The following is a 72,089-nucleotide window of genomic DNA, read 5'->3' on the forward strand; positions in this document are numbered from 1 at the left end:
TAATAAAACTTATAAATAATAACTATCATTTTATAAAGTCGGTTTTTGAGAAAACTCCAGGGAGTTCTACAGAGATCATAAACACCTCAAAAATGTGAGTACAAATTTTTAAAAAAAACTACGTACTCATAACTTCTAAATATCTACAACATATTTACAACTTTAATTCTGCGTATACATTTGCGAATTGAACGCAAACCGAGCCACGAATTACGGGAAAGGAACGTAGCAGCAGCAAGCGGCGTTTTTTCTTTCCCATAAGTTGAGGTTCAGTTCGGCAGTTCGGCTCGCGTATGAATAAGTAGCATAAGGCATTCGATAACCATGCAGAGAGTGGTAGGTAAGAATCTAGATTCGGATCGAGTCAGATCGTCAGTCGGAATAGCCAAGTAGGTACACTCAAAGCGGGTAGATACTTTTAACCTTTTTTTTATCATAAGTTATGCCTCCTGAAAAGATATTAATATTTTCTACATATTTTAGAGCGTCTCTTAAAAACAAACTTAAAATAAAATAATTGACTGAGCGTTGTAGTCCTATTCTAACTCGACCGTTTGGTATTTAATCTGTTTATAAATTTGTTTATACATTCCGGTTCTGGTTCAAGATGGTGGATGTATTGGATACTGTCTTTCAATAAATCAGATTAATCAATATAACGGTACCTACCTGTCTGAAGAATGTTTGAAAAAATAATTATCGTCATTGAGATAGTGGCGTTTCTTTGGACGAATTGAATATTTTATATTAAGTTTGGGGGTTGTAAGGTGAGGCCTTTTTAAGGAATACAATTCCGTAGTACATTATTTTGATGTATCTCATAAGGCTTAGCCAGCGTTAGCTATGAAAGCGCCTTAAAATATAATTTTTACGACTTGATTACAAAACATGGACTTTTCTCTACTTTCTATAAATATAATATGCATGTAATATACGTATAAACCCACAAACAGACAGACGCAGATAGCGACTTTATTTTTAACTATTTAGAGAAGAGAAATTTAGAATCATATATTTTGGACGTGAGGTCTTCTGTTCACTCGTAGCTGCAATAATTTTGAGAATTCGTCTTTCACAGTCTCAACTGCTCCCAAGTCTGGTGCAAGTGAGACTATGGCATCCCCTATCGGGGTATGATGTGAGGCTGAAGGTAGTGGAGAGGGGAATGAGACGGAAAAAGGAAGGTTAGGGAGTACTTGGCTATTCAGATCTGGTCACAAAACACGGCTAAAGCCATTTCAAGCAACGTTTCAATTCTGAATGATGGTTTTACACCAGGGCGATACTAAGACTACCACTCTTCTTATATCTGGCAAATATTTAACCTGTAGTTGGAAGCGGGAACAACTGTGTATACGGAAGTGCATTTATGCATTTGTAGTTTCCTTCTTGCGTTTCGAGAGCGAGAAGGGAATTGAGAATACGATTGCTCATTGAATTACTTGCATTACTTGCATAAATTTGATTTAGGTAATTGAATTACTTGCATAATATGACACTTCATTATTTTATAAGCGTATAGAGAGATTATCTATGAAGGTACCTACTAATAACATACAATCAGGTAATTTATGTGAGTAAGTAAGTACCGTATTCGTATCAATTCTGACTGCGATACCTGGAACACCTCAACCCACGATATTATTGTCTCCAAGTGTCTACCTGCTTCCGAGCAGAAAGGGTCAAGTTCTAATACATTATTGCATCATATCAAATGACGTAACAGAATTCGATCCGACAAAGGGACTTTCTCGAACAGACCAGTTTCCGTATAGAGTCGTTAAGTTACCGTTGCAGATATCTGACTCGTAAGTCACCGTTGTATTATTGTATGATAAAATCTAGTAGTCAATTGGAAACGAGACTAGCACTCCATTATGGAGTTCTGTTACCAGCACTTAACCTAAGCCAAATAGCACTTAAAACGTGGTGAAATTTGGCGTTTATGAAATAAACCATACCTATTAATAATAATAATAATTTGTTTATATATTCCGTTTAAGAAATGTTTCATATTTCTGAAAAAAAAAATTCACAGATTTAGGACATGAGAAAAGAATTTGACATTCTCAGACTGTAAAAATATTAACATTTGTTATTTCGGCTACTGGCATTATACTCTCTCATTCAAGATTTAGGCGTATTAGATCTGTCAAAGAATTTATATGTAAAAATGCAAAAATCAGTCATTTTAAATAGATGTAGGATTACGAAAGATTTTTTAAATATTTAAATTGAGGGATCATTAGGATTTATAGGCCCTGTTAGGAGTTCTACCGAGCCGAACCCTTGATATGAAAATATCTGGAGTCGGTGAATTATTTTCCCATTTGATCTCTAGTGAGTTCGATGAACTAAAAAGAGAAAAAACCAAGCTTTATATTGAAATACAGAAGTTAACCATGGAATAATTAAAATGTACACCTTTATCAAGCCAAAGGTTTCAACCGCAAGAAGGGTAAAATTTATGAAATCATGTGAATTTTTTCTTAATTATTTTTGCACGAAACGATAAAAAATCGAGGCGTCTGCAATGCTTTAAATACATTTGTGTATTATAAGCGGTGACCGGATAAATCATCACAGTGATAATTCATCACATCTTTAAAAAGTTATATAAAGTCATGGAAAGTGATGAAACAAAAACATATTAACTGTAAAGGTTAGGTTAGGGTGGGTTAAAATTTTTTTTTTTCATCGTTTCTAATGACTTTATATCACTTTTTATAAGTGTGTTGAATTGTCACTGTGTTGAGTTATCATGGAACCATTATAAGCTGTTTTTTGTTATTAGTAATTTTAGTTCTATGTTTAAACGAAAATACGTATGGCGAGCCATTTTTTAAACTTTTTTTTTATGTTTGCATTCAAAATTTTAATATTTAAAAACTTATAGGTATGTTTATTCCTAATAATAAAATTTGAAAGTGTATTTCATCACATTTCAAAAACAGTTTTTAGCTTGTAAAATACGAAATTCGAGATAAAGTCGTAATTATAATTCACAATGCAATAACGCTTTGATCATAAATCAGAATTGAAGGTTTATTTAAACGAGGCATAGGGAACAAAGCAGAAACAGAAGATTGTCATCCTTTAGTCAGTATTCCTACAAGAAAAAAAACACTTCACATTAATTCAGATATATTTCAATTTTTTTCACGAAGAAAACCCCGGGAGCTACTTTATCAAGAAACTGAAAGCAATAAGATATTTTTTGCAATGATTTAGTCCAACAAATTGTAGACGAAACCAATAAATTCTAAAGATAAAAAAATAAGAAAGAACGATTTATCAAATCAATCACTTTGGGAAAAGTTGGCAAGATTCTCTAAGAGCCGTACATAATACCAATACGAACCCTACGCCAAGTTTGGAAATGGAAATCATAAAATTCATCAAGTTAGGCCGCTCGCACACGGGAGACAGTTGAAAACTATTCCAAAATTCATATAAATTTAAAAAAAAACTCGCACCTAAAAACTCTATTTTATGCGCAAATTGCGCAACTCCAAATGGATATTTATGTCCGTAACTGTCTCCGCAACTGAAGTCCCTCGTCTGCGGGCTGCCTTAGTTAAGTATTTTTTTTAAATATTCTACATAATTTAATTTCCTATTTATTGTTACTAGCGCAAACATTTGTAAAAAATCACCGGTTATTAAAAATTTAAAATAACGACAAAAATATTATATTATAGGAAGGTACCTACTTTATCGTTTGCCTGAATACTTCACACGATCAGTTCCAATTTTGAAATATGAGACTTAAATTCAAATCAATTTTGAGTGACTAACGCACATCAAAGACAACCGAAATTAATAAGTTTGATAGTAAACTACTTATTTATTTTATACTAATTAGTTGTTTACGTTTACTAATTTAATATAGTTTTTATAATCCTTTTTGAATTTATTAATTGGTGTAGATTTTACGCTTTCTGGCAGCGCATTATAATATTTAATCCCTTTTGTAGAATAAACTGTTTTGCTTTTAACATACTTAAGCGCCCACACAAAATAAAACGTTTCATAAGAAAATATGTTTACAAAAAAAATTGTTAGAAAATATAAAAGAAAACACGAAAAAATGGGAATTTCAGATTCTTAGAATACGTTCATTCACAAATCTGCCTACTTAAATTCTTTCGCCTTAAGTAATGTAATTTATTTTTTTTTCCATACAAACGTACTTAATCGCATTTATTAATTTCATGACATTTTTCCCACAAATTATTTTCACAATCCGCGACATCTGTAAATAAATACATTATTTTTGAATCTCTCATTTCTTATAATTGATATGATTACTTACAAAAAGCTTTACGCAAATACAATCGTAGTAACGCGTTATTTTAAAAGCGCCATCAAAGTGATATTGTACATAATCCCTCGAACGATTTTTGGCATATTTTGTCAAGTTTGCAAAAACGTTTGAGCCATCGCTTGACATAATGTGCATAATTTATAGCACCTGGGAGGATGGATAACCTATAATATTTTTAATAATGGTATTAATTAAATCTTGTGGTTAATTCAATATATACAGCTCTATCAAACCAAACGAATTGAGATTTGAAAAAAAATTACGAAACTTTGTGAACTTTTTATTAATTATTGTTTATTTATATAAACGACTAAAATATTAGGCGACAGTAATATTTGTAATACACTTGTCTAAAGAAATTTGTGTTTTTTTTCAATTTAGTTTAGTGTGTATACGAAAAAACTTATACCTTATATTGTAGGCAATAGGCATTAAAATCGCTTGACAAACGGAGTCTAGAAACGTTAAATTTCAAGCACAAAACTTGTTTTTATTTATTTTGTAAATAATTTTATAAGAAAGCAAAAAAATTTAATCAAGTGAAACTGTCACAGATAATCTTAGCTATAATACTGTATTTTTAAAAGTTGTTTCCTTGACGCGTTCATACATTTCTATTGAAAAATATTTTTTTTTTAGTTTACATTCATATATTTTTTATTGAGCAATTTATATTTTTATTTGTATTGTACTCAAGCGAAACGTTAGGAAAACTTTCAATTTATCTAACGCATATTTTTTGGTATTCATAATGTACACCAATTCCTTCTAAAGATTAATCAAAATAGTGGTTTAGCATTAAGCTTCGCCTTAAGGCGAGTAATTTTTAAAACTTGTTATGTTTGATTTCAAAAATTTATATTTAAAAAATTATATTTATTTATAATAATAAAATGTAAAGGCCTTATTCATCACCTCTCAAAAACAGTTATTAGTTTTCGGATATAATCATAAATATATAATGCATTTGGATTTTATTGAGAAGCGGAAATACACATAAATTCTACGACTTTTTGACAGCATCTTTAAGAAACGTAAATATCAATATACCACAGGCCTGAAGGGTTAATGAACTTCACTATCAACAAAACGGAAATAAGTTAAAATTCTAATAACCGCCAAAATTTTGTCATATTTGGAAAACGAATTCTCACGAAATGGTGATTCAATCAAATGTTTGAATAATGTCAGTACAATCGTTCTTCTAAAACGCTACACTTCCAAGAAAATCTTATTTACAAACATCCAAACAAATAAAAACTGATAAAATGTCTCGTTGTGTTATGTTTCGTTTAGTTTACCAAAGATATCCGCATTCGTTTCGTATCAATTTCAATACATACATCAATCAATCTGTACAAAAAGTTGTCAGACTATTTTATTCCCGACTTCTGAGGAAATAATTCCACTGTAATATTTCGTATTGTTAAATTTCCAAGACAAAACAGATGGAAACAATACATAGGCACTTAGGTATGTATGTGATTTTACATCCATTGTGATCACTTTTAAGCTTTCGGATTCCACTACGCAATACTAGAAGTCGGAATTTATTTGAGTGCAGAAATTCTGTGACTAACTACCATGTGTGTTCCTCATTGCCCACAATACTTATGGAGGGAAATAATTATACCGAGTGCAAAAGATTTTTTTTTCTGAGTAACTGCCCAAATTTATAAGTGGAATCATGTCAATAATATTAAAAACTGTTCAATACGCATACATATAAACAAACACTCAAAAGTAGTCACACACACTTACACACTACACAAGTCACACAGTAATAATTGAATATACATACCACACGGAGATATTACAAGGAAACATATCATACCTTGAAATATTTAATATCTCTAATTTTTTTCATTACTGTAACCAATGTACTGTTTGTTTCCAAAACATAAAATAAATAAATAAAATATGAATAAAATTTATTATTGTATCATACTCAATATTTTACTTCTTGTATTTTTACATTTTTTGGGTCATTTGATTCTCTGTAAAGCGGTTCTTGAGGCGATTTTGCACTAAAATATCTATGTAAATGATTTAATAAACTATTAACTAAGTATTCTTATCTAATATTGACCATCCCATGTGTGTGAAGATTACAATGAAGGTAATTATTTCTCTAACCCACTACACTTACATGCACAGATGATGGAATTACATTTTGTTTTGACAATTACTACAAGAAACAAATAGTTACATGGACAAAATAGGTTATTTATCTTACAAATTAAGTATGATCGAAGCGTAATTTCCATAATATGGGACGGTTAGTGAAATATTTACCATAATTAAAAATAAAAACGTCTTTGACTTTGACGTGTTTTACAAAGTTTAAATGAAAAAATCAACAAATGAACTTTAATAAGAAGCCAATAATATTGATAAAGGTTGCATTGTAATATTACAATGGTTTAGAAGCGTCGACTTAAATCTTATTTCAATGCAATTTTAATCTACTCTATACAGCCTCCATAATGGCAGTAGCCCGCAGCGATCTCTGAACAATCCCCATCCGAGCTACAAGCCGCATCCAGCCCAGGTAAAGGTAAAAATAACAAAAACAAGAACGAAACCGGTTCTTACCTTGTACGGGCAGAGGTGACGTCACGATCGCAGATCCCTTCGGCCAATCGAACAACGACCAGCCACGAACAACGAATCGCAACAAAAACGTCCAAAACGAGCAAATTAATTTGCAAAAACTGACTTCACTCACTTTACCACTGTGACGAAAAACTTTTAAAACATTCGAATTTTCAAATCAAATACGACTGTCAAATTGACAGATGTCAGATTAAAAATAACAATAATTTTTAACACTTCAAGACGTTCGTGTGTGTATTCAATATTTTTAAGTACGCAAAGAATTCAATAGGTTCTTCTAAGTGTTTTAAAAAATGTATTGATAATTATAAAGGTATGTTTAAACGTATATAATGCAGTGTTTTATTTACTAATCGAAAATTAACGAACTCTTAAACGTAGTTTAAAACTATTTGTTTTTTCAGTTTACGGTTTGTTTGAAAGCATAAAACACTTTTTAAATCACTCGCACACACGTACAGTAAGTAATGTAAGGTATCCTTGAGATTAACTGACTTACAGTTAATACACCACGGTCCAGGTGTAGAAGTTAAATCTATTTATAACAACTTATACAGTTCGATGCATTGATGATCTGTACAACGTTTATTATAGTTAGCACGGTCTTTTGACAGTTGTGCAGCGATATTAAGATCACATTCCTCAACAGCTCAAACAAAACAAGAGACGAAAACAAAAAGATGAAACTCAGAAAAAAAAGCAACACTCGAGTAAAGCCGGTAAACACCGGTGTAAATTGCACCACAGAACACAGAAATCCGACAGATTTTCACTTCAAACTTCACTCGATCTCGTTTATTTCCATTGAAATAACGTTATACGCACTATTTAGGTTTATTTAAATAATCCAATACGTTTGCACAAACAAACTATTTAAGTTTTCGTAAGACGAATCGTAAAAATTTCGTGGTATTTCGACCGGCGGCGTTAACACAACCAACAACGGAGAACGGCTTAGCCAGACTGACGCGAAGTTGGCGCCACTTCGGAAACGTTCGGAACGAACGAAGATGCCCGAACAAAACAAGTTCAAACGGAACGATTCGACGATACTTCTACTTTCATAATAATGTTGTTTGTTTGTTCAATGCTTTGATTTTTTGATAGATTTACAATTCTTAAAACTGCATACAGGTAGGTACAGAAAATATTATATTTTTATAGTATTTTTTTATTTAAGTAAATTAACATTAATAAACCTCACAATTATAATACCTCCAAATTCTGACATTTCCTATACATTCTGATGGCAGTATTCTACACTAGCGCTTCCCAGCGGCACAAGTTGTTAGGCTTAGGGGGTATTTCACTATCTCTGATTATGTTCTGACTAAGCACCAATCCGCGGATTAGACATTTTTTCGTTTTCACTATATCTTAATAACGCTAACGCTCGGGTTAAAGTTCGATTTGACTAATCAGTGCTCGAACCTCGCGTTAGGCGCTATTCCTCGAATCAAAGATGGCGTCAAAACATTCCGAGTTTGACAGCGGAGAAGTGAGTCGAATTTCGTTGCGAATTATTATGGATACCGAGGTTTTTGATTTACAGAAGCAGGTGAAAGGGCGACGATGCGAAGGCCGCGAGTTTTAAGAGCTTAAATGAATTTGAATGCTTGTATGATCCATCCTGAATTATTTGATTGTGTTCAAAATAAGAAACAATGTATTAATTCGACACGAATCTATCTAAAATGACCTGATAATCAACATAACATAACCAAAAAAATGCACACTTTGCGGTGTGCGGACTATGGCGGGAAACTGGATGACGGCGTTGACCACAGATCAATTGTCGTTGACGCTAGCATTCCATAGACATCGCGGCAAAACATGACAGGCGTTGCAGTAGATGGGGTAACTGCAAACATTTTGCGATGTTGCCAAACTATTTCGAGTGTTATCTATCCGGAAGCTCGGCAACAATGGTGAAACGGTCGCCGTTGAATAACGAAGTTATTCTGATCTTTAAAGCCAGCCAACGGCTAGCTAGTCAGATATTTAGCCCGACATAGTGAAATACCCCCTTAGTTGTTTTTCATACATTTGGGTAAACAACTTAAAATTGTACGCAAAGCGTTTTTTCACAAATGTCGCTAATTTAAGTATTTTTAGATAAACTGAAAATCTTTGAACAATTTTTAATTTATATAATTCTAAAACATTTCATTTCAAAATGGTCAGAACATATAACATTTCTGAGGTTATAAAGATAATCGACACCTTTCACATTTCCTAGATCGACCAAATGATTTATTTTGCTTGCTATAAAACCGAACGATTTAACGAACTCTTATTATACTTCATGAACTCTTTTTGGCATCCTGAAAAACGTCTTGGGGTGTTTTTGTTGTCCTATAATCTTTGGTCATATTCAACTGTATCATAGGAACTTTTTACTACTAACATAATCTCCTTTTTTACCGCACATTTTTATTGGCTGCTATCTTATAGAGCAGCGCCCCGGCAAGGCGAAGGTCCTGGGTGCAAGTTCCAGATGCGGCCGTATCCTATTCTGATTTTTTTGTTTCATATATTCGTTTGAAAATTGCTAATATTGTCTTCAATAATTGAATATTACAATTTGGGGTTTTATTCAAAGTTATTCCAAAAAACAAAATAAATTCTATTTGCCCCGATTGAAAGGAATGTCAACGTCCATATGCTATACTAGCGCCTCGAGCGGCCAGCGTTGATGAGCCTACCAGTATTTTACAGGAGTTGGAAGTATTATAAAGTATTATTCCTGCCATCCTTGCCACTATTAAACTCCATGTGTCGACTAGGAATACAAGACAAAATATAACATTCTTCTGCAATACATACACCACCAACTATCAGACACACTCACTGACCAATAAGATGCATGATCTGGGCAATAAGTATGGGGGTGCTATTGATTTATTTATTGACTCCATTTATAGAATCAAGCATAATCTATACCAACACTTTGTCGAATCCTACAAATTAGAGCAGCGTTGGTAAATTAGTTTTAATGATTTGTCTTATATGTAGTGTTGTTGTAATTTCTTTTTTACTTTATGTCACTGTTACGTTTTACTAATATTGCTTCATATTTAGTTTTTTTCTTGTTTATTTAGTTTTACTTTTACTTATTTCTTAATATTTTCTCATTATACTTGTAATCACAATTTTACAACTGTGTATTTTGTACCTTCTTTACAATGGATTACATCTATTTTCTGTCAGTATCTCCTGTATAATACAGATATTCTCCTATGTACACTGAATCATGTATCACTTCTATGTAAAGGCCTTTTTAGGCGTATATATAAATAAATAAATAAATAAATTATTAAGGTTATAGTGTGCTCAAGTAACCTACCAGGTATAGGTACTGTGTATTTATTTTGAAAATATTCTTGTATATTACATTATATGGAAGGAAGCTTTTGACTGTCCAACTAGGATGTTTCCAGTTTTAGGACAGTCAAATTAACAGGTTTCAAATTATCATACATGTACACAATTACATAACAGTAACATTACACAATACACAATAGTAATACAATTACATAATAGTAACACTATCTTGTTGAATAATGTGACAATCAAATTGAGTAGGTATAATAATGGCGAATATAAGAAAAATAAAAAAAATGAGTAAAATTTAAAATTTGAGAGAAAATAAGAATGTAAAAGCGAAGATACAACTAGGCGTTCGTGATGAATAATAATAATATTATCTCCAAGTATTGCTAGTAATAACATAGATCATTGTAGAAATGTATGATTTATTTGTACAGCGCCCAACGGCGCTTTAAAAATCATTCAAATTTTATTATTATTTTTATTACTGTTGCTGATGGTATTTTCTATAACCTGTATTACGTTTTTACTCACTTATGTAGTGTTCTTGTTGTGAATTTACAACAAGGCGTTTTGTAACACTGTATTCGAATGAGCGTTGTTGCTGTCCTACATAAACTATGATCCTTTGAAGTTTCCACAGAAAGTGATTGCTAGAAATTAGAGGATAAATGTAACCGAGAAGTTATCCCACAAATATAATCTGACTACTACAACTGTGAATAATATTCTATTAAACAGGTAGGTGCGTACTTATAAGCATAAGGATAGTGTCTAATATGATTGTCCGCAGATTTTGCAAATGAATTAATACTGTTAAAAAAAATACTGTTCAACGCATTCTGTATACGTGTGAGACATGGTGTCACTACCGAACTAATGACGCCTGTAGAATCATATTTGGATACCGAAGATACAGCAGCGCATCGACAATGTTCACGGAATTAAGACTAAATGGATTTGCCGGCCTGATGAGACACCGGGTCACTGGAGCCAGGATGCGGCTAATGGCCTCGGCCAACACGTTGGTGACCGCAGCCTACCAGCACCAAGCGCCACTCCTGTGTGAGCGCTGGGCCCAAGCGCACTCAAGACCACGCCCTGCATAGTTGTCCACTGTTGTTAATTTATTCTTCTTCATATATTTTTGCATTTTTCACATATCTATTGTACTAAAATATGTATATCTATATGGGACATGTGGGATTGCAATAACTACACCACATCCTGGAATAAAAAATATTATTATTATGCATTATTTTAGTTTAATTTTTCAATTCTATTGACAATTCTCTATGTAGGAAAATAAACAAAGGCATTTTAAAATATTTATAACGAAAAATGAATTATCTTAGTATGTACCTACTATTTAATTGCTTTTTCATATCAAGACCACACCTTTTAATAGAATTGATAATCTCAAGCAATTAGCAATACAAAAAAATACAAAATAGAAGGTGTTACTATGATTTTAATGATTCATGATTGCACCTGATGACTTTGAAACTAACACGACTGTTACGAGTGCAGTTCCGGACTGCGCTCTGCAGGGTTAAAATTGGAAGAAGGAATTTCTTAAAACAGTTTTTATTTTTAGTCACTTTTCATTATTTAAACAAAATATTTGTAACTGCACAAATGTCCCATCAGCCCGAAACCATTGGAATTATGGCATCCACAATGTGAGGCATTTTGGGAGGCTGACAGAGTGTGGAAGGGACTGAGATGGAAGAGGAAGTTTGGGAAGTAAAGTAAAAGCGAGTCGGAGAAACGACCCGTTCTACATCAACTCTGAACGGATATTCCGCTCGTTTCCGTCAGTAAGTACACCGGTGCGCAGAGGATCAGGCTCCATTGAAATACCCGTAGAAAAGACTCAGCATGCACGCTTACATACTAGATTGTGACTGTGCATTAGAGATGCCAATAAACGAACAGCCCTCGTTTCCACAGAATCCAATAGGTACGAGTATCAAGTATTTTGGCGTGACTACCAAATACAGTTGCTGGACAGGGTGAGCAGATGGTTACTATTGAGGAATCTGGTAATCCCATACAAGACGCCCAGTTTCCTGGAAGCCCGATTTATTTAAGTCCCTGTAAGAACTGTAATATTATACTATTACAATTGTTATGCTATCCATTATGTCATTAATGTTGTGTTTGTCTGTAATTAGTTATAGTATCGACCATGTTAAATGTAATTGTATTTGCGAGAGCTTTGATATGAATCACTGTTGACAAACCTTTAAAAAAAAGAACTAGCACTGTCGAAATCTTTATCAAACTTAACATCATGTTACTTAAACAATACTCCTTTACATTCACACATACAAAACACAAGAAATATCAACTAACACAAATATTAGAATCACTAGATCTCAGGGTCAAAAACATATCCAACAAGCAACTACAAACACAACATTTGGGCAAAAAAGCTTCTTATACTTTGGTACTAAACTCTACAGCAAAATCCAACTCTCATTCAAAACTGACTAGAATATTTTAACATTAAAATCTCAAATAAAAAGCTGGATACACAACATAGAGAGATCAGAAATAGATAATATAATGACACTAAATACACACTGATACCGAAACCGCTCAATTGAACAAAAAAACACCCTGTAGTCTATTTATAATTATTTCATGGTAAAAACACTATTTAATATATGTAAATTTATTTTAAATTATTCATACTGCTATATTGAAATCACATGTAAATGAAATCCTCAGCAAGGGAGATCCCAGTGAGGAAATCATTATATCTATTTGTTACAAAAAAAGATAATAAATCAATTCATATTATATTTATAATTTATTCATTATGTGTACCTATAAAAAAACATAAAAAAGGTTTACGATCATTTCCTTTTTCGAGATTTTTGTCGCTACCTTCGTGGACTACCTTGGGGTGCAGGGGGCGTATTTCAAATTGACACGCCCATTCATGGCGGTACACTTGCCAAGTTTTATTCAAATTAGCAACAGATGGCGCTAATTTAAATATGAATATAATTCAAACTTTGAATAAAACTGCATGTGAAGTGCAACAAGCGTGAAAAACAATTGTCTAATTTATAAAATAATATTTCACATACATATATATATATTAATATTAATTTTATTTATTTATGTAAATGTGGCGAGAGGCATCTAGAGGAATTAAAAGAACCGATGAAATCCACATCGCGTACCGATCCTTTGGAATAAAATGTTCTATCTGACAAGCCAAAGATATGTGATTGTGACTTTTAAAATAACTTTCTTCAAAGCCCACTATAGCATAACATTGATGCACAAAGAAGGCTGAAACGTGTCAAAAACACGTGGCAGAAAGGCGAGCTCTTCATTGCAAAAAACAACAGTAAAAATACTTTCACGTAAAAATAATGCTATACCTAGTTTTTAACTATTTTCCTTACTTATGTGTCCAGTTGCCCTAGTGCCATCTCTACTCTCTTCTTTCCTCCGTGGTTTACACATATTTTTACTTTGCCTTCCTCACTAGGGCTATCCTGTGTCGAGGCAGGCGACATTCACCATAATAACAGGTACATTTTTTCTCGGGCCTCTACGAAGCCCCGATACTTAAGTCTGTCTGAGGTACTTACTCCAAGCATATCCAAAGTCTTCATTGTGGAGGGTTCTCCCATCAAATTGCACCAGACAGTCACTCATCTCCCTCTTTGCCGAAATCAGATAACCATGGGTTTTCGAGAATGGTGGATTTTCACCATGGAGATAATTACGGCCGTTGTTCTCAATTCTACTGATCAATAGTTGAGCCGAAATTTAGGCTCAACACTGATCAAACGCGCAACTACACTCTTTCCAACGGAAAGGTGGCTACTGAGCGATCAACCAATTTAAGGAAGCCAAACTACTGGATTAAGCCTGCCTCAGTTAATGACAAGTATAAATATGCACGATGACACGGTGGCATTAAAGTTAAGCAAATACTTCATTGCTAACATATTACATCAGTTTGTTTTAAAAAATAAAAATAAATATCGGTTTACGTATAACAGTATTTAAAAAAATCATATGCAGTAATGATAAATACAATATTTAATTTTTCAATATTAATTTAACATTGAATGTTTTTACTTTGATTTCATTTTATTTATCTCTTAAAGTGGGCGGGGCCACTTAAAATAATCAACATTCAAAGATATTTGAATGTTGAATAGAAACAGGCCAATCAAACGTTACTGAACAAATCACTTGATTGATCGAGCCTGAGATTATCGTTCGAAAAATTGGGAACAACGGCCGTAAGTGTATCCAACACACGGGAAGGTATGATTTTATTTAAATTATACGTGAATATACAAACAAATATATTAAATAATTATATGGAAAATTGTTATTTGTTTTGCAATTCATCTTTTGCGGTTATCAATAAATTTTGTTCAAACATCGGAAATATTATACACTTATCAATGTTTATTTAATGCTGACTGATATAGTAAAAGCAATGTTCACAAAAAATATATTTATTTATAAGTTTCCCGTGTAATTTTTTTTTTGTATTTTCTCTAATTTCGGGTAAATTTAGTGAGATACCTACACCGAAGCCATACATACTTACCTGCTTGCTTTGACATTTTTTGTGATATTCCAGAAATATTCAAAATAAGGTAAATGCAGGAATCTTTATAAATGGGAATAAACGCGATTAGCACTAACAAAACAATGACCAAAGAAACGAAGCTAGCAGTGCACAATAGTGTGCTGGTACCTAACTTGGTGAGAGGCATGGAACTGGCAGAGGAATGATTAAAGTATACTGAATGAAGCAAGGAGTTTGTGCCAACAATAAGATGTTTAGCGGACCGTCCTCTCTGCCTGCTCCGGCGGAAGCACGGTGTGATGGCTAGTGTGAAGAACGTGTATCTAAAGGTATGATAGAGACATTGGTGATGGAAGAGATAGCATTATTATACCGACGTTAAAAAGGGCGTGTCTACTTTTTATCTCGCCTATTTTAATAATTACTTTCATGATAGTAACTTCTGTCACAGTGTAAATAATGAATAGTCGAACGATCAACAGTAAGTTAGTTAATAGTCAGTTACTAGTTATGTATATAATATTAATTTGGAATCTACGAATTTTCGACAGGATCTGTATGAATAAGGAGAAAACAACTATATCCACTTTTTTATTATGTAACTTTAGCGTTAACCTTAATGTTATTTCTAGCTACGTAGTTCCAATAAATTAACGATATCAATGTCAATATGGATAGACCAACTGTCTGTTAATAGTGCAAACACAGATAACGAAATAGTCGATGTAAATGACAGCTTTTCACATTCGCAATCTATGTTATAATATGTAATAATTATTTGTTTATTTCTGTAGCAGGGTTTTCGTTAGAAAACATCAATGTTTCAGTGCAATTCATCATGCAATGAAAGATGTAACACAATGCGAATTGTTTGGACGGTACATTGCATTGAGGGTTTGCAAATCCGCACGTTTTTCTAAATCTAATCCCTTGGGATTTACGGATTTTTTTACTAAGTTGTATTAAATTTAAATAATGCCAACATTTTTGACACTAGTACAATAATCAAAAAGACATTGAAAAAGTAAAATATTAAGTCATTTTAAAGAACATTTCGAATCAATAATCTTTGGATCTAAGAACATTGTGAAAAGGTATTGAGAAGGATATAATAAGTATTTTATGAATACGTTGAGAAAGAAAAGATCGTAAACAAATATAAAAACGTAATTATTACTAACAGGACTCTCCATAGTCATTTGATATCATTCATCTTTGTTACTAGTAATATTCTAAATAATACGTTGAAAACGTAACATACTTAGTATTTTAAGAAGATTGTAAAAACCGTAGACTATGGAGAATCCTTTCACTTTTACGTGAACGGACATTTGTTCACAAAAGCCCAGCAGCGGAAAGCGCTCTCTCCGCTTCCACACTTGTTGTATCATCAAGAAAGTGTTTTCTTACTTGAGGTATCTTCCTCTGATAAATGCGTTTGCAAAAAAGGCCATCCTTTTTTTCAAAATCGACTCCAGGTCTTTAAGTTCCTGAGTTTGAGATCGGCTCTATCCTCTCTTCCTAACATCAAGATCAGTTCATTCACAAAGATTATAAAAATTCTTTTACAACTTCAAACTGAAGATTTAATTGATTGCAAAGGATCATTCAGGGTATGTTTTGCCGTGTTGAACCGGAGGTCATGGCAAAGACCTCTGCTGGAATGGAGAACCCTGCTACCTGTGGAAGTCCTTCGTAATTTATGGGAGTTGAGAAACTCCGTCATGATGACTACCTTGGTGGAGGATCAGACGTTTGGAAGGTATGAAGTATTTTTTTCTTTTTTCTAAAAATATATCTAATACTTATCGGGGTATTTACCAGTATATTCAAATTTTCTTCGGTTTCTACATTTAGTTGGCGATGTTTTTCCGTTTAAACTTTGTTTTGAAGATATTATTTAATTCATCAAATGAGTTGAATTCATCCCCCTCTTATATAGAAAACAGTTTCAGCTTAATTATTTTTGAAATGATTCTTGCACTCGTAATATGTATTATACGTTAAAAGGTGAATGACAGTCAACTATCGTGATATTTGCTATTATGGCGTGCTACCTGTACATTTATTTTTATTTTTTTTATAGTGAATACCTCACAAGAGTCCCAACTGCTCCCGTCTGGAGCCAGTGAGACTATGGCATCCCCAATTGGGGGATGTTGTGAGGCTGAAGATAAGTGGGGAAGGGAAAAAGGAAGGTGGGGAAGTACCTGGCTATTCAGATCTAATCACTAAACACGGCTAAAGCCATTTGGAGCAACGTCTCAATTCTGAATGGTGGTCTTACACCAGGGCGATACTGGTAGTATCTTCCACTCTGGAACGTGCCGCAAATATACTATATATTATTTTAATTAATTAATTGTGAAATAACACAAATTAATCAAATAAAATTTATTTGCGCACGCCGGGTTCGAACCCGCGACCTTCGGAATGGCAGTCCAATGCGTTACCACTGGACTATGCCGGCCGTGCACAATAATAGTTTATGTTACATTTGGTGCTCACCGTGGTTTAAAATTCATCACGTTACATAATATACAATGCGATCACAGTGTCACAGTATTTAATGCTTTTCGTCACATCGGCATTAACTGTGAGAGTGACGGACCTGACAGCGGTGGCTGTCACTTCAAACATAGTCTGCATTGCTGTCAATCTGACTTTCGTTTCAGTGACTTCGGCGATACATTTCATGCGGTTAAATAACCCTTATTCAATATTTATTATTGCAATGGAGGCCTGATCAGCCATATTGACTTTGAAAATCGTGGATTTTGAAGAAATATTGGGTGTTGAAAATTAGCGATTTTTTGACGAAAACTGTGTTGTTTTCCAGCAAACTAGTATTTTGCAACAGAAGTGATGTTATGTCAATTTTTTGGTATGTTGCATTAAAAAATTCGGTGGACTCTGTTACTGGATTATTTGTCAAAACTGAATAAAATAAATATTTTTTATTTAAAATGCATAATTTCAAAAATATCATAAAATCGCTGAAAAATAATAAAATTTACACTTTTGACAGAAAGTTGCTAATTTATTATTCTCGTGAAAATGGCAAAATTCACCCGTTTTACGTAAAAATCGCGTTACTTATACCTGCAATTGTTCCTATCTAAAGAAATTGGATAACTTGATCGTGCCCAGTCTATCGGGGATATTTCCGATTCCGTGTTCCATCTACTCGCACTTCATAGAAACACATAATTCATAATAAATGCCATTTTGAATACTCCACTCGTGACATTACGACATAAAATTGACCATTAGAGAAACTCGAGTCTGTAAATGTCTCACTCAAATTCTATTACATTGAGCAACGGTTTCCCCACACAATTATTTGTTTGAAAGTTATTTCTACATCTCCATTAGTATTTTTTTCAAAACGAAATAATGTGAGTACCTTCCTACACAATATTGCTAACATAATATCTAAAAACAGAAAAAGTATTTCATCACTGATCATAGAAATCGACGGATCGAAGTGGGCTGTTATGTTTTTCAAGAGAAACTTTAGAATTTTAGAAACAAAGAATAGCTCGAGATGAAAACAAAAGTTTCTTGAAATAGCTAGATCTGAATAAAAAAACTCTTCCTGATCTTTTTGCTCTAAATATTTCCCCTCTCTCATCTTCTTCAACCTCAAAACTTATATAGACATAGTCCTACTAACTCTGGGCAGTTGTGACTCTTGAACGGTATCACGTTTTGATTTTTATTTAACCCCTCTTGCCCAGACAAAAAAACTATCATGACATCTATTTCAAATAGATTCAAAATTCAAAATTAAAAAATATTTATTTCACAAAAAGAGTACAATATACAATAATATATTATAAGTATACTATGGAGAATCTATTCACTTTTACGTGAACGGACATTTGTTCACAAAAGCCCAGCAGCGGAAAGCGCTCTCTCCGCTTCCACACTTGTTGTATCATCAAGAAAGTGTTTTCTTACTTGAGGTATCTCCCTCTGATAAATCAGTTTGCAAAAAAGGCCATCCTTTTTTTCAAAATCGACTCCAGGTCTTTAAGTCCTGAGTTTGAGATCGGCTCTATCCTCTCTTCTTAACATCAAGATCAGTTCCCTTTTCATTCACAAAGATTAAAAACTCTTTTACATACAAAAAAACTTCAAACTGCAGATTGAATTGATGGCAAAGGATCATTCAGGACATGTTTTGCCGTGTTGCACCGGAGGTCATGGCAAAGACCTCTGCTGGAATGGAGAACCCTGCTACCTGTGGAAGTCCTTCGTAATTTATGGGAGTTGAGAAACTCCGTCATGATGACTACCTTAGTGGAGGATCAGACGTTTAGATATATATATATATATTAAGTAATAAGCTTGAACCATTATAATGATTAACATGTTTTCATTCGGTATTTCACATTTTCAAACAATAGGGTGAAATATAATATTTATTGGTAATACATTCAAAGCATTAAAAAGCAGCTCTACATTTGATCAGAAAGTGAGTATTCGACTTTGTGTACTTATCCATAAAATTGACTTACAAATTAATACAGTAATAATCTGCGACAAAATTTACCCTAGTGTAAAAAGGCACTTCTTGTCAAAGTGCAATCAGTTATTCCTAAGGGGGTAGTTTTTGGATTAGGTGCCATATTTTGTTGCATTACTGGAAAAGGGGGTTGAATTTGATTGGACACACCCTCTGACTGCATTCGCATGACGTCACCCGGTACTTGTCGATCTCCCCTCAAAATGTTTCTAACGCCACTGTCTTTATAGCATTACAGGGGCGGTGCGTGCATCAAAATCTATGTATAAATATAAAATAAGTATTTTCCCTATCGTAATAATATAAGAAGGATTTTCGAATTGATTAGCACCTATCCTAATATAATGTTATTTTGGATTATGACCTACTATTATTTTGTTAAAAATTATTTATTTATCATGATAAGTTATTATTATAATTGATTTTTCAATGCCTGTCTCACTGAGAAATGCATATGTCGAGGAAGACGCAGGAGTTATATTAATAATAGGCACACTAAGATTAAATACAGTAATACTTCTTTTCTTTGAGGTAAACAGAAGATTTTTTAAAAAGAAATGTTTATTTCATCATATAATAATTTAAAAAATGGATAAAGGAAATATGAGATAAATATAGATATTAAAACGAAGATAATATACTGAAGTAAAGTTATAATATTGTTATCTTAGTAGGCATTCAGCTATTATAAAGGTTAGGTTGTAAGTAAACTAATATTCACATCTAAGTATGTGTTTTACAGTGGTTTGCATTATGGGAAGACATATTTTAACAATCTATTTGTTTATTATTTAATATTAAAATACCTCGAACTACTGAAATGTCTGTATTGTGGTTGTAACGTAATACAAAAAAACAATAATAAAAGCAATATTATAATAACCTAGTAAAACTAATTAAAATGTAAAACAAACATAAAAATTTTTCGACATCTCCATTTCATTATTAGGGCAGCTGTCTATTGATTGGTGGCTGATGGATTTGGATACCAAAGTAGTGGTAGACAAAGCTGGAGATGTCATGTTGGATAAAAAATGCTTAAAGTTCAGTCCTCTTCGTATATTAATATCCTTCAACTCTCAATAACAGGGTTGTCTCAAAGTCAAGGTTGATCGATAATAAGGGTAACGTAAGACGGGTTGAAGGGTCCTTTTTTATTCACCGATTTCCACAGCGATTGGTTCAAGTGTACGATTGGTATGTTTCTCCAGTCAGACAATGATTTCATTCAGAAAGCTTTACAATTGTTTTCATCAGCCATTTAATACGTTAATAAGTGTGTTACCGATCTGTTGATTGTTCCAAATAAACAATAAATATATAAATTAAAACATTAACTATGTTTACATAACTTTTTCGTGCTATTGCAGACCAGGTTCATTATGTCGCAGATTCATCAGGGCAGTATAATACTCTAGTATTCACAGTCTAGTATACACAGTCTTGTAATGTGTTACAGACAAATTGGAGTTTACAGTGGAGATAGATAAATGAGTGGTACAAGAGGTTCAATCGTTTACCGAAAAATATTCAAGTGATTACTACACTTTCTTAATATTTAAAGGAGTTAAAATTATGGATTTTCAATACAGCAGTTGAAATTTTTTTTATTTAATTTGTATAACTTTATGTTTCTCATAAACTTTTCACCATATATTACACTTATAACTTCACCATACACTATTGTAAACACTTTTTATACAAACCGCTTAGACAAATTGTTATCTTGTTTTTTTTCTTATAAGCTCACAGTTTGTTTCTTTCTAGGTACAATAATATAATGTATTTAACTATATTACCCACGCAAAGGCTGCGCCTAAGTGGGTTCCCAATATTCTTATTGATTTTTATATTATTGTATGTAATTAATGTAAAAATTAGGAAAAATAAAGGTATTATAAAAAAGAGTGCTCTTTTTCAATAGGGAACAACTCAAGTATCAGGGCTATTATTTAGGTTTTTCATATTCAGACATTTGTTTTATTATTTTGTCAATTTCATAGAATTTAGGTACATAATGAGTGGACCAAGAATAAAATAAGTCCCCTATACCCCTATGTCTGAATATGATTAGCACTCCCCGCCCCTGATAAGTGCGTCAGTAAAATGGTAAGGAAATAATGTATCTTGTAAAATGGACTCCCCTCTCATAAACTTCCAAGGGGATGTAACATCAACCCCCGCGGTACAATATAACCTTATAAAACACTTGGCAATGTTACGTATAAAATATTACACTGCCTTTCCGCAGAGGGTAGATATTTTTTCCAAATAATCGAGTCAGGCTGATGAATTTATGGCAGGAAAAAAGGAGAAATCTTCATTTCGTTAAGAATATGAAGAATAGTATTAAAAAGGAATAAATCTCCGTTACTTTGGTTATCTGCGTTATTTATTATTCACATGTAAAATAGTATTTTATTTAGTGAATTCTCACCACTTTGCGCCATTCTACGGTAGAATTTAGAATTAAACCATACTAACGATCTCGAAATCTATTCTTGTTGTGCGAGTGGTTTATTTCGTAAGGCCATGGTTTTTATAAACTGTATTCTCTGACGTCTTACGATAATGTTAAAAGCAAGTTGCTATTACAGTGATATGTACTACTCCATTTGAATTGTTTGTTCACAATAGACGCAATTTCTATTAAAAATAACGAACAAAAATACTTATACGTACGCCTCTATAATGGACACTGTAACGCTGGGTTCCATGATAACTCAACACAGTGACAATTCAACACACTTTTAAAAAGTGATATAAAGTCATTAAAAACTATGAAAAAAAAATTAACCTAACCTAATTTTTTACGAAAAATTTTCTGATTTTATAAATTCTCAACTTAATTCTAAAAAACATGTACTGGTGCTGTTTATTGACTACTCAAAAGCTTTTGACACTCTCAGCCATATACAATTAATTAAGGTTCTTGAAAACATTGGAATCCGGGGTAAACTCCTCTCATTTTTTAAAAACTACTTAACTAATAGAAAAATGAACGTAAAGATTTTAAATGATATGAGTAAAGGAAGACATATTAAATCAGGAGTACCGCAAGGATCAATTTTAGGTCCAAAATTGTACATTATATATGTTATTGTTATGTCAAAACTCTTTAAAAACGCCTTTAGATTCATTTTTGCTGACGATACTGCACTTGTAGTATCCAATGAAAATCCTATCATAGCTATTCAACAATTGCAAAGTGACTTTAACGAGCTACTTAAATGGGCTCATGATGTTGGTTTAATTATTAATGTTAAAAAAACAAAATGTATGTATGTAAAATCACCAAGCCTGGGAATATGGAATATACCCAAAATAATTGCTCATAATTCTGAATGTATTCATAGAAAAATTGAAAATATTTGCCACTGTGAAACAATTGACTTTACTAACGAATATACTTATCTGGGACTAATAGTAGACAATAAATTTAAATGGGATAAACAAGTGGCTAAAATCTGTAACCAGCTCCGATCTTTTGCAAGTAATTTTTATAAACTGAAATTTGTTTTGCCTCATTGTACTCTTAAAATAATTTATTTTTCTATGGTCGAATCCATACTCAGATATGGCATACGAACTTGGGGGCACTCAAGCAATATTTATATTAAATATATACAAAACTTACAAATTGCTATAATAAAAAAAATTGTACCACCGAATATTTACAGACAAAGAAGTAATCTAAAACTACTGTATGGTTCTGAGGGCCTACTTCCAATAAAGGGTCTTCTTTGGTACATTATTATAATGGATAATGAGGGAGATAGCAAATATAAAAAGCAACCGGTGCATAATCACACAACAAGATTCACTGAAAATAAGGGCCTCATTATTCCAAGAGTAACAAATAAGTATGGAAGCCGAACGCTTAAATATTTAATACCAGAGATTTTCAATAAATTTAATAATTCTTTTAAACCTCAGAATAATGAGAGACCCTGCCCCAAAAACACTAAGCGTTGGCTAATAAGCGACGAATCAATGTATCTCTGAACTTTATTATTGATGTATTCCTGAACATCTCAACGTACCTGCCTAAATAATTTGTATATAGGTAGGTACTTTGATATATATTATTTTGTGATATTGTTTATTGTATAATTTTGTGTCATACATGTATTAAAAATTAAAAATGTTTATATATATTATTTGTAGAACCTACAGACAAGCCATCATGTGTGACAGCTTTGTGGGACTGCATAAAACTTGTATCTTTAAAAATTTATAATAAAAAAAAAAAAAAAAAAAAAAAAAAACCTAACCTAACCTAACTTACCTACTTAACCCAGTTAATAAATTTTTTGTTTCATCACTTTCCATGACTTTATATAACTTTTTAAAGATGTGATGATTTATCCGGTCACCGTAACGCTGAAATCGTTGGTTAAAGAAGAAAGTAGCGCAACACGGCATAAAACCCCAAAAATAAATACGATAAAAAATAAAAAAAACATTTGTGTTTTTTTTCACATATTTAATTGAGGAAACAAATAAATAACTGAAGCCTAATAAAAGCAATATTAAACCAGCAATGAGAAATGGGGACCTGGAATATAAATAATAAAAACGACAATTTTAACCATTACGATAAAGACCCGGGTTATTGAAATGCGACACCAAATGAATATCAATTATTACCGGATAATCGTTTTCAATTTGGCAGTTTAATTCGGAGTACAGTATTATCATTTAGCAAAGTAACCATTCAAAATAACAACACAGTCAAAATAAATTACATCCAATACTTGAGTCTTGTCATGTTAAGAGTCCGAATAGCAGAAGGGTGTATGAATGTAAATAAAGTTTCGAGCGAGTGTCAAGATTAGTGTAATTATTTATTTTATTAATGTACATTATTTTACAATATTACGCATTCTCACCTCACATAACATCACCTAATTTGTCGTAAAAGTACCGCTGACCCATTTTTTTTTAAATTTATAAAATTACAATGAAAGTAGATTGAATTCTGTTGAAATGAGATCCCTAATGAGAGAGTATGTGTGGTAAAACCATGTATGATCGTTTGAGGAACGTGAAGATCCGCGAAGAGTGGGAGGCTGATGTAAGCGTAATGAGTAAGATTAAGAAAGGGACGCTTTGATGGTTTGGGCATATAGAGCGAATGAGCGAAGAAAGGAGTGTAAGTAAGATATATGATGCAAATGCGAATGATAGCAGAAGTCAAGGACGCCCGAGGGAGACATGGCACGATCAAGTGAATCAGATACTCGAGTCGGGCCATATCAAGAGTCAGAATAATAGAAGAGTATGTATGAGACGATGTATGAATCTGAATGAGGCAAAGAGTGTGTGCCAAGACCGAGTTGTTTAGCGGTCCGTCCTCTCTGCCTACCCCTGCGGTGAAACAATTTGGGTGATTTTCTCGACTACCATACTACGCTCATGCCCGTATTTTGGTAGTCGCACAAGATTTCTGTAAGAATAACAATAATAATAATGGAAAAGGAAATTGTTATTGTACGGGACCAAGTTAGTGAAGCCCGCACAAATACTGCAAATTCAATAGGGCACCGGCACACATTGACACCTTGATCTGAGAGTTTTTGCAGGGGCAGTAGGAAAATATTAAATTAAACAAGTATTACTTTCCCGAGAACTCTCGGATGAGAAGTGACTGTTTGTACCAGTTACTTCTCTATTTATTGGACAAAATTATACATTAAATTTCACACATGTTCAATGAGAGTAATTAGCGATCACCCTTATCTCTTCACTGTGTTGAACAAAACAAAAACATTAGTTTTTAAATGTATGGTGGCGCCGAAAATCCATTAATATTAACTATAGCAGTCGCACATTAAGGATGTGGAATAATATTATAGTATCATATTTATTTTGACGCAGATATCTAAATGGTTTTATCAAAAATATTAGGGACATCGTAAAAACTTGAGATCTTGTTATCTCATAATGACTTTGGCTCTGCACGTCCGATATACTCCCCACGGTGCAGTCTCTGCTGCGCCCAGCTACTCCGTCGGGCGTGTTCTGTTTCATCCCAGCGTCTCGTGTTTGCAGTTGATGTCATTGCAAGGGGTTTCGGCTAGGCAGGTGTTGTCGTGCTGGTGATTGGATCGGCTGGTGTTGTTGAAGCAGGTAGTATGACGGCGATTTTAATGGCCGGTCTAACATATATTCCGGAACTTGTCTGGATACGGGCTGTCCTGACTTGTCCGTCGGCGGCGGGCACGGCCTCAAGGACGCGGCCACGCGGCCAGCTGTTCCGTGGCAGCGTGGAGTCCATAATGACCACCAGGTCATCCTTCTTAATGGGTGTGACCGGGTTGTGCCATTTTTGCCGAGCTGCCATGGTGGGAAGGTATTCTAGAAGCCACCGCCTCCAGAATATGTCTGCAAGTTGCTGGCCGATACGCCACTGGCGGCGAAGGCATATTTCCTCTTCCTTTTTGCCAAACATGGACAAGAGGGGACGCTTTCCAGCCGACCCTAGAAGAAAGTGGTTGGGGGTCAAAGGCTCTTCGTCGCGTGGGTCAACTGATATGTGAGTGAGTGGTCTGTTGTTCACTGTGAATTCAGCCTCTGCCAGGGCCGTGAGTAAGGTTTCTTCTCTAGGTGCCCGTTCCTTAAGTGTGGTGCTCAGGGCTCTTTTTACTGACCGTACAAGCCTCTCCCAAGCTCCCCCCATGTGGGGCGTCATTGGAGGTATGAAATGCCACTCAATGCCCTGGGTGGCTATGGCATCAAGCATTCTGGCATCGTGGCTCAATGATACCAGAGCGTCTCTCATCTCTGCATCGGCTCCATGAAAATTTGTTCCGTTGTCGGAGTACATGGCTGCGGGTTGTCCCCTTCGCGCAGTCATCCGCTGTATGGCCATGATGGCTGAGTCTGCGGTCAGTGAGGCGGCCAGTTCTAAGTGAATGGCGCGGGTCGAGAGACAAGTGAAGATGGCTCCATATCGTTTTTCCCGATGTCTGCCAACCGTGATCTCCATAGGCCCGAAGTAGTCGAGTCCGCAATGTGTAAATGGGCGGATGTGATGCATCAGTCGAGGTGGTGGTAGCGCCCCCATTAGTGGTGGAGAGGGTTTGCTTCTCCTTATGTGGCAGGTGGGGCAGGCGTGTGCTATCTTCCTGCTTGTAGTGCGCAGACGCAGTACAAAGAAATCGCCCCGCACCTCTGCGACCGTCTTCTCCGTGCTGGGATGGTCCGCCTTCTGGTGGTAGTGGCGAATCAGGAGCTGAGTGTACGGGTGGTCTCCATCCAGGATGACGGGTGTCCGTGCTACACACTTCGTTTTCGCTAGAGCTCGCAGCCGGGTACCCATCCGCAGGGCGCCGTCTTGTCCGAAGAAGGGGTTTAATGGGTTCAGACGACTACCAGTCGGCAGCATTTGGCCTTGCTTGAGGGTGGTCATGTCAGTATTGAAGGCGTCCTCCTGAGACCTTTTTATCCATCTGTCTTCCGCCTCCTTGATCTCCTCCGCTCGCAGTGGGCCCCCTACAGATTTGTTAACTTTCATCCGACATTGTTTCACAAAGCGGAGAACCCATGCTGTTGCACGAATCAGCCGTTGCCATGAGGAGAATCTCTCGATGGATGGTAAGGCTTCCCTTGCAGTTGATAGAAGGCCGACGTAGTGAGGCTTAACCTCTAGTGTCTGGTCGTCGGGCCTTTTGACAGGTGCACGCTCTTTTGGCCACGCACTCTCAGGTAAAATGATAAAGGCCGGCCCGGTAAACCACCTTCCTTTGGGTGATAGGTCGGGCACATCTGAGTCCCTTGTACCGATGTCAGCGGGATTGAGCTTGGTTGGCACCCATCTCCAGTCGAGTATGTTGGTTAACTCATCTATTTCGCCCAGTCTGTTTGCCACGAAGGCAGAGTACGTACGTGGGTCAGTTCGTAACCAGCACAATACGGTTGCAGAGTCTGTCCAGAAGTACGTTTGGGATATACGGGCCTGGCTTTCCTTGTGGATGGTCTGGGCTAGTCTTGCCGCGATGAGTCCGGCTTGTAACTCAAGGCGGGGAATGGAGAGGGGCTTCAGTGGCGCCACTTTGCATTTACTGGCCAGAAATGTCGCCTGTAGGGATCCATTTACTTCTTCGGTGTAATAGGCGACAGCGCAGCAGGCTTGTTCTGACGCATCGCAGAAGAGATGTAGGGTCACGCTGTTCTGCTTGAGATGGAGGCAGCGTCTCGGAACTGAAATGCTGTGTGTATTCAACAGGCTCAGCCATTCGGTCCACCTCTGTGTATGTTCAGGGGTAATGGGGTTGTCCCAGCCTATACTCGAGCGCCACACGGCCTGCAGCAGTATCTTCGACCGGATTGTAAGGCAGGAAATGAAGCCTACTGGGTCGAAGATTTTCATTACTATTGAGAGCAGCTGCCTTTTCGTGGGTCGCGTGGCCACTTCTGGGGTGATCGCCTCTTGGAATGAGTACAGGAAGTTATCAGTGGATGGGTCCCAAACTAGTCCGAGCACTCGTTCCGTCTCCGTACCTCCACCGCTGATCCGCACTGTGGAACTGGCCCGGTCTTCTGTGGGAACACCGGCTATGGCAGCTGGACTGTTAGATGCCCAGCTAGTTAGGTGGAATCCTCCTTTCGCGAGGAGGGTGCTCACACCGTGGACGAGTGAGGCAGCCTCCTGACAACTGTCTACCGCATCTAGGTAGTCATCCATGTAGAATTTAGAACGAATGGCTGCTGCGGCAATCGGGTTTTCATGTTCGTATTCCCCGGCTACCTTGTTCCGGACGAACTGGGCGCTGCTCGGTGAACAAGTGGCTCCGAACATCATAGATGACATCTGGTAAGTATAAGGTTCGTGTTGGTTCGGTAATCTCCAGAGGTAGAGTTGGGACAGCTGATCTTCCCGCCTTATCTTGATCTGCAGAAACATTTCCTTGATATCTGCGGCAATGGCGATGTTTCCCTCTCGAAAGCGCAGAATATTCCCTAAGAGGGAAGACAGCAGGTCAGGGCCGGTAAGCAGCTGGTCATTAAGGGAGGTCCCTCGGCATCGACTGGCGGCGTCAAACACTATTCTGATCTTCCCTGGCTTATTGGGGTTTGTCACCGCAAAGTGCGGCAGGTACCATTTTCTGGGTGCGGTTGTTGACGCTTCCAGTTTAGACAGCTTCCTGGCGTATCCTTTGTTGACCAGCTGGCTCATCTTGTCGCTGTAGGCTGCTGCCAGATTCTGATCTGCTGCCAGCTTCTTCTCAAGGGAATGAAGTCGTTTCAGCGCGCACTGCCGGTTGTCAGGCAATGTGGCTTCCGGATTACGCCACAGGAGGCCAGTTTCCCACCTCCCAGTGCGAAGAGGCCGGGACGTCGTGTTCATTAGTGCGATGGCCCTTTGTTCGCTTGCCTGGGTTCTCACCGCGGCAGTTACGCCAAGAGAGTCGACGGCAAAGTTGCATTTTACCAATTCTCTTAGGCGGATATCTGCGGCTGATTCAATTTGTAGTGCCAGCGTCGTGGATTTATTGTCACTGCCAGTCCCGACACCCCCATGGGCGATCCACCCCAGTGCGGTTCGTGACACTATTCGCGTAGTGTCATGGTCTTCGCGCACTTCCCGTGAAACGATCAGATGAGCATTGTCTTGCCCTATCAAAAGTTTTGGGGTGACAAGGTTTCCCTGGGCCTGTTGTTCTGGCAGGTTGAGGTCGGAGATCGTGTTGGCGATGATGTAGTAGGTGTCACTGCTATCACATCCTCTTATGGTCAGCTTCACTCGGCGGGAGAGTGTGTCAGAGGTGCACATCCCTTTGGCGCCATGGATCCGTATGCCGCGGACTGGGCCGCTCACCCCGATCCGTGTCGCGATGTCAGCGTCGACAAGTGTCACAGTTGAGCCTTCGTCGAGGAGCGCGAACACCAAAACTTTGCTTCCTTGGGGGACGCCCAACATAACCTGCACAATTTTTAACAGCACGCTCCGGTCCGTCGTCTGGCGTCACAAGTTAACCTCACCGACAGCACCTTCCGGTACGAACTGTGGGTCATGAAGCAAACGGTGATGTGGTGATCTGCACCCTCCTATGCCGCACCATGCCTTGGTTTTACAGTCCCGTGAGTGGTGTCGATCCAGACACTTACGACACAGGTTCTTCTGTCGCACCATTGTCCACCGGAGGGCGAGACTTTTCTCCGCGAACTCGGTGCACTCGCGAGTTTTGTGGTTGCCACCGCACTGGCCGCAACTTTCACTAGACAGTTTGCGTTTACGCGTATTGTTCATTTTATTTTCGCGAGGCTCACTCCTCTTACGCGATGTAACAAATTCAGCGGGTCTAGAGTCTGGTTTAACTTCTTCACCGTTTACTACATGCACCTGCTCGGTCCGTCGCGGTCGAGGTCGCACTGGGTCGATCATCCCGCTGTTGGGTATAGCGTTAGCCATACTTTTCAGAAATGCTGCCAGCTGAGTTATTGTAGCTAGACTCGTAAGACCACGTATCTCATACAGCCAGGTCATCCGTAGCGTAATCGGCATCTTTGTTGTGATGTCATTCAGTAGGGTGGGGTTGGTCAGGTATCCGTCAGTCCTAAGGATCCTAAGTGATGTCACCAAGTTCTGGACGGTTCCGGAGAAGTCTGCCAGGTCCTCAAGGGTTGCGTCTATTGTGAGATACGGCAGCTTTTTCACCTTTTCCAACATCAGCGTGGCTATTGCGCTGGCGCCACCGTATCGCTGCTCGAGGACAGAGAGGATCTCTGGAACTTGAGCGGGATCCATGAGGAGAGGGCCGACTGCATCCCGAGCCTTCCCTTTTAGTGCACGCTGCAGCCGGATGAGGTTTTCAGATGAAGTCATTCTGCAAGTGGTTGTGGATTGGGTGTACTGGGCTTTCCATGTGGGCCACTCGAGCGGGTCACCCAGGAAGAGGGGAAGATCCTTGGCCGTGGTCTGCCTTGCGATTAAGGCGGCCATCCGTGTATCGTCCTCTATCGTGCGAGGGCTTTCTTGGGCACGGGACGTGCGAAAACCCTCTGCTATTGCTGAGGTGATCTGGGACAGCTGATCAGCGCCTTTTTGCACCCACTCGTGAGTGTGCTGTGCTGTCTCATCGGCCGTAGGCAGTGGCGGAAACAGTGGTGAAAAATCCTGACTCGTAGGGAATTGCTGCGATCTGTTATGCGTAAATTCCACTTCTCCAGGTACTGCTGCTTGGAGCTGTCGCTCGGGGTACTGTGGTAGAGTATAATCGGCTATGGGAATGCTTGCCACGGGTGCCGTGTGTCCCGTAGTTTCCGACAGTATGTGCACTGAGCGTGCATTCGAGGCGGGTCCGGGTTTTATGATAGCGTGGCCAGCATTTGAGGCGGGCCGTGTTCCCGGCAGTGTACGCACCGGGCATGCATTCAAGGCTTGCCCGGGTGCTGTGATAGTGTAACCGGCTTTCGAGGCGGGCCACACTCCAGGCGCTGTTTGCACCGGGCATGCATTCGAGGCTTGCCCGGGTGCTGTGATAGCGTAGCCGGCATTCGAGGCGGGCCACGCTCCAGGCGCTGTTTGCACCGGGCATGCATTCGAGGCTTGCCCGGGTGCTGTGATAGCGTAGCCGGCATTCGAGGCGGGCCACGCTCCAGGCGCTGTTTGCACCGGGCATGCATTCGAGGCTTGCCCGGGTGCTGTGATAGCGTAGCCGGCATTCGAGGCGGGCCACGCTCCAGGCGCTGTTTGCACCGGGCATGCATTCGAGGCTTGCCCGGGTGCTGTGATAGCGTAGCCGGCATTCAAGGCGGGCCACGCTCCAGGCGCCACGGGGGCTTGGATAGTTGTGAACCTGGAATCGGCAGGTTGGTGGCCTGCTTGCAGTGCGGCGGATGTCTTTGTTGCTGCTGCCAGGGCTGCAAGTAGGTTGGCGGTGTGCTTAACGTGCTGCTTCTCTCGAGTGCGCAACTCACGGCGCAACATTTGTATTGCATCCTCAGTTGACTCTGACCGTTGGTCATCATCCTCTCCGTCAGACTCCTGGGGGGCCGGGGAACTGTGGGTCAGGATGGGACCCCAAGCTGTGGTTGATTGTTCAATGGAGTCCGAGGCAAGCATAGCTTGATCAGCTTGCTGGGGTGCATCTTGGCTAATGGGAACATCAGTCGGAGAGTTGGAAGTAGGGTCCGGGGCTCGGCGAGACATACGTTTGTCTCGGTCTGCGGGAACGCTGGTTGCTGATCGCGACGCCCCAGATGACGTAGAGATTTTATGGCCACTGCGGAGCGAAGGCATCTTTACTGAAGCACGATTAAAGGCGTAATGCGTAGAACCGGCACGAAGGACCAATTTGTACGGGACCAAGTTAGTGAAGCCCGCACAAATACTGCAAATTCAATAGGGCACCGGCACACATTGACACCTTGATCTGAGAGTTTTTGCAGGGGCAGTAGGAAAATATTAAATTAAACAAGTATTACTTTCCCGAGAACTCTCGGATGAGAAGTGACTGTTTGTACCAGTTACTTCTCTATTTATTGGACAAAATTATACATTAAATTTCACACATGTTCAATGAGAGTAATTAGCGATCACCCTTATCTCTTCACTGTGTTGAACAAAACAAAAACATTAGTTTTTAAATGTATGGTGGCGCCGAAAATCCATTAATATTAACTATAGCAGTCGCACATTAAGGATGTGGAATAATATTATAGTATCATATTTATTTTGACGCAGATATCTAAATGGTTTTATCAAAAATATTAGGGACATCGTAAAAACTTGAGATCTTGTTATCTCATAATGACTTTGGCTCTGCACGTCCGATATAGTTATCGTGAAACTAAAATTTAAAAAAAATGCCTCTTCATATAGAAACCATATTAGAAATAAGAAATAAAGATAAGACTAAATAAATGATAGAGTTAAAACTTTTTTTTTAAACAGTGTTAGAACTTAGGTATTCTTTAAGAAGGGTCGTCCCTTTTCTAATAGCCAATGTTGAACACTGATATCTGGGTTAAAGGCATTGTATATTTACACCAAAAAAGTGCCAAAAACGTTGTAAACTCAACGTAGGTTTCACAGATAACGTCAAATTTTTCATCTACCGTATTCAGATAGCTGGCCATTCGATCGATAGTATCTACAACAAGTTGTTGCGACGTCCCCGAGTGTGAGACTCCAGCACGAATAGGTTGATTTGTTCCAGAATCTCACTGTTTAAAAAAAATAAAACATCTCCACGTTTCTAGTGAAATGTAGTTAATCATATCTAGAATACTGGTCGTTCGAATGTCAGATTGAGTGAGAATTGCATACAGTTGCGGCAGTCCATCACCTCTTGGATTATAAAACTATATTGTAATGTAATATTACCTCTGACAGTGTTTCTCCATCTAGACCAGAGGTTCTCAACTTTATCTGGGTGCCCCCCAATGCCACCTCCCCACCACCTTATTAAAAAAGTATTAGGTAAAAATTTAAGCGCAAATTACATGTTTTGAAATATCACGACCAACCGGTTGATAGCTTAGTAGTTATTGGTTCAGGCGTTGCGGGTTCGATCCTCTACTAGTTTAGTCCTTCATCATTACACAAGCTACATTTTTTCATTTATAATGATAGAAATGGGTGGATTTTCACCATTCTGAGAATATTTAAAACCCTGAAAAGTTGCTTTAAAAAACCCAAAAAACCCAAAAAACCTTTAATACAATATAAACGCGACAAAAATACTATTAATCCATCAATAATACCTAATCATCACAATTGAACGGTTCAATTGCAAGATCTTGCAATGGTGCACCTACTACTTATTTGAATTAATATATATATTCCTCTAACCGCCACTCAACGCCCCCGTGTAGACTTTCACCGCCCTCCATTTGCCCTCGAGGCCACCAACGCCCCCCCCTGGAATTCACCAACGCCCGTTGGGAATTACTGATCTAGACCTACCTCCTTCAACGACTAAACATGACCAGCTGACACGGTTGTGCGACCCACTGTGTGAATAATGCATATAGGCTTTATATCATCACAGTGTCCGCTGCGTTGACAGAGCCGCCGCATGGTGGGCTTGTTACGTGTCAAATATAACACGATGTTTTTATGAGAAATGCCAATGATAAATTTTAAAAGCTTTTCTCTTTAAAAGCAACCATTTTGTGTTTTATTGATTGACAGCCGCTTTCGGCTTAATGCACAATTTCGGGGTTTCAAGTGTTAACTGAATACAAAACAATAAATCGGTTTGCGAAACTTTTTTTTAAGTAATTTTTTTCTGATTTTTTCAGTCACACATAGATATTTAAAAAATATTCATGTATACGTAATATGTTTGACATATTATACCCATTTAAAAAAACAGACACAAATGTCAACTAATGAATAAAATTTCGGGATTATCTCGATAAAAACAAAATATAACGCATTTTTGATAATTTTAAAAACTCGATCGGTATATAAAGTAGTAGTAGTACTAATAAATCCAAAATATATTAAACCCCACGACACGTAAATCAGGATAAAATAAAACCTTATAATTTAAATACAATAATGGTTTTTTACCACCCCTGATAGCCCTGATACCACAAAAATTGTTCGTATATTATACCTCTATGCCCTTTGCTCATGGGCAAACTGAATTCAAACTAAAACTAACATTCAATTCACTAATGCAATAAATTAACATTTACACATAATAAAAATAAAATTTTCTTTGTATACACACTAAACGGCACACACATCAATGAAGTAAAATATATCAGCGACCTTGGAGTAACACTGGATTTTAAATTAAACTTTATCCAACACACTGATGACATCATTAACAAAGCCAATAAAATGCTGGGATTTATAATTCGCATAGCAAAACCCTTCCACAACATTAACACTCTATATTCCCTTTACACCTCATATATTCGCCCGCACCTGGAACACTGTACACCGATCTGGACTGCTTTATATCAAGCCCATATCGAAAGAATAGATAGAATTAAAAAAAATTTAATCATATAAATTATAAACTGAACTTACACTTCTCATATTATACAGAATCGATTAAATTTCGTAATTTTAACTCCCTCCAAACACGACGTCTATTTTTTGATCAAATCTTATTGTTTAAAATCCTAAATAATTCTCTGGACTCACCAGAACTTACCAATTTAATAAATCTTCATATTCCGTCTAGATCAACCCGACAATCTGATTTATTTTATCTACCCTCGTGTAGAAAAAACATTCGAAAAAATTCCCCGATTCCTCGTATATAATACAAAATTTTTGGTAATAACCTAAAGAAATATCGAAATGAAGTAATGCGTACGATCGATTATTAATATGAGAGTATGGAATGTATCGGGAGCATCTCCTATCCTCTTCCTATTTTTTTCTTTCTCTCCCCTTCCGTTAACACCAAATTAATTTTAAGATATTAAAACTTCATTTCCAATGAACTTTAGCATATTTATTTGTTTATTTATTAACGGACATCGTCCAAATTACAAAATAATAACACGAACAAAGTAAAATGAAAAATACAGGAGTAGACAAAGGTACATGAACGCAAAGACATATGGTAGATATAATATAAGAAAATAAAGTGACAAGTCGAATCAAGTCAAGAATACGCCGTGGGTCAGGACCACAGGAAACTTATAATATTCCGTCACTTGTTTAGCGACTGGCAAAAATCATTCAGACTTATCCCAAAAAAGTTAAGGTTTTGACTTGAGTTGACCAGTCTACACATTCTGGACAATAGTGAATAATATCCATAATTTGTCGAATGATGGTTGAGGAAGAGCAGTTCATTATTTCTGAGTCTTTGCGAGGGGATATTGAAGGGAATGAGTTGCAGTAGAGTAGGTGAATCAATAATACCATTTATAAAAAACATATGAAACTTCTGTGGCTTGACTTCAGTTAACTTGTATATTTATATCTATCATTGTTTATTATGTAAAAGCTGTTTCGAAACGCGGTTTCAATTCCCGTCGGCAGCATTTATTTTTAATCGGGAGATATTTTCAATTGGTATTGATATTGCAGACGTCTAATTATTGCTTATAAGAATTTAAATTAACATAATTGTATCACTTTAGACTTTGTGAAATTACAATATTTGATTATTCGGTATGTACATGAAAAAATATGTGCATACAGGTACTGAGCATTTCCATTTTCTTAATATTTTTTTTGGCTTTTCCACTCTCGCCATTTCTTCAGCGTTTATTCTGTATTTTAGCGTTTGTTGTAAAGGTCGTATAAATGCCAGAGTACCTTGTGAGAGATTTATATGAAGAATAAAGAGAACCTACCTTCATATTACTTTTATTACCTCGGTACTACTTTATGCTCATGTCCTTATAACTCTTAGGGTTATAACTAGGCACGTAATAACACTACTTTATGTGGAAGGTTGGCTAACACAACAGAGGGAGCAATATTCCAGAGGGAAGAAGTATGAATAATTATTTTATTCGTAATGTACACAACAAGAAGAAAGTAAACATTAAAAATTACAGTTAAAAAATACCTTCCATTCGATAACGGTGTACAACAATATGTGGGAATAAAACAAGTGCCTATTTAAACAATCGCAACAACACCAACAACAAAAACAAGAGGCAATAAATTTCCGGTTTAGTTAGTCGTGTTCTGGGGGCTATCACAACAATCACACCAACAATACTACAACAACAACAACAACAACAACAACAAAAACAAGAGACAATAAAGTTCCGGTCAAGTTAGTCAAGTTCTGGGGGCTATCACAACAATTAAAACAACAACAATAACAAGAAAAACAACAAAAACAAGAGGCTATAAAGTACCGGTTAAGTTATTCAAGTTCTGGGGGCTATTGCTAAACAATATATCCGGAATCTTGTTACTTAACCGGAACTTTATAGCCTCTTGTTTTTGTTTTTGTTGTTGTTGTGATTTTTTATATATATATAGTCTACACATTCGCACAAGGATTTGGGATGAATTGGTGTGAGAGAACGAGGATAACATGAGAGATGAAGATGGTTGATGATTGGTCTTCCAATAACATATCGAATGTTTAAGAAACGGAGGTCGCGGTATCGAATCCCGGCGCACAGTGGGCTGAAAATCGCCTTTCATAGACATAGAGACTTGAATTTTCAAGGGTATTTTTTTTGGCTAGAAATGGATTCTGCTGATCATTACTATGCTATAAAATTTCGCATGAAGCAATTGCGTGTACAAATGAAGGAGTTATAATTTTTTTAAGAAAAATTTGTATGGCACTGACATTAAAAATGAGGCTATCTCTGGAATCATAAGGTTGGCCATTCTATCCTTACACACAGATATACTTAAATGCTTTACAAATGAGTATGCTTTGTCTAGTTTACAATATTTTATTTACACTGCAAGCCAAAACACTGTGCGGCGTGTTCGTCTTAATATTGACCTAATTCAGTCAGCTAAGAAGCTCATTATAAATGTAAGGTATTCATCAAATATAAATTAAAACGTGGACAATGATATGGATAAAATACTTTATAGTAGCTATAATCAGCAGAGGAACTGCACGGAGAAAAATAAGTATTGCTGATTTATTAAAATTCAGTAAAAACTAGGGTTGCAGGCTGTTTCTTGATAAACTTTTAGTACATTCCTAATACATCGGAAATCGTGTTCATGCACCTGTATTTTCCCTGGTAATATATAATAACGAAATGCAATTATATAAGATTTTTATTAATATGTTTTCCTACATCGCAGTTGTTAGGGGCCTGTAGTTTTAAACCGTTTTAAACCGGATTACGAATAATTTGATGAGATTATTAATAAATTAGCAATATTTAAAATCAGTAAGTTTTCTCCGTGTGCATATTTTTTTAATTTATTTTTTATTTTTTATTTTTTTTATTTATTTTTTAATTTATAAAGTTTTTTTTTAATTTTTTTATTGAAACATATAAACAAGGTTACAATATTATAACAATATAAACACCAATATTTCAATCACTCTCCTAATAAAGCAGCTGCTTGTGTTTAGGAGAGGACAACAACATATTTTTACATTTGTTTAAATTTAAAAAAAAATATTTGTAATTTAACAAAAAATAACAACAAAAGTAATAAAAATATAGGTTAGTTAATAAATGATTCAAAGAATTGAAAAGGCAAAAACATATTTCTAAACATAATAAAATATAAACAAATTTACTCCCTGTGGATTATTGTGCTACATCTAATAATGAAATTAATATTTAAATTGTAAGGGATTGTCATTTGCGAAGAATTTAAATAAAAATAAATTCTAATCTGGAAAAACATAATATTTTTAAAATATAACTGAAAACACGACAAAACACGTATTTACATCAAATCATTTGCACATCATCAATATACATATCTAAGAAAAAAAAATCATCAACAAAAACATCAGAACAATAATTTGAGACGATAAAAACCAATTCATTAAAAAAATGACTGCGTTAATTTGATTCAAAAACAATTTACTACCTAATTATTGAAATACCTTGTAATTGTATATACAAAATGAACATGTTCATAATTGTTTTAAAACCTGCCTAATTAAGATCAAATCGAAACTTCCAGCCCTTATATCTTTGAAAGCATGCCCTTCAGGTAAAAACTTCATGGACGGATGATAGAGGGCCACACCATATAACCTGCTTGATCGTACCAGGAATCGTTTCTTAGTTTTAGGGGCACGCACATTGTACACTTATTTAATAATATAAATCATTATATATTACTTTCCATACAGTAGCTGTTCAAATAGTCAAATTTTCTGGATGAGTTATGTAAGAGTGTTCGAGACGATGGTACGTAAGTGACTCAATACTAAGTGGTGTGGTACTCCAAGCTCATTGCCTACCCTGTAGTGTAATGCTTACAAACTACAAAAGAGAAAGAGCGAAAGAGGTCCCTTGGAAAAAAATCTCTCAGGGCCTATGTCATCTTTGGGGAGACTGTGTGGAGGGTCTATTTAGGAAAAAGTAGGAGGAAAAAGGTATTAAGGTTGGGTAGAAATCGACAGACGTATGAATCCATCCTTCCAACACGATATTGGAGAATATTGTCAACGAGAAAAGCCTTTAGAACATTTAAATAATACAAAAAAACTGTCACCACACCCTTTCGTAAATATAAACTAACGCTTATAACATATCATCTTTTTAGGTGTGACAGGTAACACCTTTTAATGGTATCCTCGGATAGTGAAAATACTCAACTGTGCCCACCTATTTATTGGTTCCTATTGGTAAACAGGAGAGAAGCGGTTCCGTAATCTGGGATTAATTGTTAGTAGGTAATGTAGATCGGTTTTTGGAAAGCAATATTGCATTTCATTCGTTGCTTCAAAGTCACATTCCTGTTTAGGATCTGGCTGATTGTACTGACTAATCAAACCGCTGAAACATTATGTGCAGGGCCGAATTTATGTAGTCAATTGCTGTTACCCAAATTTTCGTTACTACAAGGAGAAAAATAAGTAATGCTGATTTATCAAAATCTCATAAAATTATTGGAAATCCTGTCAAAACGGAAACCTGCGTTTGTCTTGATAATATATCGTGATGAAATGAAAATGCAAGAACGTATTCGGACATCGTGACAAAACATTGGTATTTTACTTTAGCTTATCAGGATACCTATCAAATCATTCGATAACGGTCTACAATCTCATCTTCAACAGGAATACGAATAATTTGAAGAGATTTTTTGATAAATTAGTAATATTTAAAAATCTATTACCGACCCTTTAGGATTCTTCGGTGGAGTTAATATAAAATAATATTTGATATGTCTCGATACATAATCCCGTCGAAACCGTCGGACATTTTTGAATATCGCAAAAGACTCCCAACTCCCGCCCGCCATAAATATGGAAACATTCTCCTTACATACATAAATAGAAGATAGATAGAAGGCATAGAAGATAGGTAGACTTTAGCAGTTCACTTTTGCCCCGCTACTGTTTACGAATACTTCACGAAACTCTATCCAAAGACCGCCTTTATCTATGGCACTCTTGGTTTGTGGTTGGTCGAGAAGGATCGCGGCTGATGCTTTCAAGAGCGCCAGTACCAATCGGACAGCCTTGGAGGCTCCAAGGCTGTCCGATTGGTACTGGCGCTCTTGAAAGCTTGGAGCGAAGTCGGGACAACAGGAAGGATTCAAGCAACTGCTCCAAACGACAAAAATTTACGGGAGATGCTGATGGCAGATTTAGCTAGTTTGAAGTAATCGTTAAGATAGACGTATCTTAACAAATTTTACAGTTCTTTTCTAAGAACTGTATGGCGCCCATCTCTGTGAATCAGGTCAGATATTAATCTTTGTACACAGTGTCACATATTTTTAATATGTAATAATGTAATACATTTTCAACCATAACTTAATATCATATAACATTCAGCTTAATAAATTAAAATACTTTCATTTTATTCGATTTTTTGTTGTTGTGAAAATTACATTATTATTACCCGTAGTGAATAGTATAGCTATGTGAAAAGTTGTATTTTTTTCTTTTTGTTTTTAATTTTATGTATTTCTATATTATGTTTATCTTTTTGCCATTTAATATGTTGTGTAGGTAAAAAATACTAAATCAACATTTAACTCAATGGAACTTAATTGGTCTAGAACATATGAATATTTATTGTTATAATTTTTTACTGTACGACTGTTTGCTTCCTAAATAAAAAGAAATAAAAAATTTAACTGTAAATTTTTACCATTTAAATTCCTTGTTTAAATTCTAGCTGAAGTCCCTGGCGTTACTGGATTTACGACAAAAGTAATCCGGTACTTATCACAGTAAAAAGGTGTGATATATCTCATGGAACACATCTGAATCCAAGTCTTAATATCCACTGTCCGATCCAGTCCTGCCTGATGCCGCTAACCACGAGCATTTATTTCCTTTGAACTCTGTTGATAAAGGAGATTTAGTGCCGAGATATGCTGCCAAAAGGTCACATTGGTTCGAATAGTTTCAATGCTTACTTACTAACTGCTTACTGTAGGCTGATTTGCATCCGAGTTATTTCATCAATTTCCAAACAATGATTTGAGCTATTTGGCTTTCTCTTGTGTCTAGTTAAGCAGGAATGTAGACTGCTAATTTTAAATCCACTGCAAAATCATTTACCAACTTCAGATTATATAGTAGTGTTTCTATTGTTTTAACACATTGTTTTGCGTTTTGTCCATTTTGCAACTAGTAGACTGAAAGCTGTAGAAATGTAAACCCTGAGGTGTACACATACGCCTGTAAAACCATGTATGATCGTGACAAAGAGTGTAAGGCTGATGTAAGCATACTGAGTAAGATTAAGAAAGGGACGCTAGTAGTGTAAGGAGAATATATGAGTCAAATGTGAATGGTAGCAGAAGTCGGGGATGCCCAAGGAAGACATGGACATGAAGACGATCGAGTGAATACTTGAGTCGGGCCATGTCAAGAGTCAGAATAATAGAAGAGTATGTATAAGACGATTTATGAATGTGAATGAAGCAAGGAGTGTGTGCCAAAACCGAGATGTTTGGCGGTCTGTCCTCTCTGCCTACCCCTTCCGCGAAACGGCGCGATGGTTAGTAGATGGTTTTAGACACAAAATATCGGTTTATTTTTTAATCACGAACGTATCTAAACATTTTGATATTATTGTAGAAAGCAATCAATTTGTGGTTTGACATATTTAATAAAATAAAATACTTTTTTGTTTTAAAACCACGATATTTATTAATTTAAGAACCGACCGGTTTCGCTTTACTTAAGCATCATCAGGGTACAAATTAATACTAAACAAGAAGTACATAATGTGTGTATATATATAACAAAATATAGAGGGAGACAACATGATACAAATATAAGCAACACAGAGACGGTCATAAAATACATTAACATAAGTGCACAAGTAATGGAAAAACCGCTAGATAATTATGTAGACTAATGGGTTATATCAATAAATCGGGAGAAACAAAGCATCAACTGGCATGGTGGTAAGGAGGTAAGGAGAACTGGGATTTTTTTTTTATGGGTTTATTGGAAACAGACCTAATATTGGACTACTTGATATGTCTAATTGATTATTAAGTATCTGCCTTTTGGTTTTTACAGCTTTTTTAATTTCTAGTGCCTCTAAGTTGTTTAGTCTGTTACCATGCCCGTTTTTATGTAAGATGTTAGCACCGGTGCTATGACAAAATGTATGATCTTTATCGATCAAATGATTTGCGAATACGGAAAACCCGTTATTATTGAGGCAACGAAGATGCTCCTTTATCCTAATATTAACATTACGTGATGTCTTACCGATATAGAAAGCCGAACAATTATTGCAATTTAATTTATAAATCACCGAATGACTTAATTTATCGTCCTTATCTTTAGAATTAATTAGAAATTTACCTATATTGTTATTAGTATAAAAGGCCGGTTTGACTTCAGAAGGAAGGTTTTTTACACTTAAGGTAGAAAAGTGATTAGTAAATAAAATTCGCCGCCATTGATAATTAATATTATTATCATTGATTTGAGGACAAGGACTAGCAAAGAGGAAGCGATTAATGGCTATTTGTTTTAGCTTTTTATTTAAGATTAAATCTATAAAATTTGATTCATAGCCATTATTTACTGCTATGTTTTTAATTAGTTTTAGTTCACTATCAAAATTACTATCGGACATTGGAATTGTGACTAAACGATGGACCATTGAATGGAATGCGGAGTGCTTATGTGAAATAGGGTGATTGGAGGTGCTGTGTATGACAACGTCAGTATAGGAGGGTTTACGAAAAATGTTAAAATTAATTCTGTTATTAACGATCGATAAGGTAAGGTCTAAAAAATTTAAGGTTGATTTTATGCCTATTTCTAATGTGAATTTAATCTTATTATGAAAAGAGTTTATAAGTTTGAGGAAGGAATTCAGTTGACGCTTAGTCCCTGTCCATATACACAAAACATCATCAACGTATCTTTTCCAGTACAAGACATTTTTAATAAGATGTGAGGTACTAGATAAAATTTTATTTTCTAAGTTATCCATGAATATATCAGCAATCAGAGGACTGGTAGGGCTCCCCATAGCTAGGCCGTCACGTTGCTGATATATAACATTATTAAATTGAACTACATAATTATCTAGCGGTTTTTCCATTACTTGTGCACTTATGTTAATGTATTTTATGACCGTCTTTGTGTTGCTTATATTTGTATCATGTTGTCTCCCTCTATATTTTGTTATATATATACACACATTATGTACTTCTTGTTTAGTATTAATTTGTACCCTGATGATGCTTAAGTAAAGCGAAACCGGTCGGTTCTTAAATTAATAAATATCGTGGTTTTAAAACAAAAAAGTATTTTATTTTATTAAATATGTCAAACCACAAAGTGATTGCTTTCTACAATAATATTAAATTGGCGAGTACGGCCGAAAAAGCAAAAATGTATAAAAACTTTTCAATCAAGTATAAAGTGATGTGTATTAATATATACTTTTTCAAACAGTGCATAAAAATGAAAGTGTTTCCTAACTATTTAAATGCGCAGTTCAAAAGCGCCAAAAATCAATCATTAATTCCTCAATCTTCCATGTATAAAGCTAAATTGGCGTGGTTGAAAGAGGATCTAAAATGTGAATACAAACGACGTAATAATATCAAACTTAATTTAAAACTATTACATACTGAACTAGTGTATGAGTTGCACCCAGTCGAATGGGACTTATTTGACGACAAAGTGAGATACCTAGTGTCAGTGAAATCTTTTAATAAACTTAATACAGTAAATAAAAAACTCAAGAACTTGTGCCGTATAAATAATCCAGATATTAATATTAGTAACCCGGACTCGGTCCATACATTTTTTGACCGTGTACAGAACCTGTCTTCTGTACATTTTCCTCCTGAGGAGATATCCCTATTGGCAAAGGGATTAAAATATAACCTTAAATACTCGAATAATAATTTTAATGCGGCAATAGAAGAGGTAGCAGTGGATATAGACACAGCTCTATGTGGTAAACCGAAAAAATTCTGTTACAAAAGTGCTGAAACTTTACAAAAAATAATACCTAAATTTAAACCTAACCCAAATCCTGAGTTGACTATAGTGAAGAATATTCGTGCCAAACTAACAGATGAAGATTTGATCCTCACGAAAGCGGACAAGGGATATACAGTGGTCATACTCCCTCGAAATGAATATAATTCTAAAGTGGCGGACTTCATTGACAGTGACAATTTCGCAATACTTGCGAAAGACCCAACCAATAAGTTCCAAGAAAATGTGAAACAAACACTTCAAGCATGTAAAACTAAAATATTCAAAGATGAATCATATCACAAAGTTAAATTTTTAACTAAAAATCCCAAAACTCCTAAATTATATGGGTTCCTTAAAATACACAAGAATAATTGCCCCGTCAGGCCAGTAGTTTCATGTTGTAACGCCCCAAATTTTAAAATATCATCCGTTATTACTAATGTGTTTCAAAATACCAATGTTTTTTCACCTAAACATACCCTTAAAAACTCTTTTTCATTAGTAGAAGAATTGAAAGATATGATTCTCCCTAGTAATTCTACACTAATTTCTTTTGACGTTGTAAATTTGTTCCCTAATGTTCCCATAGAAGAGAGTAAATGTTTAATTTCTGATTTATTAAATAGTTCCAATCTCTCTATAGATTTTATAAAAGATTTAACTTCCTTGTTTAATATATGCCTGAATCAAAATTATTTTCAATTTAATAATGTTATATATCAGCAACGTGACGGCCTAGCTATGGGGAGCCCTACCAGTCCTCTGATTGCTGACATATTCATGGATAACTTAGAAAATAAAATTTTATCTAGTACCTCACATCTTATTAAAAATGTCTTGTACTGGAAAAGATACGTTGATGATGTTTTGTGTATATGGACAGGGACCAAGCGTCAACTGAATTCCTTCCTCAAACTTATAAACTCTTTTCATAATAAGATTAAATTCACATTAGAAATAGGCATAAATTCAACCTTAAATTTTTTAGACCTTACCTTATCGATCGTTAATAACAGAATTAATTTTAACATTTTTCGTAAACCCTCCTATACTGACGTTGTCATACACAGCACCTCCAATCACCCTATTTCACATAAGCACTCCGCATTCCATTCAATGGTCCATCGTTTAGTCACAATTCCAATGTCCGATAGTAATTTTGATAGTGAACTAAAACTAATTAAAAACATAGCAGTAAATAATGGCTATGAATCAAATTTTATAGATTTAATCTTAAATAAAAAGCTAAAACAAATAGCCATTAATCGCTTCCTCTTTGCTAGTCCTTGTCCTCAAATCAATGATAATAATATTAATTATCAATGGCGGCGAATTTTATTTACTAATCACTTTTCTACCTTAAGTGTAAAAAACCTTCCTTCTGAAGTCAAACCGGCCTTTTATACTAATAACAATATAGGTAAATTTCTAATTAATTCTAAAGATAAGGACGATAAATTAAGTCATTCGGTGATTTATAAATTAAATTGCAATAATTGTTCGGCTTTCTATATCGGTAAGACATCACGTAATGTTAATATTAGGATAAAGGAGCATCTTCGTTGCCTCAATAATAACGGGTTTTCCGAATTCGCAAATCATTTGATCGATAAAGATCATACATTTTGTCATAGCACCGGTGCTAACATCTTACATAAAAACGGGCATGGTAACAGACTAAACAACTTAGAGGCACTAGAAATTAAAAAAGCTGTAAAAACCAAAAGGCAGATACTTAATAATCAATTAGACATATCAAGTAGTCCAATATTAGGTCTGTTTCCAATAAACCCATAAAAAAAAAATCCCAGTTCTCCTTACCTCCTTACCACCATGCCAGTTGATGCTTTGTTTCTCCCGATTTATTGATATAACCCATTAGTCTACATAATTATCTAGCGGTTTTTCCATTACTTGTGCACTTATGTTAATGTATTTTATGACCGTCTTTGTGTTGCTTATATTTGTATCATGTTGTCTCCCTCTATATTTTGTTATATATATACACACATTATGTACTTCTTGTTTAGTATTAATTTGTACCCTGATGATGCTTAAGTAAAGCGAAACCGGTCGGTTCTTAAATTAATAAATATCGTGGTTTTAAAACAAAAAAGTATTTTATTTTATTAAACATTTTGAGTTACGCTTAGGAACTACTTTAAGTTATACTATTCACTTAATTTATTACTATTTACTTTTCTATAAATCCAGCTAACCAATTGGGCGCATTTTGCACCCGTGTTCTAAAATTAATTATGAAACACCCTAATATTATAGAACTTCCTCCTTCTTCTGGTGCTAGTAAAATTAGAAAAAGTATTAATCGATGTATTTCTAAATGTAAGTAAATTAGCTTCTATATATAAATAAATATACATGTCATTAAGACAGTAGTTATAGGCCTTTGTCGTAAGTCTTAGATAAATAAGCCAAATATTATTATTTTATAAAAAAAGTATTATAGATTAAATCACATACCTGGCGCTTCAATATCCGTTTAGGAAACTTTCTGATTTTAAAATAGGGAATATAGGATGAGAATTGTTAACCCTATCAATGAATCGGGCGCAGCTAAACAATATTGGACTTGCGAAAAATAACTTAACTATAAATAAGTAAATAGCGCATTTGCAGACTATTGGATTGCGTTCACAAAATAAATTCTTGCGGTTCACTTTGAACTGGTTTGTAGAAAACGTCTCAAAAGTATTTATAATTAGTTTGAACACAATGTCTTTACCTATATTTTCGCCGTAATTTCCTTTGTCTCTTCTTGTGTGCGACGATTTGCTTTTTGTTGTTTAAGACAAAATATTATGGTGTGTGTTTTTACTTGTACTTATGCTGGTATTTATACTATACTATTTATAACATTGTTACTTATACTTGTGAACGTATGCTGTTGTGCTTCGCACATGGTTCAAGAAAGTTGTATTATAATAGAAAAAACAAAAAAAATCACCATCACTAACTCCGAACTTAAGTCTTGCAATAGAACCCATAAGAATTATGATTTTTTCATAAATGCAAATTTTTGCAGATTTAAGACTGATTTTGCTTTGTACTATGATTCTAACGACGAATCGAAAATTTCAGCCCGTTTGGCGCCATATAGCCTGAAAAAATGGCTTTTAAAGTCCGAACCCAAGTCTCACATTAGTGCCAATCAGATTGATGATTTTTCCAGAAATGCAAGTTTTTGAATTTTTTTTACTGATTCCGCTTTGGAACAGGATTCTTGTCACGAATCCAAAATTTTAGTCCGTTTGGTACCATAGAGCATGTATTAGTAGGTCACTGTTATAGAACATATAACCGTATATCGGTTATTATTATACACAAATTATCAAATACCTTTAAAGTGCAGTTATGTAACAGGTTATCCTATCCAATACATTACTTGAAATAACGTTAATTTGTTCTAATAGGTCCCATTAGTTCAGTGCATTCGTTACACTGCGTATAACAGAGGGTTCGATAAGCTAATGGCCACTTATGGAGAACTAACAACTCAAGTGTCCATTCTCTCTCTATCTCTTCTCTCACCCCCCTCCGCTTCTTGTCATTAGTGCCTAACTAACTGGGCTGCCGCGCCGGCAGACTAACGGGCCACAACACGTAGGTTCTTTAATTTTTGGTAATTTTTTCGCCTGCGGAAGGTATAAGAACGTGTAAAAATAATAATTATTATTTTACAATTTTTTTATTCAAACTAAAAATAATGTTACATCATTTAAGGAAAATATGTTACATATAAGATTTACCACAATAATAAAGCTTGTGGGTATGTGGGATGTGTTATTATTTATTATGTTCGTTATTTGTATAACATTTTAATTTAATTATTCAAAACACTGTTTCAGCCACAGACATATGAATATATAGACTAGAAATTTAAGGTGAGGGGTAAAATCAACTGTTGAAGAACGAAGGGGGTAAAGCTGACTGTGATTCGTCAATAAATCAATCTGACAGTATATAGGCATCTCGCATTTTAATATCACCATTTAGTTCTTAAAATTAAAATCTGCTTTTGAATGAATAGACATTTTTACATGGGAGCGCAAATTACTCGCCACGTTATGAACAAATTTGCGAAGTCCAAATTCGGCAAAAAAATTCGGTTATATTTTCAGAGTCGAATATTTCGTTTAAGTATTTAGTTAAGACACTTTTATAAATGTTCATAATTTACTTCCCAGCAACCAACCAGCTTTGTGTTTCGCGTCCAGACGTTTCTCGATGTGATAGTATATGTTTCTAAAACTGATCTATATTATACGATGTGAATATGCTTAAAATAAAGTAAAATAATGCTTATATATGGAATGTAATACGACAATTGGGTTTATTCTCTTTTTCACATCTATTTTTACAAGTTTTCATATCACAAGCCACCATTTTTCCGTGTTATTTCGTAAAATGCCTCGACCATAGCTCGACGCTAGTTCGAACAAGAATGATTACGTCACATTCTCAAGATTCACGGGAAGCCATACGCGAGCCCAGCCGGCTCCAATGGAACCGGTATGGGGAGTGGGGAATAATACGCTTTTAATCACTTAGGGCAGGTCTACTAATATTCATATGTCTATGGTTTCAGCAAATAAAGTCCATGTGCAAATGGCTTAAATAGAAATAAATGAAGTATTTTTAAACTTAACCCTTCAGTTCTTTCAAAACTTTTGTTAAGTTTTCTGTGTATTTCAAATGCACTATATACATACATCTTATTTTAGTACTGTTTTAGAAACTAGATAAAATTATCTTTCCGGTGTATGCATTTAAAATAAACCTTACTTGAGAGACAAATAATTATAAGCAATAATTAGTCGAGTGAAATATCAATACAAATTGAAAATATCTCCCGAGTAAAAATAAATAAATGCCGCCAACGGGAATTGAATCCGTGCCTTCTGATGTCCGGTCAGGTGCTCTGAACCACTGAGCTATGTACTAGTACCTCAATCAACAATTACTGCTTATTATTCACTCGACTAATTATTGCTTATAATTATTTGTTATCCTTTATGCTATGCATAAAACCTTGTCTTATAAACATTAGTTTATCATTAAAAATAATAACTTACTTGAGAGAAGTTATTTGAGGTTGTGTTAAAATGTGAGCTTATGTATGAGGTTGTGATACCGTTTTGCCAGCTCCAACCCTCTGAGCTAATATTAACGTATCATTTTATTTTTTATTTTTTTATTTAAAGTGGTTTTCTTCGTTTAGCTCTGGTGTAGCCGTCAATTACCGGATACCAAGAACTATTGAGCTTAGCTCCATCGTCTCTATTAATGTTTACGGGATTTTTATGTATTTCAATGGCCTCCGTAATCAGCCGTGCTCTATAAGTTTTGGGTCTCCCCAGGATTTCAGGAACAAATCCAAAGTAATGCCCGGTGTCAATCAAATGCTCGGCAATTGCCGATTTGTCAGGGTGGCCGAGTTTACAGGCTCTGAAGTGTTCTGAAATCCTTTTGGAGATAGTCCGCTCTGTCTGGCCTACATAGACCTTGTCACATCCGGAACAGCTGAGTTTATATACTCCATCTGTTTCCAGAGGAAACTTAGTCTTTGCAGACCTCAGTAAGTCCTGTATCTTTGTTGTTGTTCCGAAGACAGTCTTGATATTTTCTTTTCTCAATAGCCTGGCAATTCTGTCTGTCACATTGTGCACATAAGGCAGGAAGGCACAGCCTTTCGACTCTTGTTCATTTCTGTCTTCGTTTGGTGCAGATTTGGCTCTTATGATTTGACTTGTCTGACTTGCTGGGTAGCCGTTACGCTCCAGTGCATCGGTCAGCTTCGTAAGTTCCGCTCCGATTTTATGTTCTTCACATATTCTGGTCGCTCGGGTCACCAATGTATGGATAAGTCCTCTCTTCTGCGCTGGGTGGTGGTGCGAATCAGCGTGTAAGTACCGATTCGTATGGGTTGGTTTCCTATATACAGTATGCCCTAGGCTACCATCGCTTTTTCGCATCACCTCCACATCTAGAAAAGGCAGGATTTTATCTTCGTTTTCCAGTTCCATTGTGAATTTAATTTTGCTGTGGAGAGAATTAAGATGGTCCAGGAATTCATTTAGTTTCTCTGTTCCATGAGGCCAAATGGCGAAGACATCGTCGACGTAGCGCCACCATACTTTAGGGACAGCCGAAGCTGTGTCGAGTGCCACTTCTTCAAACTTCTCCATAAAAAAGTTGGCTAGTACTGGCGATAACGGACTGCCCATCGCAACTCCCTCCAATTGCTCAAATAGTTCACCCTGAAACGCAAAGTATCCCGTTTTGAGGCAGTGTTCAAAAAGTTTGCAAATGTCTTCCTCATATATCTCCCTGAGCATTGTCATAGAGTCTTCTAGAGGCACATTTGTGAAAAGTGACACGACGTCAAAGCTGACCAGAATATCTCCTTTCTCAGTCTTAACTTTCTTAAGCTTACTGATCAGATCTGTTGAATCCTTAATCCACGATTCGGTTTTTCCAGTTTGCATCTGCAGTAATCTCGAGAGGTATTGGGAAAGTTTGTATGTAGGAGCACCAATAGCGCTGACAATCGGTCTCATTGGGATTTCCTTTTTATGTATTTTTGGGAGACCGTACAGGGCAGGAGTTCTAGAGGCTTTTACAAAAAGCTTAGACCAATCCTCTTTCCTGATGCTAGAAGCTTTCACTAGTTCCCTTGTCTTTATGTCAATCTTGTTGGTGGGGTTGTTTTTAATCTTCTTATAGGTGCCTGAATCGCACAAGAGGTCTTCCATCTTCTTTGTGTAGTCTGCCGTATTAATCACAACAGTGGCATTTCCTTTATCGGCTGGCAGAACCAAGATTTCCTCATTGGCGCGTAATTCTTTTAGGGCCGCAAACTCTCCTTTCGTGATATTGGGGCGGGGTATTCCAGCCCTTTTCAAAATATGGCAAGTTTCTTGCCGGATGTCCTCTGCTTGCACCTCTGACATTTTGTGTACTTTCATCATTGTATGTAGTGCAGTCTCTACACCACATACGATGGATTCCACAGGTATCTTTTTGGGGGCCACTGCAAAATTCATCCCCTTTGCTAGCACAGAAGTTGCGTCTGGGCTCAACGCAAGGGTCGAAATGTTGATGACAACTTTATTTTGATCGAGTTGTTTTCGATCAACTTTTTTGTCTCGGTTGAGCCTTTCAAACTTTTGTTTCTGTCTCGCATCTGTTGACTGCTTAGATCTTACTGCTTGTTGGTAAGTCATGTTGTCAACTTTTCTCCAGTCTTCTTCGGTAAGGGTTGCACTTAGGTGCAGATGTAGAGCGAAAAGGTCCCGAGATACTCCATCCAGCTCGCCTCGCACATTGTGGATCCTTGTGTGGAGTATCTCGGGACCTTTTCGCTCTACATCTGCACCTAAGTGCAACCCTTACCGAAGAAGACTGGAGAAAAGTTGACAACATGACTTACCAACAAGCAGTAAGATCTAAGCAGTCAACAGATGCGAGACAGAAACAAAAGTTTGAAAGGCTCAACCGAGACAAAAAAGTTGATCGAAAACAACTCGATCAAAATAAAGTTGTCATCAACATTTCGACCCTTGCGTTGAGCCCAGACGCAACTTCTGTGCTAGCAAAGGGGATGAATTTTGCAGTGGCCCCCAAAAAGATACCTGTGGAATCCATCGTATGTGGTGTAGAGACTGCACTACATACAATGATGAAAGTACACAAAATGTCAGAGGTGCAAGCAGAGGACATCCGGCAAGAGACTTGCCATATTTTGAAAAGGGCTGGAATACCCCGCCCCAATATCACGAAAGGAGAGTTTGCGGCCCTAAAAGAATTACGCGCCAATGAGGAAATCTTGGTTCTGCCAGCCGATAAAGGAAATGCCACTGTTGTGATTAATACGGCAGACTACACAAAGAAGATGGAAGACCTCTTGTGCGATTCAGGCACCTATAAGAAGATTAAAAACAACCCCACCAACAAGATTGACATAAAGACAAGGGAACTAGTGAAAGCTTCTAGCATCAGGAAAGAGGATTGGTCTAAGCTTTTTGTAAAAGCCTCTAGAACTCCTGCCCTGTACGGTCTCCCAAAAATACATAAAAAGGAAATCCCAATGAGACCGATTGTTATTGCAAACTTTCCCAATACCTCTCGAGATTACTGCAGATGCAAACTGGAAAAACCGAATCGTGGATTAAGGATTCAACAGATCTGATTAGTAAGCTCAAGAAAGTTAAGACTGAGGAAGGAGATATTCTGGTCAGCTTTGACGTCGTGTCACTTTTCACAAATGTGCCTCTAGAAAACTCCATGACAATGCTAAGGGAGATATATGAGGAAGACATTTGCAAACTTTTTGAACACTGCCTCAAAACGGGATACTTTGCGTTTCAGGGTGAACTATTTGAGCAATTGGAGGAAGTTGCGATGGGCAGTCCGTTATCGCCAGTACTAGCCAACTTTTTTATGGAGAAGTTTGAAGAAGTGGCACTCGACACAGCTTCGGCTGTCCCTAAAGTATGGTGGCGCTACGTCGACGATGTCTTCGCCATTTGGACTCATGGAACGGAGAAACTAAACGAATTCCTGGATCATCTTAATTCTCTCCACAGCAAAATTAAATTCACAATGGAACTGGAAAACGAAGATAAAATCCTGCCCTTTTTAGATGTGGAGGTGATGCGGAAACACGATGGTAGCCTAGGGCATACTGTATATAGGAAACCAACCCATACGAATCGGTACTTACACGCTGATTCGCACCACCACCCAGCGCAGAAGAGAGGACTTATCCATACATTGGTGACCCGAGCGACCAGAATATGTGAAGAACATAAAATCGGAGCGGAACTTACGAAGCTGACCGATGCACTGGAGCGTAACTTCTACCCAGCAAGTCAGACAAGGCAAATCATAAGAGCCAAATCTGCACCAAACGAAGACAGAATTGAACAAGAGTCGAAAGGCTGTGCCTTCCTGCCTTATGTGCACAATGTGACAGACAAAATTGCCAGGCTATTGAGAAAGGAAAATATCAAGACTGTCTTCGGAACAACAACAAAGATACAGATAAAGATACTTACTGAGGTCTGCAAAGACTAAGTTTCCTCTGGAAACAGATGGAGTGTATAAACTCAGCTGTTCCGGATGTGACAAGGTCTATGTAGGCCAGACAGAGCGGACTATCTCCAAAAGGATTTCAGAACACTTCAGAGCTTGTAAACTCGGCCACCCTGACAAATCGGCAATTGCCGAGCATTTGATTGACACCGGGCATTACTTTGGATTTGTTCCTGAAATCCTGGGGAGACCGAAAACTTATAGAGCACGGCTGATTACGGAGGCCATTGAAATTCATAAAAATCCCGTAAATATTAATAGAGACGATGGAGCTAAGCTTAATAGTTCTTGGTATCCGGTAATTGACGGATACACCAGAGCTAAACGAAGAAAACCACTTTAAATAAAAAAAAAAAAAAAAAAATGATACGTTAATATTAGCTCAGAGGGTTGGAGCTGGCAACACGGTATCACAACCTCATACATAAGCTCACATTTTAACACAACCTCAAATAACACATCTGCCCTGATGATGGACACTGCAATGCTGTCCGAAACGTTGGCTAAAGAAGGAGTTAGCGCAACACGGCATAATACCCCAAAAACAAATAACAAAAATACTTTTGGCCGTGAAAATCTTAAATCATATTTTACTTGAGAGAACTCGATGTTTCAAAAACACATTCGTTTTGATTAGGGAATTTGTAAGAAAACTGTACCTTCACTTTTATCTCGTTCATATAATAAAAAATAAGAAATACTTTTTATAGTTAAACCGAAATAGCGGCGGGAAATTATTCATTTTTAGGATTTTATTAATGGATTCAGGCATAAATATTTGAGGTAAACTGGGAAAAATATTATTTCTCATTCTGACGTCAAAAAAATTACGTATTTCCGCATGATAGAAAATATATGAAAATACTTTTATAAAATATGGATGAACGGTCATATACGACCCTAAAACGCTGGAGGGGAAACGCTCATTTTTTTAAGGTAAAAAAAACTTCGATCTTAAAATTGAACAATTTTAATAAAAAAAATATTTTATTTTTAAAATACTACAAACTAGGCAAATGCTTGCATTATTATGACGTATATTAATAATTCAAATCAACTCTAATTTTGTCATTAAGGAGTCTGCCCACTGCAACGTATCATACCATAACCGTGCTATGACCGAGCCACGAATTACGGGAAAGGAACAAAGCAACCGCAACCGTTTGCGGTTGTTTCGTACCTTTCCCATAATTCGCGGTTCGGTCATAGCACGGTCATGTTTGATACGCTGTAGTGGGCAAAGTCCTTGAATCTTCTATTAAATGTAATAATATTTTAATGATTATTAGATTCAATAGAATTTATATCTGTGAAATAATGCAATGTTTAGTGTTTTTAATAGTGTCAACGTAGTACATTTCTCCAAGCCTAAACTTTCTAATAAAAAATCTTCAACAAAATTTCTATGTGGCGTCATTTTAATTATATGAAAATGAAACACTATGTATACACCACTTTTAATTAATAATAATCTACATGTTTCAAAGTCAATGGCTTTTTCGTCAGGATAATGAAAATAAACCTAAAATTAACGCTTCAGTACTTTCATCACTTGTGTTTAGTTTGCAATGTTTTTTGTGCTTGTACACCTTATTTTGTAATTTTCAGTACAAAAAAATATTTTTTAGAAACTAGAGAAAATTATCTTTCTTTTGTATGCATTAAAAAAAAAAACATTAGTATTTCTAAAAAATAAAATTTTAATATCAAACGACAAAAATGTTGCCAAAAACACAAAACAAATTTTACTTAATTTTTTACTTCAATCGTAGAAAATTTGAGATAACTCGTTATTTTGGAAACACGTTCGTTTTGTTTGGGGTATTTGTAAGAAAACTCTGAGTTCACTCTTATCTCGTTCATATAATAAAAAAATAATTTTAAACGTTATGAATATTGTTACGATAGCGGCGCGAAATATCAAATATTCAATTTGGCTATTTTTATTATTTTATTAATGTCATCCAGTATAATTTTTGGAGGCCAGCTGGAAAGAATTACTATTTCTCATTGTACCGTAAAAAACTTACCTATTTCGGTATATCCGCATAATAGAAAAAAAAGATAAAAATGCTTTATAAAATATGGACGCCCGGTTATATATGACCTTAAAAAGCTGGAGGGGTTAGTAACCTATAGTTAATTTTCAAGCTTGAAACATGTAGATTATTATAAATTAAAAAGTGGTGTATACAAAGTGATTTATATATAATTTATAATAAAAGCTTGTTTACCTGAAGTTACTGCCAGGTAACTATGTTTTCTGTATCTATTTGTAAATAATAAAATATACCTGGGAAGTCAATCTAGATCAGATATATGCTCCGCCTTGGTGATTTTCACAAAACGACCACTACACAAATTATCAAATTATTATTATTATATCAAGTAATTGCGAATACTTGTAAATTTGACTGTCTTATAAAATGATGCCACAAAGTAAATTTGCTCATATTTAACACATTTCTTTATGTAAGTGCCTAGGTGTTATAAAAAGTCACTCAATTTTATTATTTAACAAGTGCTAGAAAAATGTACCAAAGATAAATACTAACTTGTCTAATTTACATAAAGTTTTACTATTGTCGCAGACAGTTGTGCAGTGTAAAGTATGTAGTTAGATCATTTGTCAGACATAAGACTAAAATGGGTTCAAATTTGAGGAATATATAAAGTAATTAAACTAAAAGTGTTTTTATTTAATTTTTTTAACTATTATCATTTTATTTTTCTGTATTCAGTGTTTCTTTGGTAATTACAATTATTGGGTATGTTAAGACCACTAAGCTAGGCACATGTCCGTCTTGTGGTGGTTGATTATATATACAGTAGGTACATTAAAATAATAAATCAAGTATGAAATATAGAAGAAATTAAAATAAGTATAAAAAGTATACATTTTAAAAGAATATAAGGAGTATATAGCTTAAGATAATATATGTAATATACAATTTAAAAAAATATATAAATTCAATAATTATTTAATAATAAGGTATACATGACCAATTATGTACCTAAATATTATATTTTTCAAAAAAATGTATGTATTAATGTAACTATGATCTATATTAAAATAATAAAAAATAAAAAAATAAAAAAAATTATGCAATCAATGTGCTTATAAGAAAAAATATTGTTTATGTGAAATACATTAAAATAATTTGAAATACGTATAAAAGCATTTATTGCTTGTGAAATAAATATTTTTTTATGACTTATACTTTCATCGTGACTTAGAAAACATTGGCTTCGAAACATGACGATTATTTTGATTAAATAGTGGTAAATACAAAGTTAATAATGACGTCCCAAGCTGAATTTGCCATTATTGAAGAATAAAGTATTATTAGACGGACTGCATAGATCTGACATAGATACAATTTAGTTCTTTATTGGTCAGTATTATTTTTTTAACATATTTTATAAGACATTTATTAATCAACAGATTTTGCAGTGTACATTGTACAATGCTGTGCATTATTATATTATTTCCTAATGTAAGCTGGTCCATGTGTTTAAGAAAGGAGTGCTCGGTAATATAAGAAAAACAGACTACATATACTACAGCGAACAAAATATAAAAAGAAAAAAATGTTTGAACTAATGAAGAATTAGCATACAGACACATGCATAACAATAACAAGTGCGTAAATGTAATAAACGTATTTCGAACGTGTATGAATGAGACATTCGTGTATGAAAGAAAAAGCATGATAATGCGAACTCGTATAAATGGTTATGTCTGCTTTTCATTCATGTCCTTTTACAAAGAAGCTTACTTCAGTTATCTTGTACCAATAGCGGGACAATAAAGAGTAAATAGTGTTCCCTACACTCTAGTTTTATTATTCTATCAGAAGTAACACACTAAAGTTTTACAAGAGTAACCAGTCCCCGACAAGTTGGTATAAGTGTCTTATAAAAACCATTTATATGCATGATATTAAATATCTCAATGGAAATCTAGTGCGTAATTATATTTATGGTACATAAGAAATAAATATTAAAAAATTAACCTAATTAAAACACGAGCTGGTAATAATGATGGTTTCAAGCAAGCCCATTCATTCGTAGAAAGAAACCAAAGAACCTTGTCAGCATTTGTAGAGGGCATTCTTGTCCGTTCGCCCTTCGTTCGTCCTATTGTACCTCCTGCACCACATAATACATATTATTATTATATAACCCACACGATACTTGTTGTTATAGACAGGCCCGTGCAGTGTGTGTTTGCAGTTCGCTTTCAACCGACCTTTTACTGTGACCAACGAAGAACATTCGGCAGAAGAAAGCGAATAGGTACTTGGAGGGTACGAAATGCGATCCTTTTTTGTAATCCTTGGGTCGGCCAGGTATAAGCCAGGAAATGTTAAACTTTTATGACTTGGTTTCTCAATTACTATTAATAATTAATTTCGAAAGGAGGCAATATTGATGACAACATTTTAAATCATTTTACTTTATTTACTATCTATGTAAAATTTCTACACTATTTTATTTATTATCTAATTCTACATTATTTTTTTTCTTATATATATGATTCAATAGAATAATGATGCACGTGTATATCCTATATTAAAAAATAAAATAATAAAGTAGATTGTCAATAGAAACCCATTTAGCAGTTATCTAGCAGTTTAAAGGGATTTCATGGTAATTATGTGTTGGGAAGTAAGTTAGCTAAGAGCTTCACAGATGCACTCATAGAGGGCAGTGCAAAGAGCTTGCTTGGAAGTCCGCAAGATGGCAGATAGTAGTCGATAGTCGCTAGGGCCAGTTAGGCTGCTTCCACATGATGTTTGCAGATCTCATTTAGCCAGCTCCTAGTTAGGTCGACCACCAAAGTCACTCTTGTAATACGCGAAGTATTGAATAAATCCCTGATTTAATATAAAGAACTTATTCTCTAAAATCTCATTCCACGACGAGTTGGAGAACTGTTTGTGGGAACACAACACAATATTAATTAGTAAATAAATAAATATGGAATGTTATAATATGCTCAAAATACCGTGTCTTTAGGTACTTGTCTCTAACGCCACCTTTAATTTAGAGGTGTTAACTTGTCTATGATATGTGAAAAACTCTTCCGCTTTGTCAGCCTAGCAAATCACGTTGTTTCATTCAGAACCTAATTAATGTCACATTATTAACAAAAAACAATAACCTTTATATAACATGTCTCATAGTATAATTTATATTTAATCGCAAAGATTATAATTTTTTTGCACGTAATAATATGTGAACTGGGCCTATCGATTTGACTGTGAAGGAATAATAAATAAATTGAACTAACTGAGTGCCCGAAGATTGTGGATTATGGGCCCCATACCAACAAAAATACATTGAATAATTAGATCAGATTCAAAAAAAGTTTTTGAGAATGCACGGAGAGTACCCGCGATGCATGCATCATGAAGATTTGCTTGCCGAAACGAGCTACCAAAGTCTCCACTCGAGGAGGAGTGGGGCCCTTGCAGTATCGACGTACAAAATTCTTAATAATTTTTATTTAATAGATAGCCCATACCTTCTGGAATGCTATAAGTTGTTCGTACCGAACAACTACAGCCAGGGACGGCACCCTGATCTGCTATGTATCCCACGTGGCAGAACGGACGTACTGTCTCGGCATAGCATGAGACGAGGTATGGCGCTGCACATAGATAGATTTTAATGATTTAGGCGGCCAAAATTATTTTTGGGGTTATTTTAGTTCTAAGTTCAATTAAAATAAAGAAAAGGTATATATTTATAAAAACATACATATATTTGTCAGGTTATAAAGAACAGTAATATATAACAGAGCTAAATTCACTAAAAAATACAAATGAATGGAAACAGAATTTAACAAGTTTTCTTTAAATATAAAATTACATTAAAAATCGGTATCTTCAGGTCCAGATGTCTCTACTGACTCTGTGTTTGGGTCACCAGGTAATAAAAGTTTAACCGTTTCAGGTAGAAATGCGTTACGTGAAGGTTTTCTTATTTGTCTCAAGCAACTAATGAAGGGATCTGAACTTAACAAAAGCCTATAATATACATCTAAGTTACATTCTTCCCTAGAAAACTTTCTGGCAAAGTTTAGCCGGTACGATCGGAAATGCTTGCTCCGGGCTTCTGCAGCTTCTTCCGATAGCTGTCCAATTGGAAGGAGCCCCGAACTTTTTATGATTTGGCTTCCATGTACCAATATCTTGTGCATAGTTGGCGTCATTGGGTGCCAACCATACTGTTCTACGTACAATTTTGCTGTGTCGTACGCATACTTTCCATATTTTTCAGCATCAATTTTATGGCCACTAGAAATAGTTTCTAAAATAACCTTGAATCTGTAAATCAGTTCAAAGTTAATACCTGTGATGGCTGAAGCCAATTCTGGGTTTTCAAAAAACCTCCGGCTTGTGTTGCCATCATTGGTGTTGCCAAAGTTGGCCTTTGGCATGTCAATAAGCAAACCGGTTTCATTTCGAAACCTCTCCTGAATTTCCAACTTCTTTTGGGCTTCTAATGCCTTGTCTTCTTCGGTTTTTCTTTCCCTGTATTTTTTTACTGGCAGTTTATACGAAAGGTGTATAATGCTTTCGAAAATGCGGATCCGGGCGTGTAATACTGACAAGCCGAATTCCAAAGCTTGAGGGTTTACACTATTTTTCTTCGATAGATCATTAAAGGTTTTCGAAGTAGCTCCACAGATGTAGCACTGGGATGTTGACTTTGTGTCTGTGGCTGCGTTACACACCTTTCCGTCAATTATAGTCATTTTGAGTTGGTGCCCGAACGAAAACTCCTCTTCATCCAACGTAACAACTGTTTTGTTTAGTTGCTTAATGGACTCCTGCACATATTTTATCTCTTCTTTAGTTATGTCCGTTGTTTCTTTTACAAATTGGAATCGAATCGGACGGCAAAACCTTGACGAAGAAGGAGTTGGATTCTGCCAAACAATTTTACTGCCTTCTTTTCCACAAACAATGCGCAAAGGCACAAAGGAACTCATAAAAATGTTGGCATCAGAATCAGTCTCATTATCGTAAATTTGTTTAAATTTGGATTGCTGAGAACCGTCACAACCCCAATGCAGATTATCATTAACGACTTCCTTTCTTGCTCGTTAAGCCGGATTATCACATCTTCTAGGTATTTTGATAATCGTGTTACGGTTAGATCCATTAGGCACTGTAGATTACTTTCCGCGCAAGTAGCCGTAATTCTTAGGGATTCTTTCGGCGGATAGCACTCTTGTTTTGCTTTCAAAACAAGATCATAGCAAGGAAAATGTTGTGGATTTGTTGCCCTTACTATCTCATACTGTCGTCTCGTAAAATCAGCTTCAACGAACATCTTAAGTGCTTGCAGAGGCATCAATTGAGGTACCTCAACGTTGTTGGTAACTCTACTGTAGGCTTTTCTATATTTACTAGCCCGTGTTGGGGAGTTCGTAATATCTTTAAGCACTTTCGAGGCGGTCCTATGTCCCGTTGTCTGCAACACAGATGTAGCAGCGTGAACAATAACTTCATCACCTGCGGAGGCCCTTATTTCTTCCGTTTTTCTTCATTTACTACGCTCACTTAGTTCTCCAAAAGACTTGGGTGGTCGACCTTGCGAGGAGGCTGATTCAATGGGAATCTCGAATGTTCCCTCTAACCATGATTGGTTTATTTTCAGAAAAACATCTTGGTGTTTATTTGCCTTTACCCATCGTTGCTTAATTTGTGATTTTACATATGAAAATCTTTTTTTAAAGTCTTCTTTAGCCTCTTTGTTGTGCCCATAGCGCATAAGGAGAAAATTCTCATAATAGTCAAGTTTTTCATTTAAAGATGGTAAATTTTGACTCTGTAGTTGGTCAAATATGTATTGACGAGTCACTACTTTAGTACCCGAGGTAGTAGGTAGACCTGAAACAAATAAAAAAACAATTTTAATACAAAATATCGCACACTCAATATTTCCTATATTTGACAAAGAGCCTTTCAAAAGGGCTTAGCTCAAAAAAGCGCGATTTTGCGCGGCTATTTCTTATGGAATTAGTTAGTTACATATATGCACTATATAGTATAATGAAAATTAATACAGGGACGGACTCATAAGTACATTAAAAAGGCACTCGAATTTAAATATATTAAAAAAAAAATTTGACAGAGTGATGTTTGTTGTTTTAAAAATGAATGACAGAGATTGTTAATTAAATTTTTCTGTAACGAAAACAAATTTTTCTTACCTGTATTATCGCAATCCATCACAGTTAAAACGGAAATATTAGCTTGAAATGAATAATGCACGTTTGGAAAGTTATAAGTTTAGGAGAGCGCCGAGACCCGACACGTACACACTTGTTCACTATCGAATTCCGACTGATCAAAGTCGACTCCCGCGCTTCCAAGGAGGGGGGAGGGGATGTTATATTGTACATAGAACTGTTGACTCGCCAATTAAATAGATACCTTACCATTATATTGATTAAAAAAATATACTTTTGGCCGTCTAAATCATTAAAATCTACGTATGTGCGCTGTTAAACAACGCCTCCAAGACTATCGATATTTTTAATAGTAGCCTTGAAGAATTCAAGATGCATGTCAATGCCAAAAACCACTATTTATAATTTGTTATTTCTATTCTTTTTTCTTTCATTGTTTCGTATCATCTATATGTAGTTAATGTTACATGTGTATTGTAAATGGACACACAGTCTGTAATACACAAAAAAACAAGGCATTTCAAATTAAGTTGTGTTGTGAGGCTGAAAATAGTGGGCAAGAGAAAGAGATGGGGTAGAAAAGGGTTGGAAGTACCTCGCAATTCAGATTCGGTCATCAAACATACCATTTCAAGCAATGTTTCGATTCTGAATAGATATTGGGAGTACCTACAACCGGAAATGGTGTGATATAATACAGGATAAACTGTCAATAAAGGTGAAATATGATAACATCAACAAATAAGAAAAAAAAAGGTAATGAACGCAACTGGGACCTGGACCCAGATCCCCCAGTCTTACCGGGACGTATTGACGTCTCTACCAATTGAACTATTAATTTTCTGTTTCATGTTTTCATTATGTCATTGGTATTATTTCCCCAATAATTAAATATTAGAATGAGGTTTATAAGCTTCGAAACGTTATTCCTAATAAATTGAACAGTATTTTCAATTAAACAAAAAAAATAATGTGGGTAGATAGATTTATATCATATGAATTTTACATTTACAGATTATAATTTTTTTAATTTATAATTTTTACAAATTACAATTTTTTGTAGTCGTAAATGATTTAGATAATAATATAAGAAAAAGAAAACATTTTGTACATATAGATAGCAAAGGGAAAAGGACATGTTATTTAAATAAAATAAATATGATTATATAAACCATAAAATAAATATTAAACTTAATTAATCAAAATATCTAACACAGGTTATTCATAAATGGTACCCACCCAGATGAGTACATATTTCCGTTCACATTGTCACATTTGAATTTAGTTATATGGTAGTGAATTTTTTATTATAATTTTTTTTGATTGTTTTTGATTTGATTATTTTTTGGTTTCGAAAATATTGAGTATGCTTTGTAAAGCGCTGACTAAAATACCAGATTTGAAAAAGTTTAACGTTTACCTCTCCATAAAGGGGGTGACAGATTATGCTATAAGTTCAAAGCGTTTTATATAACTCCATATTGCTCGCCATACAATCCCATACAGACCTCTCACACCTAAAAAGATGATGTGCAATAAGTGTGGGCGTGGCGACGATATGCACTTTAATCTGCTAGCAAATTATGCGACCCCGAGTTACGAGGCTGTCATTGTCAAAGTGACAGATCCCATACAAAGAAATAATATTCGTCGGCAGTTTCCCAATTGATCCGACCCGCTATCCTAAGGACGATTATAGCGTAGTGTGTCACCTCAACAGATAATAGGTATATGCTTTTAATAAGATATATACGTATGTACTTTTGATAAGGTTAGGAGACATATTCTTGTGCATAAACTAAGTTTTTTGGGCATTAAAGGAACCTTATTGATCTGGATCAACAGTTATCTTAGTAAAAGAAGTTGTGTTAAAATAAATTCTTACATCATCAATCTTACATCATCGAAGCCACAAGTGGGGTTCCCCAAGGATCTCACCTCGGACCAATTCTGTTTTTATTATTTATAAATGACATTTTTAGTGTATTTAAAGATGTACAAGTTCTGCTCTTCGCTGATGATTTGAAAATATATAGAATGATACGTAGTATAGAGGATTGCCATATTTTACAATCTAATTTGGATAATTTGTATCATTGGTGTTTGATCAACTCATTATTTCTTAATATTCAAAAGTGCTAAGTTATTCGTTTTCGTAAAATCCAAAGTCATGTTACTTATGAATACTCTTTAAATAATGTACTATTGACATCAGTCGCTCAGATCAGGGACTTAGGTGTTATATTTGATGAAAAGTTAACATTCACTCTGCATGTAAATGATATAACAAAGAGAGCTATAAAAATGCTTGGTTTTATATGCAGAACGGCGAGTGATTTCAAGTCACTTGAATGTTTGAAAATATTGTACACTTCTTTAGTAAGAATCCAGGTAGAGTATAATTCGCCTATTTGGTCCCCATTGTATAAAACGCATTCTGACAATATTGAAAGGGTACATCACAAATTTCTAAGATTTATTAACTTTAAACTGAATATTCCAATTCAAAATATTAAATTTGTTCTTTTGATGAAACAACTTAACTTAATAACGCTATCAGATAGGCGGATCTGACCTTGTACTTTTAAATAAAATTATTAATAATTCCATTGACAACCCTGAAATTCTCGCAAAAATAAAATTTTACATACCGACTAGAAATACGAGGCAAAGTGCTACATTTTTCTGTGACAATTTTAAAACCAACTATGAAGCTCATACACCTATAAATAGACTACATCATTTTGGCAATAAATTTGGGAATATTATAGACATGTTTAAAGATTAGTTATAAAACGAAATCTTTTTAATCATTTTACTGAGATGTATGAATTCACAACTCCGTAGTGAATACACTTTTGTTTTTATATTTATATGTTCCTTAATACATATTTAGCTTTCCGTAATCCACACTATTAATTTGAATTTACCTTAATTTAATCAAAAATCATAATTTATTGTGAACTATGTAACACAACTGTATTACTTGTTAACTACTTTTGTAAAAGCCCATTAGGGCGTAAATAAATAAATATGCGACGCCTAATATAGCGTAATGTGTCTAATCATTAAACTTAATAAAAACATATTAACTGCCTATTGAGAACCACCCTTTTGAATATGACCATTATTTTTTCATGCATTTTATGATCTATCGCTGTGAAATTTGCCGTCATTCACGGAAACATGACAAACGTGCTGCGAAATGAAAAAGTGCTGCAATTATTGACAATTAATTATTACAAAATTGAAATTTAAAAATGTTTTACCATGACAGCCATGTCTCGCTTTTAATTTAAAACGCATCGCGAACTGTCGCACTATTGAAATTGAACTGTAAATTATGAAATAATGATGGCGCAGTTCCCTTTGCCACCAATTGCACGATATTGGCTAGTTATCAATCAACAGTCATATATTTTTATATCAACGAGTGTGGGCCTTACCATTAGATTAAAAACATAAAGGAGTATTTGCAACATAGCCTTATCATATACCTGGTAAAATTCTCTCTGCAATAACAGTTCAAGGTGAAACGTGGGAAGAAACAACTAGTAGAGCCAACAAATGCATCGCAATAGTCAAAGATTGGCTAGATGAAAATAATGATAGAACTATTTTTATTCCCTTCTATAATTCCCAAAAGCCATTCCATAAAACTAATCACGGCGATCAATTGTTTCAGGAAATTAAAATTATGGAACCAAAGCAGATATTATGCTATTTTGGCTATGTCTAAAATTTTTATACACTTGCCCGCAAGTAAATTGCACGTGTTAAATTTGGATTAAATTAAAGATTGAGAATTAAAGCAAAATAAATTATTTTAATGATGTGAGGAACTCTTTAAAATAGTTCTATACCTCTATGAATAAGTAATGTTATAAAATTGTAAAGCTATTGATTTTTTTTAATTCCTTCTAAGTTACTAAGTAGCAGTAAGAAGCTTAATAAAACAATTTTTTACGGGTAATAAAAACGCGAGATAATTGTAATACCAGGCTCAAATATTTTTTAAGCTGTTTTGTACATTGTATTTAGAAAAAAATTAATTTTCTTTATTATTATTGTTGGCTTATGAAGTGAAGCTAGCAGTCAAAAATTGAGTGCTGGTACCTACGCTGATGTATGGCAGCGAAGCATGAAGCTGACAGAGGAAGGTTGAAAGTAGACATGATGTAGAAATTAGATCCTTCAGGTGTATTTGCAGTAAAAACAGAGATGAAATGTAGAGATTCGCAAATAATGCAAGGTTGATGTAAACGTAGAAATGAGTGTAAGGATAATTAATATATGACGCAAATGTGAATGATAGATTTAGTTGGTGACGCCCGAAGAAGACATGGCATGTTCAATCAAACACTTGAGTCGGGCCATCTCAAGAGTCGAAATAATAGAAGGGTATGTATGTAAGTATCAATATGAAGCAAGGATATGAGCATCCTCTCTTCCCACCCTGCGGGGAAACGGCGTGCTGGTTAGTTAGTCAAGTATTTTTTTTCTACTGCAAAATATGCCAAACGAATGGCATCTTTGATCGAGGATGTTAATTATCATCCTCATTCTTTTAATCCATTTTAAGGTCTATTTAAAGTTTTAATTACACTAACAATTTGCTCAGAAGATTGTAATGTTTGTTTATTGATATTTATAGAGGAAGTTTGACTTAACTGTGTAAATTCCGAGTAGTAGCTTAATTAGTGGGTGTTTCAACACGAAATACAAACTTGCCGAATATAACAACAGTTCGACGGTTTAAAATCATCCTGTGAATGTGTGACAGAAGATATTAGGCCGGTCATACTTGAAGACTAGTGCAAGGCGCAAGTGTACTTGACCACACAACTTCAAGAATACTTGTGCGGTGTTAGTTCTGGCGAAGGACGGACATTGGTTGTGATGTGCGTTGCCATTAATATTATCCAATTCTGACGACGCTTTGGCTGTCATTAGACTATTACTAGTAGTTGCATGAACAATAGACCTCGCGTCCAAACAGCATGTTTCTAATTTTGTCTTATGAAGGAATACACAATCCAAAAATGTGTAAATACTGTATATTCTTATATCACCATGAATAGAATTCATTGTAATTCTACTCAAGCGAAACTGTCATAAAAAACTTCAATTTGTTCAAATCTTTTTTTTTAAGTATTCATAATGTAAACCGGTTTGTAATAAAGATTAATCTAAAAGGTGCTTAAATCCCCCATAATAACGAATTACACTAGAAGTGCCTTTTTAGTATTAATGTATTATACAGGGTGTTAAACGACACACGTGACTTACTTGGCCACGAGGGTGTACAAATATACAATCTCCTTCCAGATAAACTTAAAACGGAGAGTATAAATGTATTTAAAAAAAAACTTTTTAATCTTAAGTTATTAGAACAATATTAGAATACTATTTATTTAATGTTATATATTTAAGTTAAGAAAGTGAAATGTAAATTTCTTTTAACTTAATAAATAAAAAAAAATAAAAAAAACCTGTGATTCCAGGCGTTATTTGGAGTAAAAAAAATAAACGAAATTTTGGTCTTTTTTAAATTTAGCCAAATAGTCCAACCCGTCACCCCGACCTTAACTGTCTAATTACCTACTTATTTTTTTATGTTTCAAGTTGACAAAAATGTCACCGGAGACCAAATTTTCATTTTCTATTCCAAATAATGTCAGGAATCGCTGGTTAAAGTAAGTCAACTACGTCCCTTTTTAGCTCTATGCTTTTGGGCATGTTTTGTGATTCCAATATTTGCCTAATCGATACCTAAATTTCCAATGAAATACTGTGTTTACGAAATTCAAATGGGACGAAGATCTACGATGTGAGACGAGTGTAAGTGAGAGAGTTGGGATATTGGGCTAAATTGAAAAAAAATTGCCTTTCAAATATGTATGTAAGAAACTTCTAGTATTATTAGTTATTCTATGTTATACTCATCTATTTAATTATAAATCGTTTTTTTTAATGTTTCGAATAAGACAATCCCTGGATCACGCGAGGTCTGGCGGGATAAAAAGGTAGTATCCAATGACCACCATCTTGAACCGGAACTACAACGTAACAAACAAACTTACAGGCAGAAGAAATGCCAAATTGTCGAGTTAAAACAGGGATTCGCTACGCTCAGTCAAAAAAGCCTGAAGGGCAGAAAACAACTGTTTGAAAAAGGAGATACACACACGACAATAAAATTAAACAATTAATTAAAATTCAATCCGAAAGACCGACACAGTTTTTTTGTTATTTGCTTTACAATAAAGAATCTTATTATGTGAAAAAAACTGTACCATTTATTGTGGATATTCGATAATTTTACGGTTAAAATCCAACCCTTTGTGTAATGTAAATACAATTCTCAATCTGATTCACCCTACGACAACATTGTTTAAAATAATTTTCACTCTACTGTACACCTTTTACATCAGCAGATTTCGAATACCAAACTATCAATGTGTGTTTTAGAACCTAAATTCAAATATTTAATTTTAAACAATATATTAAATGGCACGTGCCCCATACATGAACACAAATTAGTAATTATTTTTATTACTCCCTTTTCAGAAACACGAGGAGAATTGTTCTTAAAATTTTATTTAAAATCACCTCTGGGCTTTAGTTGACATGTTCACTGTTTTGCTTAACGAATATCCCTGTAGACGCTTCCCAGCGGTGGAAAAAGTTTTCTTATAAGAATGGTATAGTATATAAGTACCTAACATAAAGTAGGTACCCTAGATGTAGATAGCATTATAAGGAATACTTACGTAAAGTTCCATTAAAACAAATGACAGCCTTTAAAATATACGTTGGTAAATGTTTTATTACATGCAAACAAGTTAACAGGGGTGGGAGAAACTTTTCGAAACTAAAATCATCAAATGAGTAAATTTATCCGTTGTTTTAGTATGAACTGGCGCAATTCACTAATAGGTGTAATTATTTCATCAGTTCATCAGCATTTGCCTAGTTTTGAAATTAGTTATAACCTTTCAAACTCTCCTCCTGTTTTTTTGTTAACACCGATTTCAACTACAACAGTTCTAACTGCCCGAAATGGGAAAATAGCACCTGTAATTATTTATCAATTTTAGTTTGTATGACATAATTTTAATTTTTCGTTTTTCTTTTATATATGCAATAATCTTCAGCTGTCACGCGTAGTAAAAATTACACAGCAGCACTTTATTATAAATTTAATAATAATATTGAAAATATTAAAGAAAAACCCTTAATTATTGGTACGTTCTGCAGCTGGAGGGAGTGGGGAGGAAAAGAAGATGTGGAACAGTGGATGTGGATGAATTGAACTAGTAAAATGATTTTTGCTATTTGTTTTTGGGGTGTTATGCCGTGTTGCGCTAACTCCTTCTTTATCCAACGTTTCGGACAACATTACAGCGTCCATCATCAGGGCAGATGAGTAATTGATAGTGGTGAAATGTGTGTTTAAGAACGTCTGTGCAATACGTTGTCTGAAACGTTGGTTAAAGAAGGAGTTAGCGCAACACGGCATAACACCCCAAAAACAAATAACAAAAATACTTTTGGCCGTGAAAATCTTAAAAAATAAAATGATGTGAAAACATATCGTCAGTCCCGGTTTGTCCGGAGATTCGCATTGCAAAATATCGAACAAAAATGTACCGTTTTGTTTCATTGTTAAATGAATATTTCAATGATCCGATAATCAAATTTTCTGCTTTACAGTTGAGAAAACACAAGAACCATCAGAAATTCAACATGACTATACGTTATACTACGTTATTTCCAATTACCAACCACTTTTCACACGCTTTCTATGTTGTAGCAGTTGATGCAGAACAACAATTCATTTCTGAGCACTTGTACATTAATGTACATACGATACGCACGTCCGTACTTCAACTCAAATTGATGGAATATGCAGTATTACTTATACCTTAACTAACGTTGTCTTGCGATTCCTGGCCTTGTTTAAAGGTAGAAATTTTGACGAAATTTTGTACTACGATTAAATTTTTGTTTGGTTTTTAAATAAATAATCACCCTCCGCCTTTACATTATATGTCCAATACAAACTGGTTTTTTTTAAATCGCCCGAGAAAAAAATTACATTTTTATTTCAAATAAGACCAGGAATCACTGGTTATAGAAAGTAGGGTACGTTTCTTAAAAGTTCGATTCTCGTATATTATTATATTACATTGTAATGCTGTACTTCATCTGTTAAAACGGCTTCAGGTTTATTTAGGAATGTCTATTTGCCGCGTAACTTATAGCATAATTTGTGGATAAATAATAAACATATTTCTTAATAATATATTTAACTATAGTAATACTATTTAGAAATGCATGTTGATAACACAGTTTTCAGTAAATTTGAAGTAATTAAAGAATATTATCAGTACATTAAGCACACTTCAGAAAAGTTATGCATTAATACCTAAGTGTTTTGTAGTAATGCAAAAAGGAGTAATGTCTTTTAGTTTTTTTATTGCACAATGCAGCTATAATACTAATACAAATACATATTTCCTAACCAACAGATTCTATGTTTTATCAAAGTGTTATTTTGTAAAAATTAAACAATCCTTCCTTTGTTTTCTTAAAACATGTATCAAAATGTATTACGTAAATATTACATATTGATATTTCAGTCGTGAAATTCGACTGAATATATATTAAAAATCTTACGAAAAGTTTAAACAGCATTACAAATCTTGATCCATGACTTCGTTAAACTAAAAATGCACAGAATAGATGTTAATAAATAATACACAAATTTATTGAAATAGAATTTTATATTCAATTGTGTTATTATTCAATTGTACTTAAACGTATAAGGTTACTCATTTAACGATAACGTGAATGCCTCCATTTAACTCCATGAAAACCGGAAAACGCTTAATCAGTACAACATCAGTTCGATCAGAAAATAGGACAGTTTTTAGAAAAAGTTGTCATGAAGAATGGAGCTGCACGTGTGTACAGTGCACATAGGACCTAACATTTTTTTAAAGCATAATGTATGAAAATGTACCCATAATTGATCAATCATAAAAAAAATCTTCAATCTTTAACTTTTAAAAATCTACAAAATAAATAACCACGTAGAATCTTCTCATAATCAATATCAATCACTGTCTACGAAGAAACTCCGAAACATTCAATATTCCTTACCAAAGAACCAAATTGACTTTCTCCTAACCTCTTGTGCCAATGCTTCGACCATATGTATAATATTCACTCCTGTGGCAAGATTCCTGACATATTTGGCTATAGTCCCAAGAATATCTCGAATCTATCATTTTCACTTGATTTGAAACTTTAATATCTCTTGTTTTTGTTTTACATACACTGTTTTATATTTACATATTGTTGTAAACCGTTATCGGATGGATGGTGTTCTTTCTTTGTAGTTTTCATGCTTAAATGCAAAGTGTCTGAGGTGTACATTATAAATAAAGTAATACAAATTAAATATTTGTGGAATCTCGCTGTGGAACAATGAGACATCATCAACACTTAATAACAACCGATTTTATTAGAAACTGGGCTGCTGCTGTCGAAGAAATGTAATGTAATAATTATAGTAGATAGCTTAGATTGTAGGCCTTATATAAAATCTTGATTTAACACTAAAAAACACAATGTATATTCGATTCGAAATATTTTCGGTTTCGAATCCAATCTCTCCACCCTGCCCCACAATAGTGCATGCATGCAAATGTCATCATAGCTTTTACAATACGGTAGGGGAGGTTTTAATGCAACTTCCGACACAACCCCCCCCCGTATCCTCGCTTTCCCCCTTTCGGAAGAATGTTTCAAAAAGGTTCTACGGAAGTTTAAACATGTGACGTCACTTCCGCGGCATTGATTGGGTTCGTTTTTTCATATTTAAAACAACCTTGTCACGGCTGATTTAATTTTACAGATTTTTTTTAAACTGCGTAGGTAGGGGATTAGAAAAAATAAGGGTCAAGAAATAAGGTATTTACTTTGAGATTAATACGCACGTACTATACAGGGTGTATCGGCACTAACCCGACAAACTTTAACCAGCTATTCCTTAGCACATTTGGAGTAAAAAATGTTATGTACACTTTGCTGTCCGGTAACATTTTTTTTCTTTTAAAAACAAAAAATAAATAAAATTTCCACACTCCGCTACTGCCCACAGTATAGGGGTAAAATAATTGGCAACGCCGCGCTACTGTCATCTCTTTCACACATATTCTGTCTCAAGTCCCGTGTGGTTCCCGCCACCCCGTCTCGTATCAGTGGTCAGTGCTGTTTTGGGAGTTCGCATGTCATCAAGTTTCTAGTTTCGTTTTTGTTTTGTTATCTAAGTTTTTACTGTTGAAATATGCCCCTCAATTATCCACCTGCCGAGCAAGCAGATATTGTTTTTGTTTATGGATTTTGCAATGGAAATTCACGAGCAGCCGTAAGGGAGTATCGCATGAGGTTTCCTGGAAGACGCGTCCCACACCATGCTACCTTTGTCCAGGTTTGTACCCTATCAATTGTTTATTGAAACTATTTACATTCATTGATAATGCCAAAAAGCGCTTTTGAAATTTAAACTGGGAACATTAAAAACATAACAAGGGGCCACCAACTTTAAAAATGTAAATTGTACTTTAGGTGATTTGTGTTCAGTGGTCACTAAACGGCGTTTTAAAAAGTTAATTAATTTTAATCTCTAATAAATGCATCATTCACTGCAATTGAATTCACTCCCTTTCTCACCATGGGATTATTTAAATTACTTGAATTCAATTTCACCCCTGTGAATCCAAGATATCAACCGTACCTAGTTAAGAAAATTATAATTTAAAACACTTTGTTATACATTTTACTATAAAAAAATGAAATAAATGAAGAGAAAACGTAAGTTTTCTGATATGTGCCTAAAATAAGTGTTCTTTAAAAATAAAATGAGTGAAAAAGCCCGCGATTGTTTATTTGACATTATTACTGAGCTGAATAATAAAAGCAGTTGTTATTTGTTGTTTTGTTTCAGATGTATCAACAATTGCGTGACTGTGGCATCGGACGGATTGAAGGCGCCGGCGGAGGACACAACATCGTTCCTGTGGCAGTTGAGGAGAGAATCCTGAACTTAATTACCGAAGACCCCACGCTGTCCGTGCGTCGGGTCGCTCTGATGATAGGACACAGGGAACACATGGCGGTATGGAGAGTTCTGAAGAAGCACGGGCTCAAACCTTTTCACTATAGGCGCTGCCAAGGCCTCATGGAGAATGACCACTTTTCCAGAGTCGTGTACTGCAGAAGAATGCTGCATAATGTCATAAGAGATGCAGACTTCATGAAAAACATATTGTTTACCGACGAAG

General features: G+C 35.4%; 1 protein-coding gene across 1 annotated transcript; it reads right to left on the minus strand.

Annotated features, from left to right (window-relative positions):
• Positions 1-25,459: 25,459 nt before the first annotated feature.
• LOC149413668 (uncharacterized) lies at positions 25,460-31,627 on the minus strand. The gene is made up of 3 exons (XM_089644450.1): positions 31,306-31,627; positions 29,494-30,822; positions 25,460-29,286 (listed from the first exon to the last, which is right to left on the minus strand). Exons 1-3 carry the CDS (start codon positions 31,625-31,627, stop codon positions 25,460-25,462), a joined length of 5,478 nt encoding a protein of 1,825 aa, XP_089500576.1.
• Positions 31,628-72,089: the final 40,462 nt, after the last annotated feature.

This window comes from Hesperophylax consimilis, chromosome 21 (assembly GCF_061612785.1).
Source record: "Hesperophylax consimilis isolate HC1 chromosome 21, BYU_Hcon_1.0, whole genome shotgun sequence".
NCBI lineage: Eukaryota > Metazoa > Arthropoda > Insecta > Trichoptera > Limnephilidae > Hesperophylax > Hesperophylax consimilis.

Excerpts from the sequence above, each read along its gene's own strand:
- LOC149413668 (XM_089644450.1), bottom strand. The coding sequence starts at position 31,627 with ATGCCTTCGCTCCGCAGTGGCCATAAAATCTCTACGTCATCTGGGGCG. Across the intron at positions 30,823-31,305 it reads TGCAATACAAATGTTGCGCC|CGCCTGGAGTGTGGCCCGCC; the intron begins GTGAGTTGCGCA and ends CGGTGCAAACAG. Across the intron at positions 29,287-29,493 it reads GCGACAGAAGAACCTGTGTC|GAAGCAAAGTTTTGGTGTTC; the intron begins GTAAGTGTCTGG and ends GCGTCCCCCAAG.